This window comes from Lissotriton helveticus, chromosome 1_1 (assembly GCF_964261635.1).
Source record: "Lissotriton helveticus chromosome 1_1, aLisHel1.1, whole genome shotgun sequence".
Lineage (NCBI taxonomy): Eukaryota > Metazoa > Chordata > Amphibia > Caudata > Salamandridae > Lissotriton > Lissotriton helveticus.
In genome coordinates this window covers 1,701,094,727-1,701,166,815 of record NC_136057.1, presented here as the reverse complement: position 1 = coordinate 1,701,166,815, position 72,089 = coordinate 1,701,094,727, and positions in this window count along the sequence as shown.

Here is a 72,089-nt window from a genome sequence, read left to right as displayed (position 1 = left end):
AATATGGAGAAAATCCTCCTTGGAGGAAGATAAAATCAATTACAAAGAGAACCTTAATACCTATCATAAAGCAATCCGATTGGCACGGAAAAACCATATTACTGCCCAGCTAGAAGCAGCAGGTAATAATTCAAAAGTTCTTTATCAGATCGTGAACACATTTACAAAACCTACAGCTTGTGAAAGTGCAGATATGGCCTCACAACATCTCTGTGACAGCATCTCCTGTTTTTTCTCTGAAAAAATTGATGCCATCTATAACAAAATAGAGGCACTCAGATCTGTGATAAGTAGCCAGGACAACTACACTGTGACTCAGATAGCACCCACTAACATTTACTCCTTTGACGATTTTCCTGAAATATCGTTAATCGAGGTCCAAAAACTGTTCACTGATATTAAAAGTGGAAGCCCGGCGGACTTGCTTCCAGCCAGACTTATGGGTCCATTGGGAAGTACACTAGGCCCTGACGTTCAGAGACTGGTGAATCTCTCACTTACATCTGGAGTTGTCCCACAATGCTGGAAAAAAGCCCTAGTTAGACCTATTAGGAAGAATACATCTATTCCTTGGACCAACATGTCTAACCTGAGGCCTATCTCCCTCTTGCCATTTTTAGGGAAGATTATTGAAAAGCACACCAATAAACATCTATCCACCTACCTAGAACAATCTGGTAGTCTCGATCCATCACAGTCAGGTTTTAGGCCAAAATTTAGCACTGAAACGGCCTTGCTGTCGATAACGGACGATCTGCGGCTGTACCAGGACAGGGGTTACTCCGTTGTCCTGGTGCTGCTAGATTTATCGGCAGCGTTCGATACGATCTCTCATGCCATCCTGATCGAACGCCTGTAAGTGAGTGGTATCGGCGGTTGGGCCCTGGACTGGATCAAGAGCTTCCTCTCCCACCACACCCAATCTGTCACCATGGGTGAATTTAGGTCGGAAGAAGTTAGCATTAACAAGGGAGTCCCGCAGGGCTCTTGCTTGAGCCCGACTTTATTTAATACCTACGTGGCTCCCTTGGCAGATGTTACTAGAGCTTTTGGTTTCCACCCAGTGTCCTACGCGGACGATACGCAGCTGCTCTTCCCCTTCAAACATCTTACCCCAGAAACCATTCAATCATTTTCTGATGGGATGAAGGCAGTTGCAAGGTGGATGTCGTCCAACTTTCTCCAATGTAACGTTGGAAAGACAGAGGTGATGCTTTTCGGGGAAGCCAGGGTTTTATGGTCCCCCGACTGGTGGCCTCCTAATTTGGGTCCAGTTCCTGAGCCAAAGGCAATAATCAAGAACTTAGGAGTCAGATTGGAGCCGGAGCTATCCATGAAGCAAAATGTTAATACTACTGTAGGATCTTGCTTTCATGTGATTGGTCTCCTTCGTAAAATCTTTCCTTTTCTCCCTGACTCTTATAGGAAGACCTTAGTTCAGGCGCTGATTATAAGTCGCCTTGATTATTGCAACAGCCTTTTGGCAGGTGCAAATGAGGAGGTTTTGGACCGCCTACAGGTGGTGCAAAATACAGCAGCTAGGTTGGTGTTAAATGCACCCCCTAGATCCCCATCAAAACCATTACTTCATAAACTTCACTGGCTACCAATACGCTTGCGAGTGAAGTTTAAGACCTGCTGTATTATACACAAGGGCCTAATCAATTGGGACCAGAATATCTGGCTAGGAAATTTGTCCCTTATGTCCCTACCCGTGCTCTTAGATCCAGTGACCAATTGCTACTAAGTGTCCCAAAGATAACCAAATCAAGGCTAGGTGGCAGGGCTCTGTCCGTAGTTGGCCCCAGTCTTTGGAACTCACTCCCGCTCTCATTGCGACAATGCCATAATCATCTTCAATTTAGGAAATATTTAAAAACCTTCCTCTTTAACTTATCCTAAATAGCATCTGTTGGATCATAGGAGCCTATACGGTATTTAATTTCATTGTTTCTATTGTCAGTTTCTACTGGTCGTTATCAGCGCGGAGATACACCTACGGGAGTTTATTCACAGCGCTTTACAAACATGCAAATAAATAAATAAATAAAGGTGAAGGCGGGGGGGGCAACCGCAGACACTGCGGGATCCGCTACAACGGGACCCCCCAGCTAACCCTCTTTAACTCTGGGCAGCTCCATACTGTGTGGATGAAAGTGCCTTCCTCAGTACCACATTGAAGACATCCAGAGGAGATGATTGTCTCCTCTGGATGTCTTCAATGTGGTACTGATATCTGTGTCCGTTCCGTCGGTCTGCCCAACCATCTCATCCATCTAAGGGTGGACCACCACAGACTTAGGACACCTTTTTCGCCATAGGCTTGAAATGGAGTTGCACCTATCACCATTCTACAGTGTGTATGAGGGTCCCCCTGTGTATCATATCACCAATCATTTATGATCTCCAGGCGGGCCGGTAGGAAACATAACTCAATATCAGTTGCTGAAATGCCCCCACAGTATATCGATTGGAAGCATTTGCTGAGGGCCACGTGGGTAGTACCCCTGTCCCATAGGAAGGCATTTAAAATGGAGTTCAGTTTGCGAAACCACTGCTGCAGGACTTCAAACAGGAAATGTTGCAGTTGGTACAGGAATCTGGACAATGATACCATCTTGAAGATCGCTGACCATCCTGTGAAGGACAGCGGGAGCCCAGACCACATCTTTATATCATTGTTGAAATAAATGAACATAGGTTCTTTATTTTCATTCCATGCAATAGTCGTCACCAGGGATTATAAAAACGCCTCAGTATTTCGCCTTCAGTGGCCACCAGTATACCTGCTGCCCAATCATGTCTATATGAACCTTGACCCACAGCATATACTGGTGGATTTTAATAGGTTTAGGGAAAGGGCCGAAGTTTCCCCAAATATGCAAATTATTTGCAACCGTCAGGGCCCCATCACGTCAGGCACTGTAATGAAAAACAAAACATCATCGGTGTATAATGCAATCCTGTCTTACCGCCGTTACCCCATTTGAAGCCCCATACTTGCGCATCCCTTTGCACCTAAACCGCCAGGGGCTCCATATAGCCAACAGTAGGGGGGACAGGGGACAACCTTGCCTTGTTCCCCGCTGTATAGGGAAGACATTCAACCTAACCCCTACCCCCGCACAGATGCTGTAAAATCTGTATATAACAATCAGAGATATGAGAGGAACCGTGGGCCGAAGTTAAGACGCAGAAGGAGAAGAAAAAGACATGTCCAGTTCACGGAATCAAATGCCTTATCTATGTTGGCAAGAACAAATATCGCCAATTCTCCCAGCTCATGAACAATCGGCAATGCATTATAAGCTCTTCGTTTATTGTGGCAGTAGCCCTGTGGTACTTGAACCCAGATTGGTCAGGGTAAACCAAATCCGGAATATGAGTGATCAGTCTATTTGCCAGAACCTTGGTCAATGTCATGTCCTGTAGGATCAAGACGGAAATTGAGCAGTACGATGTGGGATGCTGCTGCACTAGGCTAAGTTGTCAACGTTCTTGGAGGCCATCAGGTTTGTGGCTGCGCCAGTCCAATTCCATGATTTCTGCCTCAAGGTCAACTATGTCCTTCAGTCTGCGCCGGCGCTCCCCTGTACAATAATTGATGTCCGCCCCCAAAGGGTAGGCTTTAGGGCCTCCCATAGAGTCTGGTGGGACTGCACAGTGCCTATATTATGTGCAAACTATCTGTCAATGCAATCTTCCATATGTTTGCGTTACATTGGGCTCTGCAGATGCCATGGCAACAAGAGCCAACAGAACACCAAATGTGGTGTCCAATCCGAAGACCTAACGCCACCGGAGATTGATCCAAGAGGACCCTGGGGATCACCGTTATATCCATCACCCAATGTAAGTGATTACCTGGGGCCCAAAAAATAATCTAGACGTAGAATAATATTGAGTAAGAGCCATGGGCTGCTGAATAAAAGGTATAGCCACCTGGGGAATGTGTGTGGCCCTCTCATATGTCGACAAGGCCCAGCGCCAATTCAAAGCAGGAAAGGGGCATCTGGCCTGATGTTGGAGGCAGCCCTTGTGGGTATCATCTATCTGCAGCTAAGGCAATGCCTCTCTTCCAATCCCCCCCATCACCACAAGCCCATCTGGTAGCTCACCCCACAGCCCCATATATAATTCGATAAAGGAGTGTCCAAGGTGGGGCACATACATTCAGCAATGTGATAGCTTCTCCATAGAGCATCCCCTTTACTTTCATGTATCTATCATATTTATCAACCCATGTCTTGAGATACCGGAAAGGGACTGTCTGTTTATTCAGGATCCCTGCACCCCCGAAGCCCGCATGAACCCCGAATGATAAACTTGGGTGTATCCCTATCTAACCAAACATTGGTCCTTGTTTCCTGTGAGGTGAGTCTCTTGCACTAGCAGTACATGTGCCCCAATCCTCTTTGCCTGCTTCAGGACTGTCCCCCTCTTCGCTTTATCTACTAAGCCATTTACATTCCACAAAACTAATGTGATCAAATCAGATGAACATATCTGCATCTGGGCAGACATGATTAAATCCTGTTGCTATGTCTACTTGTTAGATATGTGAGAGAGTGTACATCTGGCAGGCACCAACAGAAAAAAAAGGAAAAACATTTAAGCATACCAATGGTAGCAACTAGGCCTGGGCAGAGTTCGCGGAGTTCTGCATGGCGGAACTCCGCAAAGTCCCAAAAATCTCCACTGCACTACGCACACTTCCGCAAGCAGCGGGGTGTGTTATCCCAAGCTGTTCGTGCTGACTTTTAGCACCAGGTGTTTGTCCTGCCCTGTAAAATCAGCGTGTACTGCACCACACGCAGCGCAAGAGCTCGCTGCTTCTCTCTGCCGCTCGAGAAGATGTTGTACTTGAGCTGCAGCTACCTCAATGCGAGCGGAAGGTGTCTCAACACGAGTGGTAGCAATCATACGTGGCTGCCCGCGTTGAGAAATCTCGCCTGGAGGTGGTCTGGAGTAAGATTTTCCTTGCTGCACAGAGTGGTAAAAACTCTGTGAACTCCACGAGCGGAACGGAATTTTACACCCAGGCCTAGTAGCAACATTACAATACAACAGACCAGTGTTTCTATGTGATATTTGCTACAAGAGCAACTGATATGTAACACCCCATACTCTAAAAACCCAAAGTATCTGTTGTGGAATGTGACAAACCGGCAGAACCCAACTGGGTGTCTGTCCCCACCCATCCCAATGGATGCCTATACCCAACATAAACATATTCAAAGGAGGGTGTAAGTTCCTGGTTACTGTGTTATGTGAAGTAATCAACAAGTAGGGAGGAGGAATCGGGATTCATTCAGTTCCCCATTGCTATACAAAATTAATCAGAAAGGAGAATGGACACTTGTAACTTCATAACCATTGGTTATAATTGATCACCCTCATAAGCGCTGTAATGTTATATGCGGTGTATATCTGTTATCCGCCCCACGTGCAGCGTTCTGGCATAGTCATCGGGTGTCCAATAACGTGAAAAAATGCCAGCCTCATCCTGAGGCAACCTCTGGTCTGGGTAGCAGTGTCTCGGAGATGAAGAACACCCCCAGAGGGAATGTAAAAGAGGGTCAAAGAAAAATATCTCTTAAAAAAACAAAACCACTCCAAAGGAAACTTTAATATAAAAAAAGGAGAGATAAAGTTATTTAAAAAAATTCGATATGGTGGTAAATCAAGTTACTGGATCACCTTATATCTCATAAACGGTCAACATGTTTCTGCTCTTTCTGGCCCAGCCGTGTCTGTAGAGCATTCGTCAGGACATACAAGACAAAAGGTCAGTACTTACACCATTTGTGTAGTTTTCATAAAAGTGTATGAATTTTCAACACTTGTTCGGATTCGTACTTTTAATTCCTACAGTGGGGAAATAAAAAAGTAAGTGTACATTTTGTTATGAGAGGTTTTGAAAAATAGCACTCTTAACATACTCTGGATTCAGAGCGTTAAATAAATAAATAAACAGACGTCTCATACTAAACGTTATGGACAAATAGAAGGGAGGAAACAAGGAGGGGTAATGGGATCCTAGCTGGGAACACTGGGGGCTTAATTTCGAAATCATGTGTAGGGCATTGATGCTATCGTAGCTGGTACCTGCAGTTATGGGTACAAGGGTCAGGTAGTTATCCGTCGAAAATTCGGTACCACATGTTTTTCTGAATGAACATTGACAGAAAATGTTCTATTCCTACGTAAAACTTACAGACTCCAATATTTACGTAACAAGTTAAATGCGTTACAAATTATGCCTATTAGAGTGAGGCACTATATCATCTTTGTCGGACTAGTGTAGGAACACACTTACAGTACTTATAAAGTCAGCCAGATTAAGGTGTGGGGCTGATATTATAACGAGGGGTAGAAAATGTTTAACTCTTCTCACTCTGTATACAACGCTGCCCATATAGATCAACTGTTATGTTACGTTTCTCACAATCGCTGAGTACCAGGTCAATTGATAAACGATATTGGATTAATTAATAGACAATATCGTACAGCCACTGGTACATTGAGCCTCTTCTGATGGACATAAAGTGTATTTTATTGGGGGTGTTACTCAATTATCATTATCGGGAACGCGACTCGCTATTCTCTTATAATCTTTTAAAAGCGAGGTGGATTTACCTTAGTGTAGGGAATCACAGTCGTCAACAGGATGCGAGGGTATTGATAACCCGAGCTGTGGTAAAACAAACATATAGGAGGAACAAACCGTAAATAACGGGTACTAGATGTCTTATTGGTAAAATAACTCTAAGTTTCTCCCTGCGCCGCCATTCTTACCCGCGTGTTGGAGCGGTCTCCACGTCCTGTGCTGGCTCTGCCCCTGGACGATAGGAGGCCACTCCCCCTTCCTTTTTGTAAAAGCATCGTGATAGAGATAGGACTAGAATCGTCCTCCTCAATCAAAATGCTAAAACTTTATGTGGTACAAATTGGTTTACACTGTGTTAAATTCCAAAGTACCAGCAGAGTCTAACATCGTTTGAGAATGATTATTGATCTAGCTTGGTATTTTTGGGCAATAAATGCCAAAAATCTTGCATCCATTCTCATGGAAAAAAGGGGGGGGCTTGGTTGGGGTTTCCATGGGCACAGAAAGAAGTTATTGGCAACTGCATGAATATATCGAGATTTAAATCACACTCATCGTTATTGTAGTGTGCTTTCAGAGAAATGCATTTTAAAGCACAATGGTCCCTATTTTGGAAGGAAAAATAGAGAAACACAATAATCATACGCTTAAATGTATCGTATGTCTTTTGTCCAGCCGGACAAGAATTTATTTCATATAGGTTCAATTAATTGTGATTCAAAACATTAAATAACAAGTGGGCACAGCCGTGACCCACAGAACACAAGACAAACCAACGAAAAACAGAATGGCCAAAGGCAGGGTATAAAATGTGTCTGTATGTTTGTAATCACTTATGACAGACTTAGATAACCAGTTACACACCATTGATCATTACAATATTATAAAATCTTATTTCATATGGTGTTTTTAGTGTCGACGACGTTTCGATGCTATTCACAACAGCATAAAGCATCATCTTCAGGACAAAAGATAGATCATTGTTGTCTTAAACTTAATCACATGTATAGCCTATATCGCATTACTGTAGCAACATTGACAAGGGAATAAACGTAAGGATTGTTCATAATTCTGCATCGGACCGAATAGTACAAGGCCAACAGTAGTAACGTAACATTAATGCTTGCTTCGATTATTAATAAATCCACGGCACTATCAGTTGTTGTTTTTAAATTTCACCGCACGTGCATTGCGTCGTCCTCCGCCGCCACTTGTGATTCAACACCCTTGAATGATACGCTACTAGCCAACTAGTTCCTGCACCTTTTAAAACTCGCCGCCTTCACTGCTATTACGGCCTCAATCTCCACTACAAACCACTGCGCCACACGAGTACTGTGCGAATTTATCTCAGTTCAAAAGCCACTCGAGGACTGCATGATTAGATCCCAGTTCCAAAGCAGATATCCTTCACCCTCACTTAAGTCACCTATCAGATGCCTAGCAATTCAGTTTTACTTATTTCAAATTTTTGTACCTTTCCTTCCCCTTGTTTATTCCCTTGTCAATGTTGATACAGTAATGCGATATAGGCTATACATGTGATTAAGTTTAAGACAACAATGATTTATCTTTTGTCCTGAAGATGATGCTTTATGCTGTTGCGAATAGCATCGAAACGTCGTCAACACTAAAAACACCATATGCAATATGATTTTATAATATTGTAATGATCAATGGTGTGTAACTGGTTATCTAAGTCTGTCATAAGTGATTACAAACATACAGACACATTTTATACCCTGCCTTTGGCCTTTCTGTTTTTCGTTGGTTTGTCTTGTGTTCTGTGGGTCACGGCTGTGCCCACTTGTTATTTAATGTTTTGAATCACAATTAATTGAACCTATATGAAAATAAATTCTTGTCCGGCTGGACAAAAGACATACGATACATTTAAGCGTATGATTATTGTGTTTCTCTATTTTTCCTTCCAAAATAGGGACCATTGTTCTTTAAAATACGTTACTGCCCAAGGTCCCTATGGCATACCTTCTGGGTTTCCCTTGTTTTGTAAAATAGTAAATTCAGAGAAATGGAAGCAAGGGAGAGAGGGTGTGAATCTATCTAAATTAGATTACTCTCTATGTTGCAGTAGGGGATAGTAATGTTGTGAAGGGCTACTTATTCGATAATGCTGTTTCCATGGGGCACAGTGGATCCGGTGATTTTATGCAAATTGGTGCCACGGTATATTATCGTTCAAACCTGTAAGATGTGTTTGAAGGTGGTTCACCCATCTTTGTTCCTTTTCAAACAATGTTTTTTCTGTATTTACAGTTTTATCTGTTAGTATTTCTAGGACTGTCCACCTCAGTTCTTCACAGGAATGGCCTGCCTCTACAAAATGGCAACACAATTTGGTGTTATTTCTTTTCAGTCTTATGTTGCTCTTATGCTTTCCTATTCTGATCTTGACTTTTCTGCAGGTCATGCCCACATATTTCTTCTGGCATGGGCAGCTCACCAGATATATCACATGGGTGGAGTTGCAGTTGGTGTGCTGTTTTTGGGTCCAAACTAAAGTTTCTGTGAGCTGCAGTGTCTTGGTCGTGTTCGTGAGTTTGCACACCACACAAGTCCCACAAGGATAGTGTCCTGTGATGGGCATCATATTGGTATCTCTAGTTAGTGCCACTGTATTTCTCTTCACTGGACGTGTGTGCACTAACGCATCTTTAAGGTTCTTTGTGCGTCTATTTGCGAACCTCGGTTTAGGCCAGTTGTATTTCCCGGAGGTAATGATTTGCTAGTTTTTTCTGACCAATTTTTGGACATCATAAGTTGCTGGGCAGTAAGTGGTTACACAAGTAACTAAATCCTGGATTGGTTCTTTGTTGGTGGTTTGTAAGAGGCACTCTCTCGGTTGTTATTTAGCTCGCTTACGGCATTTAGAAATAGTAGATGCTGTATATTCTCTGGCTAACAGTTTTTGACTCAATTCTTCTGCTTGTCGTGTATAGTCACTGTTCTTGCTACAGTTGCGCCTGAGCCTCAGAAATTGGCTGTAAGGGAGATTGTCACGCAATGGTTTTGGATGGTAGCTTTTGTAAGATAAAAGACTGTTCTTTGCGGTAGGTTTGGTAAATGTTTTTGTTTCCAGTTTGCTGTGTTCAGTAAAGATGGTAAGGTCAAGGAAATCTATCGTCTGGCTGCTTGAGGTGAAGGTGAATTTTAACCATCGGTCTCTATCATTCAACCACTCGATGAACCTGTTGAGATCTTTATCAGCCTGCCAGATCAAAAGAATATCATGAATATACCGTTTCCAGTATAAAATACTGGAAATGTGCGGATTACTGTCATTTAGAACGTGCTGGCTTTCGAATTGGCTCACATAAAGTCCGGCTACCGAAGGGGCAAAGGCACTGCCCATGGACGTGCCATGGCACTGCAGAAAAAGTTCTCCATTTTATTCAAAATAGTTCTCCTTTAAGGCTAGCCGGCAACATTCCAATACGAAGTGTCTTGGGGTATTGTGTGTCCAGTTTTCCATGAATAAAAAGTCTTCCAACATCTGCAGTGTGTCGTCTTGAGGGAGGCTAGTGTACAGCGACTCGACATCTAGCCCTACAAGTAACATGGTCTCTGGGTCAAAGTCTCTTCCTCCAATTTGAGTCAGGAGATCACGGGTATCTTTTAAGTAGGTAGGCGTCTTCTGTACAAGGGGTTTTAAATACTCGTCTGCGAACCTAGATAAAGGCTCAAGTATAGAACCAATCCCCGAGACTATTGGGCGTCCTGGAGGTGGAAATTTGTTTTTATGCGTCTTGGGGAGTGAGTAGAAAAATTGTGTTTTTGGATCTTTCGGAGTTAAAAAGTCTGCTTCTTTCTTAGAAATCCACATATTGAGTTCTGCCTCATAGATCATTATCGCGACAGTGTTGATTAATCTGTCAGTTGGATCTGTATCTAGTCTTTTATAGAATTTAGTGTCCGATAATAGAGCAAGACATTGTTGATCATACCCTTCTTTTGTGAGTAGCACCACTCCTCCCCCCTTGTCCGCTGGTTTGATAATTATCGAGTTGTTGTTTTGTAACTCCTTAAGTGCTTGACGTTCTTTTTTACTCATGTTTTGAAAAGTCTTTTTCTTCTTATTCTCAAGGCTATCAATCCCCTTCGGTAGAGCTTGCTCGAATGTCTGTATTTCGATCGGGATAGAGCCATTGGGATGATTGAAAGTGGATTTCCTCCTTAATGAAGTATCGCCATCATTTTGTTTTTGTTCCATACCTGAAAAGAAGGCATTTAATTTCAGTGTTCTACAGAAGTCCGATATTTCGCATTTCAGTCTGAAAGTGTCCAGAGGGGGAGTGGGGACAAATCCCAAGCCCTTATTGAGGATGTCAGTTTGTTCTTTAGATAGCATTATCTCTGATAGGTTGACAATCAGTGATTCTTCTTGCTCGTGCCGGGCTGGGCTGATGACATGCTGCGCATTTGAACGTTGGGCTGTTGGTCTTGCCAGGTTAGGTTTTTCTTTCGCCCGCGTGATTGATTCTGGCCTCTCGATAATAAAGGCTGTTGTTGTTGATGTTGATGTTGATTCCCCATGTTGGTAATATGTTGGTTGCCCATTTGTGGTGGCTGTTGCATGTCTTGATTAAAGGGATTAAACCAGCTCACAAATTGTGGCATATAGGGTTAAAAAAAGGGTATATGGTTCCCATGAAAATAAGGTGGTCTCTGTCCCCTATTGCCTCTGCGTGGACGTCGATATCGGAAGTTGTTGCGTCCCCTCCTAGTATTGAACTCATCCGTACTCCCTTTTCTACTCACTCCCCAAGACGCATAAAAACAAATTTCCACCTCTAGGACACCCGATAGTCTTGGGGATTAGTTCTATACTTGAGCCTTTATCTAGGTTCGCAGACGAGTATTTAAAACCCCTTGTACAGAAGACTCCTACCTACTTAGAAGATACCCGTGATCTCCTGACTCAAATTGCAGGAAGAGACTTTGACCCAGAGACCATGTTACTTGTAGGGCTAGATGTCGAGTCGCTGTACACTAGCCTCCCTCAAGACGACACACTGCAGATGCTTTTATTAATGGAAAACTGGACACACAATACTCCAAGACACTTCATATTTGAATGTTGCCGGCTAGCCTTAAAGGAGAACTATTTTGAATATAATGGAGAATTTTTTCTGCAGTGCCATGGCACGTCCATGGGCAGTGCCTTTGCCCCTTCGGTAGCCGGACTTTATGTGAGCCAATTAGAAAGCCAGTATGTTCTAAATGACAGTAATCCGCACGTTTCCAGTATTTTATACTGAAAACGGTATATTGATGATATTCTTTTGATCTGGCAGGCCGATAAAGATCTCAACAGGTTCATCGAGTGGTTGAATGATAGAGACCGATGGTTAAAATTCACCTTCACCTCAAGCAACCAGACGATAGATTTCCTTGACCTTACCATCTTTACTGAACACGGCAAACTGGAAACAAAAACATTTACCAAACCTACCGCAAAGAACAGTCTTTTGTCTTACAAAACCTTCCATCCAAAACCATTGCGTGACAATCTCCCTTACAGCCAATTTCTGAGGCTCAGGCGCAACTGTAGCAAGAACAGTGACTATACACGACAAGCAGAAGAATTGAGTCAAAAACTGTTAGCCAGAGAATATACAGCATCTACTATTTCTAAATGCCGTAAGCGAGCTAAATAACAACCGAGAGAGTCCCTTACAGCCAATTTCTGAGGCTCAAGCGCAACTGTAGCAAGAACAGTGACTATACACGACAAGCAGAAGAATTTAGTCAAAAACTGTTAGCCAGAGAATATACAGCATCTACTATTCCTAAATGCCGTAAGCGAGCTAAATATCAACCGAGAGAGTGCCTCTTACAAACCACCAACAAAGAACCAATCCAGGATTTAGTTACTTGTGTAACCACTTACTGCCCAGCAACTTATGATGTCCAAAAATTGGTCAGAAAAAACTGGCAAATCATTACCTCCGGGAAATACAACTGGCCTAAACCGAGGTTCGCAAATAGACGCACAAAGAACCTTAAAGATGCGTTAGTGCACACACGTCCAGTGAAGAGAAATAGGACACTATCCTTGTGGGACTTGTGTGGTGTGCAAACTCACAAACACGACCGAGACACTACAGCTCACAGAAACTTTAGTTTGGACCCAAAAACAGCACATCAACTGCAACTCCACCCATGTGATATATCTGGTGAGCTGCCCATGCCAGAAGAAATATGTGGGCATGACCTGCAGAAAAGTCAAGATCAGAATAGGAGAGCATAAGAGCAACATAAGACTGAAAAGAAATAACACCAAATTGTGTTGCCATTTTGTAGAGGCAGGCCATTCCTGTGAAGAACTGAGGTGGACAGTCCTAGAAATGCTAACAGATAAAACTGTAAATACAGAAAAAACATTGTTTGAAAAGGAACAAAGATGGGTGAACCACCTTCAAACACATCTTACAGGTTTGAACGATAATATACCGTGGCACCAATTTGCATAAAATCACCTGATCCACTGTGCCCCATGGAAACAGCATTATAGAATAAGTAGCCCTTCACAACATTACTATCCCCTACTGAAACATAGAGAGTAATCTAATTTAGATAGATTCACACCCTCTCTCCCTTGCTTCCATTTCTCTGAAAGCACACTACAATAACGATGAGTTTGATTTAAATCTCGATATATTCATGCAGTTGCCAATAACTACTTTCTGTGCCCATGGAAACCCCAACCAAGCCCCCCCGTTTTTCCATGAGAATGGATGCAATATTTTCGGCATTTAATGCCAAAAAATACCAAGCTAGATCAATAATCATTCTCAAACGATGTTAGACTCTCCTGGTACTTTGGAATTTAACACAGTGTAAACCAATTTATACCACATAAAGTTTTAGCATTTTGATTGAGGAGGACGATTCTAGTCCTATCTCTATCACGATGCTTTTACAAAAAGGAAGGGGGAGCGGCCTCCTATCGTCCAGGGGCAGAGCCAGCACAGGACGTGGAGACCGCTCCAGCACGCGGGTAAGAATGGCGGCGCAGGGAGAAACTTAGAGTTATTTTACCAATAAGACATCTAGTACCCGTTATTTATGGTTTGTTCCTCCTATATGTTTGTTTTACCACAGCTCGGGTTATCAATACCCTCGCACCCTGTTGACGACTGTGATTCCCTACACTAAGGTAAATCCACCTCGATTTTAAAAGATTATAAGAGAATAGCGAGTCGCGTTCCCGATAACGATAATTCACTAACACCCCCAATAAAATACACTTTATGTCCGTCAGAAGAGGCTGTACGATATTGTCTATTAATTAATCCAATATTGTTTATCAATTGACCTAGTATTCAGCGATTGTGAGAAACGTAACATAACAGTTGATCTATATGGGTAGCGTTGTATACAGAGTGAGAAGAGTTAAACATTTTCTACCCCTCGTTATAATATCAGCCCCACACCTTAATCTGGCTGACTTTATAAGTACTGTAAGTGTGTTCCTACACTAGTCCGACAAAGATGAGATAGTGCCTCACTCTAATAGGCATAATTTGTCACGCATCTAACTTGTTACGTAAATATTGGAGTCTGTAAGTTTTACGTAGGAATAGAACATTTTCTGTCAATGTTCATTCAGAAAAACATGTGGTACCGAATTTTCGAGGGATAACTACCTGATCCTTGTGCCCATAACTGCAGGTACCAGCTACGATAGCATCAATGCCCTACACATGATTTCGAAATTAAGTCCCCAGTGTTCCCAGCTAGGATCCCATTACCCCTCCTTGTTTCCTCCCTTCAATTTGTCCATAACGTTTAGTATGAGACGTCTGTTTATTTATTTATTTAACGCTCTGAATCCAGAGTATGTTAATAGTGCTATTTTTCAAAACCTCTCATAACAAAATGTACACTTCCTTTTTTATTTCCCCACTTGACGAATTAAAAGTACGAATCCGATCAAGTGTTGAAAATTTGTACACTTTTATGAAAACTACACAAATGGTGTAAGTACTGACCTTTTGTCTTGTATGTCCTGACGAATGCTCTACAGACCCGGCTGGGCCAGAAAGAGCAGAAACATGTTGACCGTTTATGAGATATAAGGTGATCCAGTAACTTGATTTACCACCATATCGAATTTTTTTTAATAACTTTATCGCTCCTTTTTTTATATTAAATTTTCCTTTGGAGTGGTCTTGTTTTTTTAAGGGATATTTTTCTTTGACCCTCTTTTACATTCCCTCTGGGGGTGTTCTTCATCTCCGAGACACTGCTATCCAGACCAGAGGTTGTCTCATGATGGCGCTGGCATATAGCACGTTAATGGACACCCGATGACTATGCCAGAATGCTGCACGTGGGGCGGATAACAGATATACACCGCATATAACATTACAGCGCTTATGAGGGTGATCCTTTATAACCAATGTTTATGAAGTTACAAGTGTCCATTCTCCTTTCTGATTAATTTTGTACTGTTTTATGTGGCCACCCATAGCATCATATACAGTGAGGATCAAGGATAGCAGTGTCCAATATGGATACCCCAATTGTCACTCAGGATATCTTGTACCAAATGCCTGAGAAGTAGGGGCACCACCTGTAGCTGCTGGTGCATTGTCCATCCTCCTGGAGCTCCACCATGTTGATCGGGATCTGTGACAACGAGTAGCCGGTGCCTTTTTGTTCTTATTCTGTTTGTTACTTTGAGAAGAGTGAGAATCCAGGCTTGGTGGTGTATGAGGTTTAATCCAAATCCTTTCATCAGTCCACGAGAAAACCTCCTCTGGGGAGTCAAAAAAGAGCATCTGGGACTGATACAAAATTTTAAGGATACTGAAGCATGTATCTGATATTCAATTTACGGAGATGCTGTTCTGCGGCATGAAAGGCTTGACGCTGTTTCTGTACCAACCTAGTGTAGTCTGGAAATACTATAATAATGTGCGATTTTTACACTTTCTTTTCCTGTGATCTGACATGTTTTAGGATGATGTCTCTGTCCAAATAATTCAGAAGTTTTTCAATAAATGGGTGGGGCCTGGCCCCCAGAGAAGGCCAGTACACCACAAAACATGGGGAAAGGTCTCCCACTGAGAGCAAGTCACGAAGACTTTGATCCAAGAAACGCTCCATTGAGGCTCCCTCACAGCCCTGTGGGAATCCAACAAAGCAGAGATTATTGCTGCACGCCCTTCCTTCTGCATATTCTATGGGCGTCACCAATTCCCTGATCACAGAGATAAGTTTGGGCACAGTGGCCTGCAGGACTGCAACGCAGTATTCTACCCCAGAGACCCGGGCCTCCACCTCTGTGATCCTTTCCACTGCATTGCGGATGTCATGCCTTAGTAGCGTCACCTCCAAAACCATCTTATCTTAGGGTCTAGAATGTTGTGTGATTGGGTGATGGCGACTAAAAGGACTATGTTATCTCTGGGACCATTCCCGCCTGGCTATCAGTCACCGTCTGTGGCAGGGGACTGCCAGTCTGGGCATACTTATTTAGAGTACTTTGTTTAGCTGCTGGTGGGCCCTAGTCTGTTGTCATGTTGCAAAGGCATTGGTCCCCAGCTCCCAGCAAGTTTATTCCACCTCAAACCCACCAGACCACCCACTGCGACACTCCAGGGAAGCACACACCATCAGATCCGCAACAACCCAAATCCACAAGCCCATGAGGGCACTATATTAGGTAGTGCTATATTAGGTGACAGTTTCTAGGTGAGGCCCAAGCCTGCTATTAAGGAAGGGGACACACATTGTTGCAAACTGCACCGAAGCTTAGTCCAGATGTCTCTGCAACTGATGCGTCCAACCTCATATGTGTGCTCGCTCCGGGGTAATGGTGAACGCCTCTTCAATTTCCCACAGTGACTGTGTCCATGATCTGGTGGCTGGCTATTCCGGTGGCTCAAGCGTATCCAAGGGGCTGGAGCTTGCCCTCCGGCTTCTTACCCCAACCTCTGTGTGGGGTTAAGGCCTTGGGTTGGCATGACCGTTAGGGTGGTATGGGCCCCTATGCCATCAGACAGTGTGTCTCTGTCATCAGGGGAGGCTGTGGTCTTGTGGGGCCCAGAGGGCCAGTGGAAGAACATGCAAGGATCTGATTGTAGGAGCTTATTAAGTGCCCCTTATTGCTTTGCTGTTGGCAATGTCAACCCTCCTAGCCCCTAGTGAGCCTCTGGCCTGTCCCAGGATGTTCCTCTCTGTGGCCTCATGACCCAAAAATCCAGCATTCCTTACCACAATGATGAGGTGGTTAGCTGTGCCGCTCTGCTCAGGTGAGTCTGTGGTACACCTCCACAGCGTCCATGACCTCCCTGAGCAGCCGCTGGCCCCACAGCAGACACGCCAATTAGGCCCGTTCGCTCCCGGTGCCCTCCTCAGCCAGGCCCGGCGCGCTCATCAGGGGGTCAGGGGAGGGCCTAGGGCACAGGCCTCCTTGTCCTCAAGTCTCGCAACCTGGATCGCTCAGATCGCACTCCCCTCAACCTTCAGCCACGCTGTCTTGTGACACCTCTGCAATACCCCACCCACTCCAGGCCTCAGCCGTTGGGAGAGGTAGGCCTCACCTCAGCGACAGGGGCTCCACTTGGAGTCAAAACGTAGGACCTCACCTGTATGGTGTTGCGGGGGCTCTTAAGGTCTGTAGTGTCCTGTGTGAGGGAAATCCTCGTTTGTGTGTTGCAGGATGCTGGAGTGATGGGTAGCAGCGCGGAGCTGAAGTAAGTTTCAGCCGTTATGTTTGGTGTCCAGGCCACCCCCCTATATTGGCATTTCTGATATGCGATCCTGCAGTCCCATACATGACAATAGGTCCGATATAGTCCTTAATAGAAGTAAATGGAAGAAATACTTTCTCCTGACTATTTTTCTTTTTTATCTCCCATCTTCCTCTTCTAAAATGTTGGCATGTCTGTCTCAGGGTCAAGAATACTGTGCTTACTTAACAAAGATATTGGAGAAATTCGGTGATCAGGCAGCAGAGAGAAATGAGCAAGGCAGGATGTGAACAAAAACTTGAAAGAAATGGGATTTTAACGAAGTAGAGAAAAAATATGCACATATGCTGGATGCTAGGAACCCTCCAAATCTTAAATATTGCCGACCCCTTAAGTGATTTCCTCACTTTTGATGTTCCCTTGTCATGAGAATCCACCTCTCACGCCAGCATAATAAAAAAACGCAAGCTCTTTATTTCATTCCAAGATGTAACACTGAAAGAGGGTGGAGGGGTATCATTCACTGCTATTTGAATACATTTTCTCTGCAATCATGTTAATGGTTTGTTAACTGCACACAAAAAACTAAGCTTTTGAATGCAACATTATGTTCAATTTGCAGATCGCCCAACGATGTGTCGCTCTTCCTAGCAAACGACAAAAAAAATAAATAAAGGAAAATGACATTTCTGTGCTCTTTTATATACTAATTCTTCTGCCCATTCCCCTGAGAGCAGCCTGTCATCCATGGTTATTATCAGAGACGCAAATGTGCGCTGGCAGGTGCTGATGATGCACGCCGTCCCACGCACACGTCGTGCGTCCTGTCCGTGACTCCTTGCACGAACAAGTCACACCTCAAAATCCATTTTACTGTAAAGTTGTTAAAAGTTGGGACAGGGGAGTGAGGACTGTGGAATTTTCTCCTTTGAAAGAAAAGGGCATCATTTTGGCTCTGGGTATCTCTCACTAATAAGGTCAGCCATTTGTAGCCCCAACCCATACAGGGCCGGACTGGGAACAAAAACCGGCCCTGGCAAAGTGCTCGGCCGGCCCCTCCTCGTTGTGGATGCAGCCGAGCTCTCGGCCGATTTTGTTACAGGGCCGATTTTGCAGCTGTACTGTACTGCAGCGGCACTGTAACAAAACCGGCCCCCCACCTATGCGGCGCACTAGGGGATTGCCCGGTGCCCACTACGGCCAGTGCAACCCTGAACCAATATCTCTGAACTTTCCCCTCCCTTGGTCTGTACATCCATAACCTTCGTTTGATAGTCACCGACCCTGGCCCTCATTTCTGGGGATTTGGAGTAGGGCAGCGCAGCAAGTCACCTCACTGCGCGGCCCTACACCAAAGTGAAAGGGTAGGAATGCACCATATGTATCCAATACGGTGCATTCCTGTCCTTTTCCCATGAGTTGGGAACCGTTTCGGCAGCCTAGCGCCAACGCAGTCACTCTTGCGTCATGGTGCGAGGGTGCCTATATTGCCGGCAGGATTGTTTTTGTGCACAGAAAGGGACTCCTGCGTGGCATTTTCCTCTTTCTATGTGTGATGCAGAACGTAGCACACATAGAAAGAGGAAAAATTACGAGAAATAGAGCTATTTCTCCTTGTTACATTCACCTCAGAAGGTGTAAGATTTTGATGCATCCCCTGGTTTACAAGTCCTTTTTCAATCTGGGAATGCGTGAAAACCATGGGAGATGAGTGGGAACACCCAAAGCAACGCACATGGAACAACTCCCTTGCGCAGATTAAGGCAGCACATTAATTTGTGCTGCATTGCCTTACTCAAGATTTATGAGGCTGCTCAAAGCCTTGCACGGTGGCTTTGAGTGGCTTCATAAATCTGACTCAGAGGCATGCGTCACTCATGTACCACTTTATGGCCCAGATGTAGGTTGCCAATTACCGGTCAGTAACAGCCGATTTCGGCCGTTACCGACCGGTATTTGGGATTTGGCATGTAGGGGGTATTTTATTTACAGAATCGGTATATTTACCGATTCGGTGAATTTACAGAATCGATAAAATACTGAATCGGTAAATATACCGATTCTGTAAATCAATATGTAGGTGGCACTGTGCCACAGGCCCTTACCGAATCGTTATTTACCATGGAATACTATTCCATGGTAAATACCGAATTCCAGTGTACATGCACATCTGTACACCTGTGCCATGTTGCACACAGGCATGCCCTAAGGGCATGTATGTGTGTCACATGGCACACAAGCCCGAAACGGGTGCAACAGGGTGTCAAAGTGACACCCTGTCCCCCTTGTAAAATCGGTAATTTTACCGATTCGGTAATTACCGAATCTGTATTTGCTATTGAATCCTATGGGCTTCAAGGCCCATAGGATTCAATAGCAATTACCGAATTGTAATTACCGAATCGGTAAAATTCGGTATTTACCATTCGGCAAATTGCTATTACCTACATCTGGGCCTTTGTGATGAAAACGTGATGCAAGGCTCCTATAAATATGCCCCCCAGTGTCCAGTCATCGAGGCGTTCACTAGCAGAGGTGCTGGTACAATTTACAGAGGAGGGGTGCAGCTATCAATGTTACCCAAGCTGGAGAGTGGTAACGGTGTGGTATGTAGCCAGCTGCTGTGAATTTTGGAGTACTGTAACAAATGTATTAATAAAACATGGTGTGGCAGTGTACTGCCGTTCACACACAGCATATTTTTCATTGACGTGTCCACTAAATTTGCTAGTAAAACTATTCAATACATAAACGACAATGTGTGGAAATTGGGTTTCAGCAAATAATTATCATTTGCACATTACTAAGTGTCTTGATTTGTTTTGATCCTATTAAAAGTGTTTTTTTTCTACCACACTTTAGAAATACAAATAATACTTAATTTGTGCTTTCTTGACTGCTGATATATTTTGAAATATTTATACAGCCCATTTTAAGGTATTACAAAATTGTTTAAAAAAAAAGACAAACAACAGCCTTTCCTTTCATTCTCCCTTTACTCTGCAAGATTGCACATAGTTCACTTTACAAAATGCTCTCACTTTGTATTCAGAGAATAAAAACATAAACACCAATCTCCATGTTAAAGGAACAAGCAGCAATTTGCCTTAAGACATTTGACCAGGGGCGGCCTTAGGCATGTGCAAGCTGTGCACCTGCACAGGGCCACTGTGAGAAGTTGGCCTGATGTATGATGTCTCCAATTCTGGGGGCACCTTGTATCAGTCCAAACAATCCCTTATGGTGGTGGTTGTAAGTCAACCTTAAAAGACAAGCTATCCTAACGGTAGCATGGACTAAGCAGCCTTCAGGCTAAACTCAAGAGGGCATGTGAAGCCAGCTGTTTTACCATAAGCAATCCTGTAATATCAAATGAAAGGACACCACACAAGTTATATATTATAAAAATATATGTATTTATTACTAGAATAATCCCCTGTACTCTTTATGAGTATAGAAGCACAAGCGTTTAAACAAAAGCACAGTTTAACATATGAAAGTTGCACGTTTATGGATGAGGCCGGTGGCCACTCAAGCCATATATCAAAAAAGTGGTATAAGTATCACTTTACGAACAGTGGTAAGGCCTGGGGCCTTGGGAATCGCTGGGACTACACTGGACTAACAGCAGTTAGGATGGGAGTAGCCCGCGGGACTCGGGTGCAGCGCTTAAAGCACACGCATACACCAATGCAAAGTCAATCGTGCGTAAAAGTTACAAAGTTACTGTTTTAGAAGTCTTCCAACTGGACTAGAACTTAGCCACTTAAAACTAGGACACTAGAGGTGTAAACCACTACAGGAGCACAGGCGTTCATGAGTTACCTCACCCACAGAAAGCGGGTGCATAGGTGCCAAAGTGTGTCGGGTTTCGTCGTGGAGTTCTATGGAGCCTGGAGATGAAGATGCTGCAGGCGGCCAGGAGAGAAGAGTCCGGTTGGATCCAAGGATGGATCGAAGATGTAGAGTACCTAAAAGCAGAGGGGACAGAGTCTGGGTCACTAGCCAGTGACCAGGAAGGAACCAGAAAGGAACCAGGCGATGTCGGGCGCAATCAGGTGGTTGTCATGAAGCTTGTCTCCACTGGATCAAGAGCTGTCCCAAGAAGGTTCTCACTGTCGGCGGTGTCGGCTTCCGGATCGGAGTTAACAAGCCTTGGCAAGTGCAACCCACGCATGATTGGAAGATCGCTTTTTACTCCGACCAGCAAGGTCTGAGCGGTGGCTCCTTTTCAGGGGAGTGAGGGCTAGTCTGGAGCAACCAGACTAGCAGAGCAAATTCAAATGTTCGTCGGTACTGGGGCCGCTAGCCAACAGGCAAGCGACCAAACCAATGCATCAAGCAGAAAAAAGCAAAAGGGCCCCACGCAGCACTCGGTGAGTGTGGAGGGGAGATCTTCGGTGCACAAGCTGCTCGGGCTGGGGCTTCTCAAACCCCAATGCACAGCTTCAAGGGTGCCTCGGGAGCTGCACGGTCAGCACTTTGCAGTCTTTTCAAGATGGCCAGCCCCACGCTTCAGGTCGCCTCCACGGGTCTCAGAGTCGCTGGGACTGTGGATCGGACTGTTGGAAAGCAGGAAAGCTGGGTCTTGTTGATCTCTGTTGCTCGAGTTCCGGCAGTTCAGAACTGCAACAAAGAAAACTGTTGGGCGCTGGATGGTACCTGTTTGCACAGGGTGGTCACCCCTTGACCACACGGGAGATTCTTCAGTCTTCTACGTCGAGTAGGATGTCGAAGGGTCCAGAGTTTTGTTTCATAAATTGCAGTCAGGATAATCTGATGTGCATCTCCGCATAGGAGAACACAGGAGCAATGTGAGACTCAAAAAGAACACCACCAAACTATGTACTCACTTCTTAGAAGCAGGTCACACATGCGACGACCTTAGATGGACGGTCCTCGAAATGTTAAAAGACAAGGACTACAATGCTGAGCAGATCCTTTTCGAAAAGGAACAAAGGTGGGTGGACCGCCTTAGAACGAACATTGTGGGGATGAACGACCACATCCCTTGGAACCAGTTCTATTGAATCGAATCAGGTTTCCATTTTGAGTCATTGAGTAACATTCCTTTCAGTAACAATCCCTTTATGTGGACAGATGAGTCCTCTGACTAATCAGTCATAATCCATCTACACTCCCCCTGTGACGCACAGCCCTTACTTACACACCTTTTATACAGAGGACATTTCTCCTAGCAGTATATCACCCTTAGCTGCACTACAGGGTCACATTTTTTTGACTTTTTTTACATCGTATGTGCCGAACATTGAAATTACATTATGTAAACAACACTCGTTTTTTCTCCTCGAGGCATCCATCTTGGATGGAGTCCGCTGTTTAGACGGCAGTCCGTTTTTTGTGTCGAAGTCCGGGTAAAAGAACGGACCCAAAATAGCAACGCCCATAGCCGGGGGCAGAGTCAGCACAGGGGAATCTACACTGTTCCACGTGGGTAAGAATGGCAGCATATCCTGTTATCTTCAATCCGGTAAGTGACTGAGCAGAGTGTTTAATATGCGGTACTTCCCTGTAACCCTTACAGCAAAGACCACTAAGCGACTCTTTGACTCCTGTTGAAGCTATCACCAAGCTGAATACAGGTAACTTCATTAGAATTCTTTGAAGTATTCTTTAGTTAGTATTTAGTGACCAACTGCCTTAGACTAATTTCTGTAAGTGTGTATAACGATATCGTGAGGCTGTGTTTCATCACTGTCTAAGGATTGAACATCGGCACACATTTAGTAGAGAGTGTAATGTGCCTAGGTTCTGTACAATAACGCGTAGTCCTAGTACCTATCATAGACTGTAATTGTTTACTCAGACCCTAGTTCTGTTTCCTCTCCCTCCTCGTTGTGATTTTGTAACCATTAATATGGTAGTGACTCCTATTATGGAGTTTTCGCGTGCTCCACGTGTCATGTTCACATGTTTGCCTGCCTAAACCTGAAATCTCCAGCCAAATATAAAATGAATATTGTTGGCTTTTTGTCTCCACAGCATTGGCATTTTGAATATAAGTCATCGATACTTATCAGCAAAAACTACACAAGTTGTGGGAGTTTTTTACCTAATTTCTGTTTTTTCGTATTTGTTCTTGTCCTGACGAAAGCTCCATAGACCCGGCTGGGCTTAGAGAGCTGAAACATGTAGACATACTTTCCATAGACATGCGGTAATCCAGTTACTTGATTACCTTCATATCGCTATAAATTTTTATCAATAGTGGCTAGAACCCCGTTTTCAATAAATTACCTTATTTTTGGACTATACACTATTTTTATCTCTTTCCTTACCTCCTTTGTCATTATTTCTGGACACTTCTACCTGTACCGGAGGTAGCCTCGGGTGAGGCTGGCACCCAGCACGTTAATCGATTACCCTATGAATACGCCACGACTCCTGGTGAGGCGGATAAAAAGATATACCGCAACGATTTAAAATCAGGATGTCTATGAGGGTTTTCGAGTACAAACCAATGGTTTTGTAGAAACAAGTGTCCATTCTATTTTTGATTATTACGTATCTGTCCAGGGGAACTGAATGGACCTATAATCCTCTTCCCTCCACTTTGATATTAGTCTTTAAGCAGCGCACAGCTGCGGGAAATGCACACCCTCACTAGTATTTGTCTAGTTAAGTAGGGTGTTCTGTGAGGAAGGAACAATGGAAAACAACAAAGGTCTGAGCTTTACAGGAAGTGATATCGAAGAGATCCTAGCGGCCCAGCCGCTTTTACAGAACTCTGATCTTGTCCAAGCGATTGCACAAACTGATGATTGGGATACCTTAACCAATAAAAAAAGAGAACAGATTCGGACTGCCATCCATGGTATAATCATGACTGAATACCTCAGATCGAAACTAGCCCCCAGAGGCCTATGGGTAACCAATGCACCCAGGATATTTCTGCATGACCTCGTATTCCGACGAGATTGGTCATCAATCTCCTGGAAGTGTACCCTCGACTATCTGGTCCTCTTAGTGAAAACAGCAAAAAGACTGTCGGATGCATTATTGTTGGAAATACAGGAATGTGAAAATGAACTTAAAAAAAGCATCAATCCCGTAATATTTAAGAAACGATTAGACGAAATAACAAAAGAAATGGATGATATGCAGGAGTTCTTAATGCAGAATAAGCTCCAGAAACTCAGTAAGGAATTGAAAAAATTCAGTCAGGAAAAGATGCATCCGTACTCTAAGGATGATTTCACAGCAACTCCCAATCTTTCAGATGGGGACTCAACAGGATGGAACTCATCTGAAGGGTCAGAAGGGAGCTCTGATGAATCAACACTAAGAAGGGGACAAAATAACTTCAGATCCCGACGCCCACGACGAAGCAATAGATGGCAACGTCCGCCCTTTTTTCATGGAAATTCAATGCCTTTTTATCAACCGTTTATGCCACCATTTGCGGGATGGATGAACCCCTACCATCCTGATATGAACCAACAACAACCGATGGGGAATCAATCAATGATGGACCCTACTAACCAACATCAAGCCCAGCCTTTTTTAGGAAGAGGCCAAAATCAGTCTCGGGGCAGAAAGAAAAACCTCAGGTGGCAAGACCAGCAACCGAATGTACAGACACGGAGCATGGCCGCAGCCCAACCGAGCACAAGCAAAAAGACTCACTAGTAGTAAATTTAACGAACATGACTTTATCAGATGAGCAGCTGACCGTCCTCAATAAGGGACTTGGCTTTGTCCCTACTCCACCTTTGGATCGTTTTAGATTGAAATGCGAACTGTCAGAGTTCTGTAGAACTCTCAAACTCAAAGCTTTTTTCAATGACTCTGTTATACGACCTACAGAGGGTGACACCTCCCTGAGAAGGAAATCGAAATTCTGTCCCCCTGCTACTGCGGTACCTATTGAAATCCAAACCTTTGAGCAGGCATTGATGCAAGGGATTGATAACTTGGACCCTAAGAAGAAGGCATTTCAAAACATGAACAACAAAGAGAAAAAAGCCTTGGCTGAGTTAAGGGACAATGACAACATAGTCATTAAACCAGCGGATAAGGGTGGGGGGGTAGTAATCCTGACCAAAGAAGGATACAACCAGCAGTGCCTAGCTCTACTGTCGGATGAGACATTCTATAAAAAACTCGACACCGACCCCACTGAGAGACTAACCAATACCATTGCAATTATGATTCACGAAGCAGAGTTAAATGGCTGGATCTAAAAAAAAGAGGCCGATTTTTTGACACCAAAAGGAGCGAAGGTACCTTTTTTCTACTCACTGCCGAAAACACACAAAAATAAGTCCCCCCCACCAGGACGTCCGATAGTCTCGGGTATTGGGTCTCTATTAGAACCGTTATCAAAATTCGCTGATGAGTACCTGAAACCATTAGTACAAATGACTCCTACCTACCTGAAAGACACTAGAGATCTCTTAGTCCAGATTGCAGACCGTGAATTCAATTCCAACACGATGTTACTGGTGGGACTAGACGTTGAGTCCCTTTATACCAGCTTACCCCAAGAAGACACTCTAAGGATGCTGGAAGATCTTCTCTATATGCAGGACTGGACACATAAAACCCCACGTCACTTCATTCTCGAGTGTTGTCGTCTAGCCCTTCAAGAGAATTATTTTGAATATGACGGGCAACTTTTCCTGCAATGACATGGTACTTCCATGGGCAGTGCCTTTGCGCCGTCAGTAGCTGGACTCTATGTTAGTCAGTTTGAACATCAATTTGTCCTCAATGACACTAACCCATACGTTTCCAGTGTATTACACTGGAAACGTTACATTGATGACATTCTGCTAATCTGGGACATCAGATTAGACCTTTCTCTTTTCATGGAATGGCTCAATGGTAGGGATAGGTGGTTGAAATTCACCCATACCTCTAGCAATGACCACATCGATTTCTTGGATCTGACGATCTTCGTTGAAAATGGCAAATTGGAGACCAAAACCTTCACAAAACCTACAGCCAAGAATAGCTTACTATCGTATCAGAGCTTCCACCCACGACCCCTGCGAGATAACCTGCCCTACAGCCAGTTCCTTAGGCATAAACGGAACTGCAGCAAGGAAAGTGATTATAAGAAACAGGCACAGGAGCTCAGCGATAAGTTACAATCTAGAAACTATACTACAGCTGTAATCTCGAAGTGTAAAAAACGAGCAAGACATCAGCCTCGTGAATGTCTCCTACAGAATGTTGTCAAAGAACCCATCAAGGATCTAGTCACATGCGTGACCACCTTTTGTCCTGCCACGTATGAGGTTCAGAAGCTAATCAGGAAGAATTGGCAGATAGTGACGTCAGGCAAATTCAATTGGCCAAAACCGAGATTTGCCAATAGAAGAACTAAAAACATCAAAGATGTCCTAGTACACACCAGGCCAAAAAAGAAACTTTTGAAATCTTCAATAAGAGACTTAACTATGGCTCCAGTTACAGGCCATTATCCATGTGGCACGTAAGGAATCTGCAAATTTACGAATACCACCAAGACTCTACAGTTAACGGACACTCTGGTATGGACTCAAAAACAACATACAAATTGCAACTCCACCCATGTAATTTACCTGATAACCTGTCCCTGCCTGCGACAATACGTAGGTATGACCTGTCGGAAGGTGAAACTCCGCATAGGAGAACACAGGAGCAATGTGAGACTCAAAAAGAACACCACCAAACTATGTACTCACTTCATAGAAGCAGGTCACACATGCGACGACCTCAGATGGACGGTCCTCGAAATGTTAAAAGACAAGGACTACAATGCTGAGCAGATCCTTTTCGAAAAGGAACAAAGGTGGGTGGACCGCCTTAGAACGAACATTGTGGGGATGAACGACCACATCCCTTGGAACCAGTTCTATTGAATCGAATCAGGTTTCCATTTTGAGTCATTGAGTAACATTCCTTTCAGTAACAATCCCTTTATGTGGACAGACGAGTCCTCTGACTAATCAGTCATAATCCATCTACACTCCCCCTGTGACGCACAGCCCTTACTTACACACTTTTTATACAGAGGACATTTCTCCTAGCAGTATATCACCCTTAGCTGCACTACAGGGTCACATTTTTTTGACTTTTTTGACATCGTATGTGCCGAACATTGAAATTACATTATGTAAACAACACTCGTTTTTTCTCCTCGAGGCATCCATCTTGGATGGAGTCCGCTGTTTAGACGGCAGTCCGTTTTTTGTGTCGAAGTCCGGGTATAAAGAACGGACCCAAAATAGCAACGCCCATAGCCGGGGGCAGAGTCAGCACAGGGGAATCTACACTGTTCCACGTGGGTAAGAATGGCAGCATATCCTGTTATCTTCAATCCGGTAAGTGACTGAGCAGAGTGTTTAATATGCGGTACTTCCCTGTAACCCTTACAGCAAAGACCACTAAGCGACTCTTTGACTCCTGTTGAAGCTATCACCAAGCTGAATACAGGTAACTTCATTAGAATTCTTTGAAGTATTCTTTAGTTAGTATTTAGTGACCAACTGCCTTAGACTAATTTCTGTAAGTGTGTATAACGATATCGTGAGGCTGTGTTTCATCGCTGTCTAAGGATTGAACATCGGCACAAATTTAGTAGAGAGTGTAATGTGCCTAAGTTCTGTACAATAGCGCGTAGTCCTAGTACCTATCATAGACTGTAATTGTTTACTCAGACCCTAGTTCTGTTTCCTCTCCCTCCTCGTTGTGATTTTGTAACCATTAATATGGTAGTGACTCCTATTATGGAGTTTTCGCGTGCTCCACGTGTCATGTTCACATGTTTGCCTGCCTAAACCTGAAATCTCCAGCCAAATATAAAATGAATATTGTTGGCTTTTTGTCTCCACAGCATTGGCATTTTGAATATAAGTCATCGATACTTATCAGCAAAAACTACACAAGTTGTGGGAGTTTTTTACCCAATTTCTGTTTTTTCGTATTTGTTCTTGTCCTGACGAAAGCTCCATAGACCCGGCTGGGCTTAGAGAGCTGAAACATGTAGACAAACTTTCCATAGACATGCGGTAATCCAGTTACTTGATTACCTTCATATCGCTATAAATTTTTATCAATAGTGGCTAGAACCCCGTTTTCAATAAATTACCTTATTTTTGTACTATCCACTATTTTTATCTCTTTCCTTACCTCCTTTGTCATTATTTCTGGACACTTCTACCTGTACCGGAGGTAGCCTTGGGTGAGGCTGGCACCCAGCACGTTAATCGATTACCCTATGAATACGCCACGACTCCTGGTGAGGCGGATAAAAAGATATACCGCAACGATTTAAAATCAGGATGTCTATGAGGGTTTTCGAGTACAAACCAATGGTTTTGTAGAAACAAGTGTCCATTCTATTTTTGATTATTCCGTGCATTGGCACAGCTCCTACCTTTATTCCAAATCAAGGGACTGGATTACCTGCTAGGTCCCTCCTATGGGTGGGACCCAGGAAGGGGGTGGTTACACCCCTTTCCCTTTGTCCAGTTTCGCGCCAGAGCTGGGGCTGGAGTGCCCCAGAACCGGTTTGACTGGATTTTGCATGGGACACCTTGTGTGCCCCAGGCAGTGTCTAGTTTCTTTCAACCCTCCCTGCTCCAATCCACTATCTCCTGTCTGGGGTGGTGTAGCACCTCCCTGTGACAGGAAACTCTTTGTCCAGGCCCCCCCTGCCAGGTTTCGGTCAGCAGCAGGAGGTCAGACTTGTGTCGGGGCAGCAGCATCCATTTTGTGATGCTGAGGCTCTGGTTAGGATTAACCGCGTTTTAAGTAAGGTAACATGTCTTCTCCCTCTAGAAGGGTGGAATGCTACCCCTGGCGCCAGAACTGGCGAGGAGGCAGTATTCCAAAGTGTATGACACCTTACACGACATGTTTTGATAAAGCCAAACCAAAGTTAGCAATAACCGCGAGGATTATAATGCACTTAAGAGTATATGGGTCGTCAATATCTTGGAACAGCAGTAAGGAAATGGTTCCGAACGCTGCAGACAGGCTCAGCTCATGCTAGAGCACCATCTCACATAAAACCAAGCACTCTGCCTCCAGGATTGTTAAGGTCTGCCATAGGAGTGACTGATAGGTGTATATGTGTCCAGATATAGGTTTAGATACAGGTATACTATATCTAAGCAAGGGGTGATTACACCACCTTGCCCCAGCTGAGTGATCAGCCAGTTGTGTCGATTTGAATGGCCAGCCAGGGGTGGCAAAAGATATGCTGCAGCCCCTGGTAGGCCTTGGGTGCACCTATGCCCTGGGCACCTGTAGTGCACTGTACAGGGGGCTGATAAGGTGTCCAGTACCAAATTGGTGATGTACCTATAGTACATGGAGTCCATTTTAAAGAGAGAGCAGATAGCCTGGGACCCTGATTAGCAGGATCCGAGGCCAACTAAGTCGAAAACCAGCTAAACACTAGGCAAAAAATCTGGGGTAACCATAGTCAGGTATCCACCCTCCTACAGCCACCAAACCCCAGGGGCCACCACGCCAATATATATCCTTAATATAATAATCCTCTGAGGATGGATAAATATTTGCGTGGCGGCCCCTGGCAGGGATTTGGTGGCCTCCGGCTCTGGTCCACTTCCAAACACCCTGACCCCCCCCCTCTTCACTGGCCTCTGCGCCTGCGTTCCTCTGGGGGCCCCCTACCTACGCTCCCTGTCCGCCATGAGCCTAGAGCCGCCCCTGATTTGACCTCTGTCTTTGAATGCACAGCAAGCCCAGTAAGATGCAGACAATATTTAAAGGCTTCTTTACTGCTCATTTACTGTCGTCTGAGCTCCTGCATAGTTATTTCTTGGGGTGCTTCAACATCCCTTCTTCCAGTACCTATATCCTCTAGAGAACTGAGTCCAGTTTTGAGATGCACAATCAAGTTTTAGGGGGTCACTTCAGTAATATTGATTCTCGTTCTAGAATGTTCTCCTGGAGCAATAAGGCTATATCTCAAGCATTATTTCTACCTCCTACAGTCTTTGCTGCGGAATGCAGAGAGTGTAGGCAGTCCTTTGACGAGAGAATAAAAGGCACAGTTTCAACATCAAGATGTATGTTTATGTTTATGTTTTTGCAATTTTTAGAGCGCAACAATTACCCAGGGGTGTCTTGGCGCTATTGAATTTGACTAGCTGAACAAAGGGTAATTACTGTGTGAACAACCATGTTTTAACTTGTTTCCTGAACAGGATGAGGGATGGACTGGTTTTGATGTGGAGGGGGAGAGAGTTCCATAGTTTTGCGGTGGCAGTAGTGAAACATCTGTCACCCCAATTGACTTTCCTTGTTCGAGAGACATTGAGGAGGTGAGCTGAGTCGGAGCGTAGTGCTCTGGAGGAAGCATATGGTCTAAATGCTTGTTTGAGAAATTGGGGGCCAGTTTTATGGATTGCCTTATAGGCAATGCAAAGTGACTTAAATTTGGTTCTGCTCCTAATGGGAAGCCAGTGTAGTTGGCGAAGATGTTGGGAGATGTGAGTGTGTTTGGGAATTCCCAGTAGAACTCTGGCTGCAGCGTTCTGCACCATTTGGAGCTTGTTGATTACTTTCTCCTGGGCATTAAGGAGAAGCGCGTTACAGTAATCTGTACGAGAGAACACAAGGGCAGATATAAGAGTCTTTCCTGCTGATGTCGGGAGGAAGGGAAGTAGTTTTTTGATTTTCCTCAAAGTGTGGAATGATGAGGAGACTACCGAGCTGACATGGTGTTCAAAAAATAGTTTGTCGTCGAAGATGACCCCTAAGTTTCTCACTTTGTTAACTGGTTGCGGTGGTGCGCCCATTTCTTCTGGCCACCATTGAGGCGACCATAATGGTTGTACCCTGCCAAACAGCATCACCTCAGTTTTTGATGAATTCAATTTTAGGCAATTGGCCGCCATCCAGATGCTAATTGCTCTCATTCCTGCTTTAAAGTTGGCTGCTAGTTTAGTACCGTCTTTATGGATGGATAAGACCAACTGGGTATCGTCGGCGTAAGTAGTGAGATTAATATTGTAGGCCTTGATTACCCTCGCCAAGTCCGACACATAGATATTAAATAGGGTCGGACTTAGCGAGGATCCCTGTGGTACTCCGCATGGAAGAGAGTATATAGGCGAAGTGAAAGGGCCTAGTTTTACTGCCTGGTTACGATTGGCGAGGAAGGATGTAAGGAGGTCCTTAGCCCTGTGCTTAATGCCAAATGTTTCGACACGGTTGATCAAGGTGGTGTGGTCAACCGTGTCGAAAGCAGCAGATAGATCCAGGAGTATCAGGGTTGCTGATCCTCCATCATCCATAGTTCTTCTGATCTCATCCGCTGCTTTTATAAGGGCGGTCTCAGTGCCGTGCCCCTGTCTAAAGCCAAATTGAGAGTCATCCAACAGAGTATGTGTGAGGATGTATTCTGACAGTTGTGTGTTCATGATAGACTCAAAAAATTTTGCTGGGAATGGGAGGGATGCAATGGGTTTGTAACTGGCAGATATTGAAGGGTCTAATGTTGGTTTCTTTAGCAAGGGTTTGATAATTGTGTTTTTCCATATAGATGGATATATGCCACTTGAAAACATTGTGTTGCATATATTAGCTATTGTAGGGGTGATGCTCTCTGGAATTATATTGAGAATGGAGGGGGGGCATGGATCTTGGGGTGAACATGATTTAATGGATGAAATCAGCTGCAGAATCTGATCGGGGTGTACCTTGCGAAACTCCAAAAAGCTTGGGGGATCCGATTTGTTGGGTAAATTAGGTATCTTGGTAGTTTGAATATGCTGAGGGGAAAAGTCTGTGAAGATTGACATGACTTTGTCCCTGAAATAATATGCTAATGAGTTGCAGAGAGCCTGGGAAGTTTGAGGAGGTAGGATCAATGGCGTAGATAAATGATCCACTACCTGAAACAGTTTTTTCATAGAGCATTTTGCTTGCTCAATTTGTGTGGTAAAATAATTGCTTTTTTCCCTAAAAATAAGTTGTTTGTACTTGTGAAGAGCGGATTTGTATGCTGCTTTGTCCTCAGTGTTGTATTGTTTCCGCCAGTGTCGCTCTAAGTTTCGACAATATTGTCTTTGTAACCTGAGTTGTTCAGTGAACCAAGGGGCTGATGGTGTACTTCTATTGTGTTTGGAAGTTTTAGTTGGTGCTATGGTTGAGAATACTTTGTCTAATAGAGAGGTGTACATGTTGGCTGCGATTTCTGGGTTAGTTTCTGTACAGTTAAGGGATTTGCTGAGTAAGTCTGAAAGTGCTTTGAGATCTATGTTCCTCCGATTTCTGATGATCTGTTGTGGGATGGGGTGTATATGTTTTAGGTGACAGGGTTTGGATTTAATGTGGAATAAAATTGCTGAATGATCAGTCCAGGTAAGGGGAAGGATGTTGTTTATTGTGATATCTGGGTTGTTGGTAAAGATGCCATCCAATGTATGTCCTGCTGTATGAGTTGGTGCTGATACAAGTTGTTGCAGTTCCACTGCTGCTAGGTCACTGATAAGCCGGGAGGTGTCAGTATCTGTTGGGATTTCTAGGTGAAAATTGAAGTCCCCTAGTAATGTGTAATTTTCGGTTCCGGCAGCTAATTCACAAAGCTGATTGATATTTGCCAGAAAGTTTGTACGGGTGCCTGGGGGTCTGTAGAGCAGTGTACCTGTTAAGGTTTGGTTGCTAGCAAGGGTGATGGTAAAGGAGAAAGCTTCGCATTGGTTTAGGTGAGTCGTGGTCGTTTTTACCTGGAAGTGTTTGCGGTACATAATAGCTATTCCACCTCCCTTTTTGATAGATTTACGATCCTGCCTACAGATGCAATAGTCTTCTGGGAGTGCTGCTTTAAAATCCGGCCCGAGGCTTCGTCCCCCCATGTTTCAGTGACAAAAAGTATGTCCAGAGAATGGCAGGTGATGAACTCTAAAATTTCAGTTTTGTGTCTAGGAAGGGAACGTACATTGATGAGTGCTGCTCACATACAGTAATATAAGAGGTAAATATGATTTAGAAGGTGTAAGTGAAGTTCATTTTGATAGTGACTGCCCCCACCCCACAGCCTCAGGGTCAATTATTTTAGTTTTCTTCAGTTATGTTAAAGCGCAATGTACAGTGTGAACGTGATAAAAAAAGTCTCAATTTATGTTAGACAAGCATTGGCAAAGCCAATAGGTGTGGCCTATGCAAGGGCTATTGTCTTTGCCATTATGTTTTTTGCCATGCTGTACACCAATGTGACTGCTGTTCAGCATGGCTAAAGGTTAGTGGGGTAAAGGAGAAGAGTGTGGAGTGGAGTTTGGTAAAGTGAAGTGTCATGGAGTGGAGTGGAGTCGGGTGTTATGGAGTAGCTAGAGAGTCGTAGAGTGGCGAAGAGCAGGCATAGAGTGTTGTAAATGTAAATGTAAATGTATAGGCATTTATATAGCGCACTACTTACCCGTAGGGTCCCAAGGCGCTTCGACCGCTGCGAAACCCTTCCTGGCTTCCCTGAGAGATGGTCCCTTAATGGGTATCTCCAGGGTGAGACCAGGCATCCCCGGCGGTCTGGTGGGGCCGTTAGTGAAGATGAGGCAAGCTAATGCCCAGAGTTGCCGAGTGTGATCGCTGATCAGAGTGGGCACCGAGGCGAGAGAATTATCGAGTCCACTGACCCTGGTCCAGAAACCTGCCGCGCCGGGAATCGAACCCTGGTCCCGGGCCGTCCTCTGCTCTCGGGTCTGCCGCCTCTAACCAGTGAGCCACACTACTTCACACGTGTAGAGTAGAGATGAGTGGCGTGGAGTGCCATGGAGTGGCGTAGAGTGTTATGAAGGGAGTAGAGTGCCATTGAGTGGAAGGTGGGACAGTGGAGTAGAGTGTCGTAGAGTAGAGTGGAGTAAAGTGGAGTAGAGTGTCGTAGAATGGGGTGGAATAGAGTGCTGTGGATAGACATACAGCAGAGCAGAGGAGGCATAGGGGATGTTGCGTGGAGTGGAGTAGAGTGTTGTAGAGTAGAGTGAGAGGAGTTGGCCCAACGGCTAGGGCGGTTGCCCTCGAATCTGGGGATCTGGGTTTGAGTCTCGACAATGACGCTGAACATCCTGTGATTCTGGGCAAATCACTTAATCTCCCCGTGCCTAACAAAAAAATTAATGTGTCCTCATGTTATGCAAGTAGTGCTATGTATAGCGCTCTGATGCCCGATTCAGGTCAAGCTCACACTATATAAAACTCTGTAAAATAAGAATTAAAAATGAAGTGGAGTACTGTAGTAGAGTGGAATGGAATAGAGAGGAGTAGAGTGATGTAGAGTGGAGTGATGTAGAGTGGAATAGTGTAGGATGGAGTAGAGTGTTGCAGAGTAGCACAGAATGTCAGAGTGGTGTGGAATGAAGTTCAGTGTGGGGTGGCATAGAGTGGCATGGAGTGGTGTAGATTAGCCTATAGTGGTGGCGAGTGGGGTACATCACTGTTGAGTGGCCTGGAGTGTCATGGAGTGGAGTCGCGTAGAGTGTTGTGGAGGGAGTAGAGTGTCGTAGACTGGAAGGGCATAGAGTGAAGTACAGTGTTGTAGAGTTGAGCGGCGTGAAGTAGAGTGTCAGAGTGGAGTAGAGTGTTGCAGAATGGAGTGGCAACAAAAGTCTCGTGGAGTGGTGTAGAGCAAAGTGGAGTGGTGTAGAGGGAGTTGCGTAGAGTGGAGTAGAGTGTTGTAGAGTAGAGTGAAGTAGATCAGAGTAGATTATCATAGAGTGGAGTGGAGTGGTGCAGTAAAGTGGAACAGCATAGAGTGTAGTAGAGTGGTGTGGAGGGGAGTAGAGTGTCATAGCGTGGAATGCCATAGAGTATCAAAGTGGAGTGGCGTGGAGTGGAGTAGTGGAGTAGAGGTGAGTAGTGTGTCACAGAATAGAGTGAAACAAAGTGGCATGGAGGGGCGTAGAGGGAGTTGCTTAGAGCATCGTAAAGTGGAGTAGTGTCATAGAGTGACAAAGAGTGGAGTAGAGTTTTTTGGAGTGGTATATATAGAGTGTCATAGAGTGTCATAGAGTGAAATAGAGTTTAATAGAGTACAGTGTCATACAGTGGAGTATTGTGGAGTGGAGTAGAGAAAAATGTCGTGGAATGGCCTAGTGTGAATCGCCATAAAGTACAGTGTACAGAGTAGATTGGTGTAGAGTGCAGTGACGTAGGATGAATTGGTTTTGAGTAAAGTTGTGTAGAGTGTCTTGGCATAGAGAGCAGTGACGTGGAGTCGAGTGGCATAGATTGCAGTGGCGTAGAGTGCAATGGGGTAGAGGGCAGTGGCATATAGTAGATTGTTTCAAAGTAGAGGGAAGTAGCATAGAGTAGAATGGTGCAGGGCACATTGGAGAGGTGCAGGGTACAGTGGAGTGGTGTAGAATGCAGTGGCATAGAGTAGAGTGTCATGCAGTGCAGTGGCTTGGAATGCAGTGCTGCAGAGTAGATTAGATTGGCATAGAGTGTAGTGGCGTAAAGTGCATTTGCGTAGAGTGCTGTGGAGTTAAGTGGTGCAGAGTAGAGTCCAGTAGCTGAGAGTGCACTGGCAGAAAGTGCAGTCTTGCAGAGTAGAGTGGCATAGAGTGCAGTGGTGGAGCGTGCATTGGCATACAGTGCAGTGGCATAGCGAACAGTATAGTAGAGTGGTGCAGATCGCATTGGAGTAGAGTACAGTAGTGCAGAGCAGAATAGAGTGGTATAGAGTGCAATGGTATAGAATATTGCAGTGGTCCACAGTAGATGAGAGTGACGTACGGTGGATTGGTGTAGAGTGCAATGTCATATAGTGCATTGATGTATAGTACCCTGGTGAAGATTGCAGTAGAGTGGTGCAGAGTAGAATACAGTAGCATAGAGCAGAGTGGTGCAGAGTAGAGTGGCAGAGGGTGCAGTGACAGAGAGTGCAGTGTTGCAGAGTGGAGTACCAAAGAGTGCAGTGGAGTAGTGCAGAGTAAAGTGGCGTAGAGAGCAGTGGCATAGAGTACAGTGATGCAGAGTAGAATAGAGTGGCGTAGAGTTCAGTGACGTAGACTGCAATGGTGTAGAGTAGAGTGACATAGAGTGCATTGATGTAGAGTAGAGTGTTGCAGATTAGAGTATAGTGCCGTACAATCCAGTGGCACAGAGAAGATTGGCGTTATCACTGGCTGCCGATTCGTAATCGAATCAAGTTTAAGACTTTATGCATAGTTTATAAAGCACTACACAATCAAGGTCCGCAGTTTCTCAGGGATCAGTTAACCCCATACATTTCCCCCAGAAATCTTCGTTCTGCCACCTTTAATCAGTTATCGGTGCCACGAACAAAAACGGTTACCTGGGGTGACCGCCGATTTATGGTGTCGGCCCCTAAGCTATGGAACACTCTACCACAGCCCATTAGGACCAGTCCCTCACTCATGCTCTTCCGGAAGCGCCTAAAGACCTGGCTTTTTAACCAATAAAACTGCAGCGAAAACACTCCTTGACGATCGTGGTTGGTTTAGCGCCGAGACGCCTACGGGTATTCGTTCGCGCTTAATGCATTTCAATAATAAATAAATAAATAAATAAATAGAGAGCAGTGGCATAGAATGTATTGACTTTGAGAAAAGCAGTATAGAGTGCAGTAGTGTAGAGTGTAGCAGTGTAGAATAGTGTAGCTTAGAGTGCAGTGGCATAGAGTAGAGTGGTGCAGAATAGGGTGGATTTGGGCAGGGTAGATGGCAGTGATGTAGAGTGCAGTGGTGTAGATTTGAATGGCACAGAGTGGCATAGAGTGCAGAGACGTCGAGTAGATTGTTTCAAAGTGGAGTGATGTGGCGTAGAGTGAAGTGGCATAGAGTATAGTGTCAGAGAGTGCAGTGTCAATGAGTGCAGTGGTGCAGAAAAGATTAACGTGGCTTAGAGTGGATTGGTGTATAATGCAGTGGCATAGATTTAAATTGTAGAGAATTCAGTGTTGCAGAGTAGAGTGGCGTAGAGTGAAGTGGCACAGAGTGGAGTGGCATAGAGTATAGTGTCAGAGAGTGCAGTGTCAATGAGTGCAGTGGTGCAGAAAAGATTAACGTGGCTTAGAGTGGATTGGTGTATAATGCAGTGGCATAGATTTAAATTGTAGAGAATTCAGTGTTGCAGAGTAGAGTGGCGTAGAGTGAAGTGGCATAGAGTGGAGTGATGCAGGGTAGAGTTCATTTTAATTAAATTTTGTAAACAACTATTGTTAAACATTTATAAAAATATATATAATCATGCATATGTATTTTCTACTAATACATAATACCCCATAATACAATGGTATTTGCCTTTCTTATAATAATATATGAACAATTTTATAGTCTGAAGAGTTTATGACTGGATTCTGTTTTATACTCCTCTTTTATGCATTTTCTTTTTAACTGTTTTGGAATAGCATATAAACTCCTTATACATTCTAACATATCTACACTACGAAATGTTAGTGTAAAAGTAAATTCTTAAAAATATTTTGGTCTTCTTTTTTAGGGGTACTTGTATGACCAAGGACGACTTCTGAGGAAAGGAACTAAAGATTACAACATTTTCCTGCTATCGCAACAAGAATTTTAGATTCTAGTAAGGACACGGAGGTGAGGATTATGCTGTCTCAATTTCTTTACTGAACTCACAGCAGCCAATTAAAAGTAAACTACACAAGTAAAAAACATCATATCCCATTAGGCTTTGAACCACGCCTCCTCATAACAGCCAATTACAACATGTCAAAGTATACAAAAAAGAGAGACACCATCTTGGCTTCCTCTTTCTTTGTGAAAAAACAGTCCATAAGTATGAACGAAAAGACAGTCCCTACTTTCAATGGAGAGATAAACAGTTCCTTTGAATTCTCAACAGAGAATATAATCCACAAGTCCTGTGGTCAATATCTTCTCACAAGGAGGTGATCCATCTCCAGCCGTAATATCACTTTAGTTCTTGTTAGAGTCATTTCCTGAAAATAGAAACAAGGTTGAACCTAGGGAACCCACAAACTTGATACTCTTAGGGTGGGCATATAATACTGTTATGAACATAACAATCATACAGTTTAACAGTTGGTATAAACAGTCTCAACGGGTGGGATAATCCTCGCCTCCGTGTCCTTAATAGAATCTAAAATTCTTGTCGCGATAGCTGGAACATTTTGTATTCTATGTGAGAACCGGAGGCTTCTGATTATGCTGTTTCAAAGCTCATCAATAACAACAGAAGAGACATGAGAAATAGGATTGTAATAAAACACCTTAAAAATAGAATCAGTAGACCAGTCAGCTGCTTTCAGGATATCCTCTGAACGAGATCCCAACATGTAAGCCTTAGAGGCCATAGCACCACTAGCTGAATGAGCACCATACACTGAGATATCAGTGCCAGCTTCTGACATCACCCATCTGACCCACCTAGCCAAGGTGGCAGCTGAAACCGGTCTGAAAGGTTTCTGAATTGCTAATAGTAACTGACCCAATGGATCAGATCTATGTGCAAGAGTGCGTTTCTCATAACATTTTAAACATTGCAAAAAACATAATTTATTATTATGAGGGAAAGCCGGATACTCTACCGAACGTGACATTGTTTTTGTCTGTCTCGTGATGATAAAAGAGACACCCTGTGGAGAAAACATTCTGCCTGCCAGATCTAGAGCTCGTACATCAGACACTCTGCGACAGGAGATTAAACATAACAACATGGTCAGCTTGGCAGATAGCTGTTTCAAGGAAAGTTCTGTATTATCTGGCCAAGACTCAAGTAATGAGAGAACCTTAGAAACATCCCATAAGGTTGAATATCTGGGATGAGGGGGGTTAGCTATCCTAACACCCTTAAGTAACTTGCATACCAGGGGATGCATCCCCACTGGTTTGCCATCAATGTGATCATGGCATGCCGAGATTGCAGACCTGAAGTTATTAACCGACCTGTAGGCAAGGCCCAATTCCGCACATTCAGACAGGAAGTTCAAAATCTCTGTTCATCCGATCCCACAGGATACACTTGCCGTTGAAGGCACCAACCCACCCATCGCTTCCAGGAAGCTGAATATCATTTCCGGGTGGATTGAGCCCAAGCTTGTTGTATAAATCCGCCAGCTGCCTGTGAAAGGCCTTCAATGCTCTCATGTCTCCTGAGAGCGTCCACACCATGAGAGATAGCTTGTTCTGCAGGACCAGTGGGTGGCAAGCTCCCAATGGGTCCTGGAGAAGTGTCTGGAATATCAGAAGCTGAAAAGGAAGATCCACAGATAACTCCACTAGTGTGGGAAACCACGATTGAGTCTTCCACAACGGTGTCACCAACACTATTGATGCCGTCTGACGACGGACGAAGGCCGCCACTCTCGGGATCAAGGCAAAAGGAGGAAACACATAATTCTTCTGTGGTCCCCACTGGTGAAGGAAAGCGTCCGTTCCCATCGCTATCGGGTCCGGTCTCCAGCTGAAGAACAACAGGAGTCGAGCATTGAGGCAAGAGGCAAAGAGGTCTATCTTGCAGGGGCCTCGCATACTCATGATATTCGCAAACAGTGCGGGGTGAAGCCTCCAGTCGCTGTAGTCCCTGAGGAACCTGGAGTTCCAATCATCCACTTGGTTGAGCTTGCCCGGCAAGTACTCCGCTATGATGGTGATCTTGTGATCTAGGCAGAAGTGCCAGAGCTCCTTCACTATGTTGACCAACATACGCAACTTTGTTCCCCCTAGGCGATTGATATATCAAACCGCCGAAACATTGTCCATCCGGAGGAGGATGCAACAATTGCTCTTCAGAGGAGATATTGACCTTATCGCAAATGAACCTTCTAGCAACTCGAGGCAGTTGAAGTGCAACTTTAATTCGTCTGTAGACCAACGTCCGCCTGTGGCAAAGTCTCCGCATCGAGCGCCCCAGCCCCAACGGCTGGTGTCGGACTCGACAATGACTTCCGGGGATGCACCAAAAATCGACCTTCCATTCGAGGCTGTCATATGTTCCAGCCACCAAAGAAGCTCTTCTTGCGCGTCTGGAGACAAAGGAATGAGATGATCGTAATGAAACCTTTTCTGAATGTAGTAAATCTTGAGGCGCTGAAGGGCCTGATAGTGCAGAGGGCCGGGGTGGATGGCTTGAACGGAGGAAACTAGAAGGTCCACTATTCTCGCCAGAACTCTCAGTGAAATCATTTGTTTGGACAGAGTGGCTTTAATTTCCCTTCTTATAGACCTGATTTTAGTCAGTGGGGGAAGAAGTTGAGCTGATACTGAATCTATCTGGAAACCCAGGAATTCTATCTTTTGGCTCGGAATTATCATTGACCTTTTGATGTTATGACGAAGCCTAGATCTTGTAAAAGGGACATCGTCCACTCCAAATGAGTGAGGAGGAGGTTCCGATCCTGAGCCAGGAGCAGCATGCCGTCGAGGTAGACAATCATGCGCACTCCCATTTCCCGAAGTCAGGAAACCACTGGTTTCAAGAGTTTGGTGAATACCCACGGGGCTGACGACAGGCCAAATGGAAGTGTGCGATAACGGTACCATTTTCCCTTCCATTGGAATTGAAGGAATTTCTGAGGAGAGGGTCAAATTGGGACCGTGAGGTAGTCATCTTTCAGGTCTAACCGGACCATCCAGTCCTTCTCCAGCAGGAGGTCTCTCAGAAGATGGATGCCCTCCATTTTGAAATGCCTGTAGACTAATCTCTGACCACCTCCTTTCTTTTGTACCAGGAAGACGTTGCTGCAAAATCCTCCAGGAATGAAGGATCCTACAGCAATAGCCTGCTTGGCCAAAAGCTCTTGCAGTTATGAGTCTATAAAAATCTGTTCTTGAAGAGAAAAAAGAAGAGGTCGAGGAGGGGTCACCTGACACGGGGAATCTAGAAGTTCTATCTGATAATCCTGCACAGTTTGAAGGATCCACACATCTGTGGTGAGTTGTGTCCAATTCACAACAAAATGTAACAACCTGCCCCCCAGGGGAATCATCGGACACACCGGACTTACCAGAAGACGGGGAGTCAACATTTTTGTAGCCTTGGTTGACACCTCTGTTGAAATGGCCCCTGTTGCCTCGAGACCTGGAAGGATAGAAGCCGGCCTGTTCTGGCTCTTGGGTGTAACCCCTGCATCTGGGCGTGAAACCTCTCTGAGGACTGGGGTAGGTGTAGCGGCCTGTCGAGCGTCCTCTGCCATGCCCGGCCCTACCAGAGACCTGATGAAACACTCTCTTCAATGAGGATTGCAACTTATCCAGGGAGGCGAAGGTGCTCACAAATCTGGCAATGTCCTTTACAAACTTTTCACCAAAAAGTTGTCCTTCCGCCAGAGGGCCCGGTTCAGACAAGGCCAACTCCACCAACTGAGGGTCAATTCTAAGCAGGACAGACTTGCACCATTCGGAAGCCAATGCACAGTTAGCGTTACCCAGCATGCAGGCCGCTCTTTGCGCCCATCCAGCCAGGACCTCGGGGTGAATATCTGCACCTGTCTCCTGTGCCTGGAGGACTAACTCAAGAATCTTGACCAGAGGACCTGAAAGGTCTAGCACCTAGTCCTGGCATGCCCAAAGGGCGTGGTCAATCCCTTTCTTTGGATCATTTTTGTACTTCTTCAAGAAGGTAGTCACAGAAGAGTCTATGTCCGGAGTAAGCGCCTCTTATGAGCCAAATCTGGACGGGGCATTCATATTTCAAGCGAGCCCTCACGTCTTTATCAAAACTCCTCCGTAAATGTGTTTGCATGTAGTCGGCAACTGCAGGGGGATGGACCCAATCTGCTAAATGTGGGTGGACAACGTCTCTAGGGGTCGAACATAAAGGGAGAGGGTTGAACGGGGGAAGATGAATGTTTGCGCTTCTTATCGCATTTGCAAGGCCTAGACTCATGAGATTAGTCCGTGTCTGTATCAGTAGTGGTATCAGGAATATGGATAGGGGAAGAAGATGGAGGGGGAGGCACTATCCTGGCCCTGCTCTTTAGACTTGTAGAGCTTCAAATACGTGTGTACATGCGGCCAGGGAAGACTAGGGGTTTCTGGAGTGGGAAGTGGCGCTGGGACAGAGGAAGGTCCTGAAGGAGAGGGGTTGGAGGAACAAAAAGCTCTTACTTCTGCGCTATAGGAAGCAAGGCGGAGGAGAGCGCCTTCTCCAGCTTTGCGTCTAGCTTTTTACCAATAATGCCCCTCCATTGACTCATCGTAATAATAATCACCATCACCCTGGTCTTCACACGCAGCTACCTCTTCTTGGTAGAATTCACATTCTGCCATCCTCAAGGCGAATATTGATAATATTCAATCACAGTCCCCAGAGGGAAGCGCAATTATCAGCCCATACAAGAATAGTAGGGAGCAATGCCGGGGCAAAGGAGTCAATAAAATATTTATGCATTCACAAATAGTAATGATAGCTCAGGACTAATGGAGGGAGTAAACCCCCACCTGCCTGTACAGATTAGAGGCTCCAAAAATTAGTTCCAGATGCCCTGGAAGCCACAGAGTTAATGTCTAGCCTGTGAAGAGCTTAAGCCCTGCCTTAACTTGAGAAAAATGGCCCGTTTATGGCTCCAGAGCCTGCTGCATAGCTCCCCTGTTCAGCCTGGGGCAGGGCGTCGGTCCGGCAATGAGTTGAGGGAGCTGTGCGCGCACACAGGCGCGTGCGAGCTCCTGAGACGCACGCTGGCAGCCTGGCCGTGCTCCGGCGTGTGTCTCGCTCCCAGCAGGGGGGGCAATACCCTCCACACACTTACAGCAAGCGGAAAAAGCCAGGAGCGCTGGCGGCAGCAAAAGAGAACGGGGAACAACCTAAAGCGCAACACGCGCTTAAAGAAACGGGGACTAAATGAAGAAGCGGAGCGTGTGTTGAAAACGGAGCGTTTCCCTGCTCCGAAAACACAAAGTAAGTAGTTGCGCTGCAAGAGGCACTGGAAACGGAGCGTTTCCAAGCTCAGACACACAGGCAATAAACACGTGGCAAGTGCGCTGTGGCAAAGGAGCATTGCAAGGTTCGGAAGGCGAACACATATCACATTAAACTGCATAATAACGATGCATAGATCTCAAATAAAAGGCATTAACAATTGAAATTAGCCACGAAGTCAAAGTAGAGAGACACTTATCTTGACTGTGGGAGCAGCAAAGAAAGAAGAAGCCAAGATGGTGTCTCTCTATTTTGTATACTTTGACATGTTGCCGTTGGCTGTTATGAGGAGGCGTGGTTCAAAGCCTCATGGGATATGATGTTTTTTACTTGTGTAGTTTACTTTTAATTGGCTGCTGTGAGTTCAGTAAAGAAATTAAGACAGCATAATCAGAAGCCTCCGGTCCTGACATAGAATTCTTAATGTTCTGCGGAAGGCTTTCTATTTGGAGGTAAGTTGAATACAACGTACTGCTGGACGATTCTTCTCTTGTAGGTGAGTAGTGTTCTAATTCAAAGTCAAATATATTTCTTTCCAGGAGGATAGTGGGCAACATTCTGCTTGAAGTGTTTTTAAAAGGAGAATAGTGTTCGCCACTCTGCTAAAGGCGTTCCTTGAAGGTGAGTAGTGTTCCAGTATTTTCCTACCAAGACCGATGAAATGCTCAACACGTCTTCAAGACGCATCTTGCTTCTGCCCAAAAAGTCTTCTCAATGACGACCACCAACCCTAAAATTTCTTCACCTGAGGAAAGGCTGCTTGTGGGAAGTAGAAACGCTACCCGGCAAAGTTCTCTAGTGAAGTGCGGCGCTTGAGGGGCTGTGCGCGTCTTTTGGATCTACTCTCGTTTAACCCATCACAAGAATTCATCCGGGAAAAAACAAGTAAAGCACATGATTAGCACATGGCAGCCCTCTTGAGGTTCCTTTCATGACACATTGCACTCCAGCTGAGTGATTCAGCATTTTCTGTGGTTTTTTTCTGTCTTGCCAGATTCTTGTACCTTATTGAACATATGATGTTGAATGTTTTAACTTGTTCATTCTGTGAATCCTGACATTTACTGAGAAAAGTATGCAGTGCACAAACAATAATGTGTGGAAATGGCATCACCTAGTGTATTGATATGTTTTGATTGTATTAAGATATTTATTTCCATCACAGGTCAGATTTCCCAAAAATGTCCTTCATTTGTGTTCTCCTTCCAAAATATTTGCCCAGTTCGTTTACTGACATTTACATTTTGTTGTGTGCTAGGAAAATAATAACATTGTACAGCCTTCCTCTACCACATTCCCAATAGCCAGCATGATTGTCACATAAATCTTTCACTTTGAAGTCAGCGAAAGAAAAGTAGACACCAAGTTCCCTCAGAAGACAGAATTTGACATTTGACCTCTGCTGTAGTGGCTGGGTTCGCGCAGGGGTTGCGCATATTTGAAAAAATAACGTCAAATAAAATAAACTTATTGTTGCGCCGGGTTACGCGTCCCCACTGCTACTCTTCTCCAGACGGAAAGACAGCCAGGCCCCACTAACCAATCACAATGCTGCAATGTAGCATTGTGATTGGTTTTGAGCATCCTGGTTGGACGCTCAACCAGTTAATGGGGGCATGGGCTTGTTCTCCATGCAGGCTTTAATGCAGCCTGCATGGAGAACGGTGAAAGTGCACATGACTGGTTTGAGCGGCCTAAGAGGGAAGACCAAACAGTCACTGCGCACTTAGGAGTGGGCAAACCACTCCTCCCCTGCCCTGCTTGGAGAGCAGATCAACCCTGCCTGCCCACCCGCCCACCCACAAACCAGAACAAGGCATAAAATGATAATAACTTAAAGTTATTATCATTTTATGCTTCTTCTTTCCAGTGCTTAAAAGCAGTGGGGGGGGGGTGATGCTGCCCCTGGACCTCTGTCTTGAATGCACAGTAAATGTGACAAGATAAGAACCAGATTTAAAGGTCGATTTACAGAAAAAGAGCAATCAGAAGTATACAGTAAATAAGGTGTGGGCCATGGAAGGGATGAACTCAAGGTGGACAGCCTAAAACAAATAAAGCCAACAGACAGAAAGCAAGCAAATGTGAGCCAATGTTTTGCAATGGGTGGAAAGCATTCCCAGGGAAGCTTTCTGAATGTCCCCAATATGTCCTTAGCGAACCAGACAGCTTTGTCGTCTGGGAGGCTTTGACTTAAGAATGAGCGCCATGTTCAAAAGGGCCACATGGCTCGCCCCAATGTTAGTGCAGGTCAGGTAACTGGGATGTGTAACAAGGGCCTCAACCCACCACAGAATAAAGTAAATGATCCTTTGGAGTCTTCAGCTGGAGGCTTTACTGGACAGGAATAGATAGTTTGAATGTGCCCCTGCAGAAGTTCAGATGTTTTTAACTCTGGGCCCACGCCCTCTCTGCTGCCCCAGCCAAGAAGTTGTTTATTGCCCTTTCAGGGCTATGAGAGGACATGATCCTTGCTTATATTAGGTCTCATGGTGCCCTCACTATGCCGCATTGATGTAATTCACTGGAACCTCTTCGGAATCAAAACAAAAACCAATCAGCCGCACGCACACAGAAGCAAAGACATGCCCACAGAACAGAAGCAGGCGTGACACCAACGTAGCCTGAACTTATAGAACACAATATAGTAGCAGCATTGTCACAAGAAAGAGTAGCCATACTATTGCCCGAACACCGCTATTTTCAGGGCCCCACACTGCCGCTGACTATTTATATCTCTCCAGTAACATTGCATGAGGCTTTGGCTGCAGCACTAGCCAAGGCTCATTACCGGATTTCTTTTCTGCCATTTTGGAGAATTTAGTGCTCCTCCTTGCCAGATATTCTATGCCAGTTTTCCAACTACCCACACCTCCCTCCTACCACTCCCATCCCACACCGAGCCCCATGAACACATTTACCATCTGCTCCAAGCTGGTGGCAATTGTTTTGCATTAAACCTCTTTGAATATGGAATTCTTTGTGAATTTATGACTGATACATCTGGTTCCACTGGTAATTTCCCATTCCATGGGGTTGATAGCACAGAATTAATTACCATCACTCACATGATCTGTATCAGTTACAGCGCCAATTCTCTACTCTCAGGTGATGGATCTTTGCCACCATATTTTGATCATAAGAGCTATTTCATCATTTCAAGCAATTTCAAATGCAATACCAAATGTTTGTCAATAATGAGAGTTGTAAGTTGGGAGGTTTTATTTTCTAATAAATTGTTTAGTTATTTCTGATTCTTTATTCCGTAGTCAAATATCAATGAGTTAACAGAACTGATAATACAAAATATGGTTAAAGTATCATATTTAAATAAGGCATTCAACGCATTCCATAAAGGAAGAATCCCCATTCGAAGAATGGGGCAAAATAGTGTCAGTCAGAACCCATGAAGAGTTCAAACTAGAGGTAAGAGAGTGAGTTTAGAGCATAAAGCTCAAAATTAATAGTTAATAATTTAAAAATGTCCCATAAAAAGAAATAAAGCATAGAGCAAATAAGCCTTGGCAAAAGCCAATTAGTTAAGGCATAAAGATTGGGTAATGACAAAAGGGCTCAGCCTTTTCTCTTCTCTCCGGTCCCTACTCCGTCCTTCTCTGCTGCTCCATCTCCACTCATCTGTCTTCAGTTGCTCTCCGCTGCTCTGCGATACTCTCTGCTCCCTCTGCTTTATGTGCTACACTGCTCTTATCTGTCATCTCCCTAACTCTGATTTCCTAAAGTAGGAACACATTCAAAAAGACACTAATTCATGTTGCAAAACATGTGGCATGCTCTCTTGTCTCCATCCAATGAGATTTCAGTATTCTCTAAAAGGCACATTTCTCCCCGATTTCCACACGTCTTCCATTATCCAACAGGATCTCTCTTCTACATTGCACCAATAAATCTCATGTCTTTTTTCTGTGACTTCACTTTCCTAACCTGCTTACAAAGCAAATAACATTTTTTTAAAGTTTTAAAGAGACTTTTATTTGATAAATATTCTGAACATATTACAATAAGATAGGAAATAATCAATGTGTGTAAAGTGGTAATGTAAAGACAAGAAAGAAAAACTGAAGATGAAAAAGAAGAAAAGAGGGAGGGAGGAGGACATCACATAACATCAAACAAAACAAAAAAGCTATATATTTCTAAATGCATAAATATGAGAATGAACCAATAGAATATAATTAATAAACAGTAAAAATGCATAAAACTCGTAGAGGTGTGGGTACTTCTTCAATATAAGGGTTACATCAGTATGTCTTACTAGCAGAAGAATTAAAAAAAATTGTTATAGGTAATGAGAGAAAATCTCTTTTAATAGCAAGAGCAACTGCGTGAACATATGCTCTATCTAATCTGTGATTGTAGCAGATGCCATACCACCATGCCTGAAAAGATACAGAAGATGCATCTTTCCATGACTTGGTAATCTGTTGAAAGGCAATAGCAAGGAGTAAATCTATTATGAGCAAATCACAGAATTGGGATGACCAAACTTCTGAAATACTCCCCAGGAAAATATGCGTTAAAGAAAAAGGGACCTATGTTTGAAAAATTGATTTTATCTATTGCCAGATTCGTATTAAAAAACTATGATTATAGGTATAGTCAAATAGCATGTGCTTAAGATCTGCGGGAGAAACGGTACATGACCACCATGTAGCGGGAACATTGTGATAAATTCCTTGTAATTTGGCCGGTGTAATCAAGACTCTATACTAAATTTTTAAAAAAGTTTGAGGTGCGTTTTCTGCTCTAGAAGATTTCCTATTTTAGTCCAAATATTATTCCATACCAGAACGGGGAAAGACGTTTGCAAATCAGACTTCCAATAACCCTCCACCTATGACTTATCTTGAGTAATGGAAGAGGAAGTTAAGTGTTTATAAATTTGTGATGCAGAAGGAGTGTTACATAAAATCAACTTCATATCGGGTAGTGAGGGATTAAGTGTAAAATTAGAAGATCATTGATTATAAGAGGATTGAACCGCTGCAATTAAGGACAAGTATTTGGATTTAAATGAGGAAGGGAGTGAAAAACGAGATTGAACTATTGAAAAGCGACCATAGATACCATAATGAAAAAGTTGATGGGTCGATCTAAGTCCATTGGTTAGCTAATCTTTCCAAAAAGCAAACGTGTTATTGATCTTAATATGTTTATTATATCAAATTGATGAGTTTAACAACTGTGTTTGCTTGTCTTGAGAAGAAATGAAATAGGCTGGAAGATTTCATGAGCATTCTTAAGACTAGGAAAAGATAATGCTAAGGGAGTATGAGAAAGGGAGATATATTCTTCAAAAGAAAAAGAATGAAAGAAAGATTTCTCAAGATCTACCCACAAAGGATCATTTAAAGAGTTTCTTTTCTGATAAATGAAAAGAAGATTGTTTAAGAAAGAAAGCAGTATGTTAAGTATGGAAATCCAGAATGCGACCCCCCCCCCCAAGTGTTTAGGTCTTTTGACTTTACAGCTAGACATCCTAGCCTTTTTAGTATGCCATAGAAACTTTGATAAAATACTATATAATTTGTTATAATTAGAGATAGGAATATTGATCGGAATGTGTTGGATAAATAGAACAATATTATAGGAACTACCATCATTTTTATAGTATCTAAACAGCCCCAAAAACTAGAATCTCTCTGGGCCGTTCCAGTTACCCTACTGTGGTATTTTTCCTCAGGGTCAATGGTAATCAATGAGCCCGCTGAATCTCAGTGTCCCAATTCCAGCTTGACAGCTCGGGAAAGGCTCCTTTCAATAGGTTTACCATAAAAGTTCTTACATCGCTCCCTTTGCTATTTTCTGCAATCTGTAGGAAGCATAAGTTGTTTCGGCGCTGGCGATTTTCAAAGTCTTCAAGTTTCCACATCATGTTGCTTGCCTGTTTCTCTTGGAGCTCCTTATGTTCTTGTATCCTCCCAAGTTCACCTTCAAGAGTCACTGTTCTCTCTTCGACCTGTGATACCCTCTCTTGGATTTCTGAGCACATTTTGCTCACCTTCCGGATGGAGCCCTGTAGTCTCTTGTAGCCTGGTGTGCACTGCGATGTTCTTGGTGAGCTTACCCTTGCATTTGTTTGAGGGTAGCGTAAATTAACTCTATTGAAGGATTAGCATAAGAGGCGGGAGAAGCATTAGGTGACATTTGGGTCTTGCCCAACGAGCCTTCGCTGTAAACCTGACTTGTGGCAGAGTAGTCCCATTTTAGTTTATGAGTGGTTTCAGCATTACAATCCAATCGCAGGCTTTTCCCCCTAGCTTTTGATCTTCGTTTTAGGGTAGATATCCCGACTTATGTTAATTGAAGAATCATTAGTCCCTGATTCGTCTTCCATGAGCCCAGGAGAAGACATTAAGAGTTCAGACCCATTTGTGAGGGAAAAAGACTCCCCCCCCCCCACCCCCCCCATAATCTGGTGTAACCGCTTGATTCCTCAGCCAAGCCTCACCCAGCTCCCCTTGAAATGCCGTTGCCCCATTCTGGTAAGTAGCTGAGGAGGTATCTGGTGCCACAGTTACACCTATACCTCATTCGTAATACTAGATCCAATAGCGAGCTCTGTTTCAGTTAATGCAACCAAATTATTTATATCAGACATAATATTCACAGTACCTGTCTGCTTAACAGACATGTCTCCTCTTAATTTCTCCCTCTATGGTCTCGAAACCTGGTCTTGTTCCCCACCAGGGGGAGCAAGATGGTGGCTGATTGATCACTGGGAGGGAGCTGCCCCGGTGCCCTGCTCTCACCCCTCAGAAAAATCCAAATTGTGCAGAGTTATTGAAGGGCAAGCAAACGAATATAATGCCCAAATGCGAATAGACACTGAATATTGTAATGCTACATCCTGATTATTCATACCTGGTCGGGCACAGCACTTCGGTGTGGTTGAAAGGCTTACGGGGGCTGGAGCAGCGTGTCACTCTCTTTATCGGAGGCTCCATAGGTTTGGCGGTCGACGCCCGCGGTAAGCCACTGCAGGTTGTGGATATGGTCCCCAAGGCAAATAGACGGGCAAAGGAGGTTACAAAGGACCCAGGGGGAACTGCGGCGGGTCGCGGTCTTTGGCGCGGCAATGTGTCTGGGAAAGTGGAAGACGCTGATCCGAAGCCCATCAGGGATTGGATCGCAGATGTGTGGACCAGCCGCCAAATTACCCCAGAAGACCGTGGTGGACAGCCTCTTATCTCAGAGGCGTTCTCTGTGGGTGCAGCGGTGAGCAAGGTTTCTCTACCTACACCTCAGGCGTTGCCTTTGCCTCTGCCCACTTCAATGGGGACGGAGGGTGTCGTAGCTGACTTCTCGGGCCCAGAACCTGTGACCTCAGCCCCAGTAACAGACGTGCTGGCACAACCCTCAGTTGTAGGGCAGTGTGGAGACCAGAGTGAGGATCGACCGGAGCGGCATCAATCCACCCAGCAGAATGTTTTTAAAAAAATATCTATTTATTTGATACTGTTTTTATATTTCTGTTTTATTACTTTTGCTGCACACTTTTTTCGGATTGAAATAAAGTTGATGATAAGGATTGTGTTTGATTAAAAAGTGTTCTAGAACAAGAATAAACAATAGAGGAGACAAGGGGCAACCTTGTCTCACACCTCTGTGAAGGGAAAATGATGAAGACACAAGTCCATTAGCTGTAATAGAGGATTTGGGAGAAGAATATAGTATAGAAACATAATTAATACATTTTTAATCAAAACCAAACCAGGAGAGTGTGGAAAAAATAAAAGGGCAACTAATTCTATCAAAAGCTTTCTCAGCATCTAATGAAACTGCTGCCAGTAAATTTTTAAATGTTTTAGATTTATTTAAGAAATTAAAAATAATCGAGCATTCTCAGACAAATGTCTACCTTTAATAAAGACATATTATTCCTTGCCAATCAAGTGAGGAAATAAAGAGTCTAAACGAAGGGCAAGTATTTTTGCAAATATTTTACAGTCCAAATTGATTAAAGAAATCGGCCTGTAGTTTTTACACAAGGTATGATCTTTATTTTCTTTAGGGAGAAGACATAATAAAGCTTCTTGAAAGGTTCGGCCAGATTTCTAGGTAGAGATAAAGTAGAGAAATAACTGTTGTAATTAAGGAATAATGATTTTAGAGAAATGTGTATACAACTCTACAGTGAACCCATCAGGGCCTGGCACTTTTCCTTTCATTATAGTATGGATAGCCGTAAGAATATCACTAATCTGAATGGAATCATCTAATGGAGAAAAATCCACATTGAAAGAAGAGAGAGGAGTAATTGAGGATAAGTACTGAAGAATATCTTCATGACTAGGATAAGAGTCAGGAATATAAAGCTTTTGAAAGAACTCAGTAAATTCCGAAGGAATATCCTTATTTTTTGGAGAATAGTATTTGTAGTCATTAGAAGCTAATCAATTTTAATCTTAAAATATTTAGCAATAATATTCCCTGCTCTATTCTGATCGCCATAATATTTCGCACTGGATTTAAGCAAATATGAATGAGCAATTTCAGTGGAAAGTCTTTTAAAAGCAAATTTGGCTTTGATAAGTTTTTCAAAGTCAGATTTTGATTTTGTAGACTAAAAAGAATGCTCTAATTGTTCTCTAGAGGCAGCTTTAGAGGAGTCCCAAATAATTTGAGGAGAACTGTCTTGGGTATCATTTTCTAGGAAAAATGTGTCTGCAAATTTGTAAAAACCATGAGTAAAGCTAGAATCCAAAAGAAGGGAGTTGTTGAATCTCCATCTCTTAATTTCCTCAATAGGTGGCAGTAAATCTAAGTTCAATGATACAGGAGCATGGTCTGAAATTAGTATGGATCCTATATCAGAGTGGGATACATGTTGTATAAAAGTTTTAGAAATAAACAAGTAATCAATTCGAGATTGAGAAGAATGAACAGGGGAGAAAAAAGTATAATCTTGAAGGATGGGGTTACATAATCTCTAGGCATCAACAGGAGATCTTTGATGTATAGCGGATGTAAATTGAGAATGTACATGCGAGGGAATAAATTTAGGGTCAAAAACCATGTTATAGTCTCCACCAACTCATAGATAATCATCACTATATATCATAAATTTAGATAAGACCTGTGGCCAGAACAATGAATCAGAGTTAGTTAGTATGGGCATATAAAGCGTTTGTGACAAAATCTGCTACACCATTATGTTTTCCCGTACCAAGAGAACAAAAATATTTGACCAACCCATTGACGCTTACGCTTAGAAATTTCTTTCTGACTTACATGAATTCCTTGTAATAAAACAATGCACCTTTCAAACCACAAACATGTGATTAAACCCTTTAACGTTTTATAGGTGATCCTAAACCTTTAACATTTCAAGATATAAACCTTAAAGCCATCTATACTATCAATAATGAGTCTAAAGTTTTATGCAAATAACAACAGTCAGCAAAATGCATTAATATCATATAAGCAATAAGATTTAACACAGAAGAAACAATAAGATAACAGAACATATAGATAGTATATGAGATAGAGGTGTGTGTATGAAAAAACAAACAAAATAGTTAATACATAAAGAGAAAAGGGGCAAAAAGTAATAGAAAATGGAGAAAGAAACAAAGAGATGTGAGATATATAATATATATTTGGAAAATCTAGAAAGAGAGTCATAATAAGAACATAGAACCGGAGAAGGAAAATGGAAAAGATCAGGACAGAAAAAATTATAAGGAATAACCAAAAAGACATACCAAAGACATACAATGAAAATGGGGGTGGTGGAGCCACATAAGGAAGATGGCACAACCATCCAGGAAACTTCAGGATGATAACGGGAAGATAAGACATCAACCAGACAGAATAAAAATCACACTATGAGGGACCACGAAAACCGCACCTAACATGAGAAAAAGAGAATAAAATATAAGGAAGTATCATAGGTCAATAGTTAAACATAAGAAGAAAACAAAAATACATATTAAGACAATTTTAACAAGGTAATCAATTAGCAGATAAACGGGCAACTTCCATTTCCTCTTCTTTACAATTATCCAGGAACTGCTTTAGAAAATTAGAATGCTCATAATTTATGGTTTTATTTTGATGTCACCTTAAAGAGGCAAGGATGAAAAAAATTGTATCTGGCATTCAAACTTCGAAGTGCAGGTTCCATGTCCAAAAATTTCTTCCTCCTATCTGCCATTGCCTTAGCATAGTCTTGACAAAAGAAAAGAGTAGATCCCTGCCAAGAAATTTTGCCTTTACGTTTTGCTGCTTGTAGAACTTTAAGTAAATCAGGGCCAGATGGATGGCCTGACAATTAGCGAGTCGTAAATTGTGTTGTATTTGCGACTCACAATTTGCGACTCGCTAATTGAGATGCACAACAGTGTCTGAGACACTGTTTGCGAGTCCCAATGGTGTCGCAAATTGCGTGCCTCATGCATATTAATGAGGCTGTTGCAATTTGTGACCCCATTGGGAATGGCTGGCACTCCCAGAGATGGTGGCCTGCGGGGGTCAGCAGACCTCCATGTCTGGGACTGCTTTTAAATAACGCAGGTTTTTTTTCTAAATGCAGCCCGTTTCCCTTAAAGGAAAATGGGATGCATTCAAAAAATAAAAATGAAACTTTTCAGTTTCATTTTTTTAAGGGTAGGCAGTGGACCCTGGTACCAATGCCTTCCCTTAAAAATATTTGTGCATGCATTCAGAAATGGGAAGGGGTCCCCTGGGGACCCCTTTGCATTTGCAAATGCTTTACCACCCTTCTGAGAAGGGTGGTAAACTGTGAGTGTTTTGCGACCACAATTGCGGTTGCAAAACATTCTTACATAGCTTAAGGAATTGCTATTAGGAAGGGGTGCCCTTGGAACGTCTCTTCCTAATAGGATTAGTACATGGACCACAGGTTTTTTGCAGGCGCAAACGGGTCTAAAACCCATTTGCGCACGCAAAAAACCTTTGCAAATCTGGCCCTCAGTATATTCCAAAAAATACAGAATAACACCTCTTGGCTTAAATGGCGAAGAAGTGGATCGTGCGATATGACCTAGACGATGTGCTCTTTGGATGTTGAATGTTGGGCTTTCAAGAAAGAAGAATCCACCCTCGCGAACGTGGGAGATGGGTGTCACCTGCCAAATGATAATAATGGAGCGTAGCCACGTCTCCAAATGATAAAAAGAACCACACTAAGGGGCTCATTAGGATGACGGGCGGACTTTGTCCGCCCGCCATCCTGTCGGAATTCGAGACCATCTGCCATAAGGGCGGGCGTCCCGTGGGGGGTATTAGGATGTGCCCGCCACAGTGGCGGGCACATCCTGCATTTTTAGCATTGTGGCGGGCGGTGCTCTCTGCACCGCCCGCCACAATGCTAAAAATGCATTGATGCATTTACATAAACAAAGCGGCAGGCACCGCGCGGTGCCTGCCGCTTTGTTTATGCAAATGAAGGGGGGTACCACAGGTACCCCCTGTGTGCACCCCCCACCTCTCCTTCACTCTGGGGGCCCGCAGGGGGCCCCCAGAGTGAAGAACTCATGCCTTTCTGTGGCGGCATCGCCGCCGCGGAAAGGCACCTACAGACGCCCATCATAATATGGCTGGCGGTGTCTGATAGACACCGCCACCATATTATTCCTTTTCCGTCCCGGCCGCAAGGTGCCCGGGGCGGAAAAGCGGCTGACGGTCTTTCCGTCTGCCGAGGTCCCCCCCCAGCATACTAATATGGCGGGGGGGAAACGAGTGTGGATGCCGGCCGGATTGCCCCCGCCAGGCTGGTGGTGGCTACCGGCAGCCTGGTGGGGGCAATCCGCCCGACATCATAATGGGCACCCTAATACGAATCAGGGGAGAATGCGACAAACAATAAATACCAAAATTGTAGTGCAAAAAACAATGTTTAATAAGAATATTGTACATACAATTTTTTTTATTTTTCACAGGATGCATCACAAAGCAAATAAGGCAGACATACAAAAACAAATGTATCATGTGCTACAAACATTTAAAAAAATACATTTTTAAAAAAAACATTTAAACCATTTTTGAGCCACTATATATGTTTTCAGATTTTGTAAGTGGAACCTACTCCAACCCCACGCACAGAGATCTCAACGATAAAAACGGACACATACACAAATACCCTCATCCATCTTATTTATTTATTTATTTATTTATTTTGAAAGTTTTATATAGCGCGAACAAGATCTTTGCAGATATCAGAGCGCTTTACATAGAGGGGTACATTAGGGAACATAGTCAGACCAGTAAAAACAGAGGAGCTTACAGTACAAATAAACGAGGGCAAAGACAATCATGTAAATCAGTAAATCAATAATACAAGTAATGCAAATATGCAGCGGTATCAAACAAGTAATACAGTTCTGTGCATAATCTTAAGGAGACCGAATTAATAGTTCAGGTGTATTTTGCCATGAGGATAGCTTTCACTTCTTTCTTAAAGAGTGTAGTGGAAGAGATGAGCCTAGTTTCGGGGGGGAGTGAGTTCCAGATTCTGGGTGCCATTCCTGAGAAGGAGCGTTTATATGTTTTTTCCTTCCGGAATCTGCGGGGTTTCAGCAGAAGATTGTTTGTGCCTCTAGTGTTTCTAGCGCCGCCAGAGATTGTCAACTTCCGAGTGAGGTAGCCGGGAGATTTCAGGTGTACCGCCTTGTGGGTCATGCAGGCTATTTTCAGATGTATTCTGGCTTCAAAAGGCAGCCAGTTCAGGGATTTCAGGTCAGGGGAAATATGAGAGTGCTTTTTTGACCCAGTGATGAGCCTCGCTGCAGCATTTAGAGAGGCTCTTAGGGGTGCAGTGGTAGTTAGTGGGAGTCCGCAGAGGGCGGCGCTGCCATATTCTATTCGAGGGATGACTAGTGCTTGTACTGCGGTTTGGAAGTCATTGGCTGTTAGGAACGGTTTAAGTTTCCTCAGGGTATTTATTTGGAAATTCGCTCCCTTAGTTGCCTTGCTGATGTGTTGCTGCATGTTTAGATTGGTGTCGAGAGTTATGCCTAGAGATTTTGCTGAGTCCACTATGGTGGGTTGGACATTGAGTGCCGTTAGTTGTTTGAGCCAACTTTGAGTGGTGGAGATCTTCGCTGGAGGTGAGATCAGAAGGAACTCTGTTTTCAGAGCATTGAGTTTGAGATGGTTATCGGCAAGCCAAGATTGGGTGCTTCTGATCGTTGAGTTCAGGAGCAAAATGTCTTTGGGGGATTGTAGTTTGAGATATAGTTGGGTGTCATCTGCGTACATGTGAAAGTGTAAATTGGATTCTTGTAGCAAGGTGGTGAGAGGTTCCATAACTAGGTTGAACAGAGTTGGGGATAGGGAGGATCCTTGGGGGACGCCCAGTGTTACAGGTATTGGCAAGGACATCAGGTTGTTGCTCTTGAATTTCTGCGACCTGTTGTGTAGAAAGGAAGTGAACCACTTGAGAACAGTTCCAGATAAACCCATTCTTGTGCTTAGTAGTTCGAGTAGTTTTTCATGTTTAACGGTGTCGAAAGCTGAGGAGAGATCAAGAAGGATGAGGAGGCAGGTGTCGTTTTGGTCTAGCATTTGAAGTGCGTCGTCAATTATGTGGGTCATAGCAGTTTCTGTACTGTGTCCTGCTCGGAAGCCTGATTGATGAGGGTTGAGCAGATCAAAGTGTTCAATGTGTTTAGTCAGTTGTAGTTGTACGCATTTTTCCAGTAGTTTGGCGAGAGTAGGGATATTAGTGATGGGACGGTAATTGTTCAGATCAGAGGGGTCTGCTGTAGGTTTCTTTAGTAGAGGTGTGACTTGTCCAATTTTGAGGGAGTCAGGTATGGTTCCTTGTTGAAGGGAGCCGTTGATCATTTTAATCCAGAGTGGGAGAAGCAAAGGGGCAAAGTCTTTTACAGCGTTAGCCGGATGGGGGTCTGTGAGGTGATTGGATGGTTTCAAGGTGCTGAGCAGTTTACCAATTTCCTCTTCAGAGTATGTACCAAAGGATGACCATGTAGCATTGTTTTTAGGTACACTGGGTGCTATGCAGTGGGGTTTGGAGTAGAGGCTTGCGTCAATGAGGAGATCGCTCTTTATGTTGTCAGTTTTTTGGATAAAGAAAGCGGAGAAGTCTTCACAGGAGGGAGCTTCGGGCACAGTGCTTAGTGGTTGGGGTTGTTCCTTGGATTGTGTTTTGATTAGTTCAAAAATTTTCTCGGACGGTTTTTTGCTTGGTCGAGCTGGAGGCTGAAGAAGTCTAGTTTTGAGCGTTTTATTTTCCTGAAATAAGCGTTTCTCTTTTTCTTCAGCGTTTTTAGGTGCAGTGCGGAGGGAGCTGATCTGCAGGTGCGTTCTGCCATTTGCATGTCTCGTCTATCCTCATTGAGACTTCCATCATACCATGGGTTGGAGATTTTAGTGGAGACTCTTTTTAACTGCAAAGGTGCAGCCTCATTTATTATTGAGGTCATAGCGTTGAGGTAGTGGTCAGTCAGTGATTGTACGTCCTGAGCGCCGGGCGGGGGTATTAGGAGATTGCAGCTGTTAGGAGGCAGAGAGCTTGGGTTGAGTTTTTTCATGTCTCTTTTCCAGACTTTGGGCTTGGACGTTTGAGCCGGGTTAGATTTAACTTTTACATTGATGAAGAATGTGACAATATGATGATCTGACCAGTCACAGGGTTGGATAGACTCGAGTTGGATAGAGTCCTCTTTGGAGATGATAAGGTCGAGGATAGAGCCTTTCTCGTGGGTCGGGCTGTTGCATATTTGGTGGAGGTCAAGGGCACTGAGGAAACTTTTAAGACTATTTACCACCGCGTCATTGCGATCATTCCAGTGGAGGTTGAAGTCGCCAAGGTAAATTTGGGTGAGCTGCCGTCCGGAGTTGGTTGAGATCATATCCATGATTTGTTGGGCAAAGATGAGGTTGTCTCTGGGTGGGTGGTAAATGTTGTGTAGAGAGCATATCGGTTTACCCTCACTGATAATGTCGAGGCAGATGTATTCACAGGATGTTGGGGATGCTATGGTGGTGGATTTGCCTTTCAGAACGGATAGGTTGTTCCTATAGATGCATGCGATTCCACCACCTATTTTGCCTGGCCTGTCAAGTCTAATTATGTGATAATTGGGTGGGACCAGAATGTCCATTATAGGTGACGAGGCTTCAGTTAGCCATGTTTCAGTCAGAATGATTAGGTCAAGGTCCAGCGATAAGAGGAGATCAGCGATGGCAGCGGAATGTTTCGAGGCCGATCTGCAGTTGAGGAGAGTGCATTTGAGACGGGGTGCGTTGAGACGGGGTGCGTTGAGGGCGGTAGAGGGTTCTAGGGAGAGAGGGACTTTTCTAAGGTTGTTGGGGTTGGAGATTCTGCTGTTTAGTGTGGGGTGTCTAAGGGAGTTTGAGTGTATCGTGGGAATGGTGAGGTGTGTGGTGGATGAGTCAATTTGGGGGGTTGGGTCATATGCACGGAGGAGAGTGAGTGTGTCGAGGTCAGAAAGAGGGTTTCAGGGGCGACGAGGGCGGTTGTTACGATTGCTAGCAGGGATTGAAGTCCAGTGTGGGGTGGGGGACATGTTGGGAGGGGAGGTGGAGGTGGGGGTGGGTGAGGACTTGCAGGGGCGACTGGGGCGGTGGTTGCGATTACGAGCAGGGATTGAGGTCCGGTGGGTGGAGTGCTGAGTGAGAGGGTCAACCGGTAGGGTAAGGGGCATGTTTGAGGTGGAGGTGGAGGTTGGTGGGGGGCGTATGGGGTGTGTGGAGAGTAGTTCTTTGATGCTGTGCATGTCTCCTTTGATCTGGATGAGGGTGGCCATAATCATGTCCAATGTGGGGTAGGTGTTGGAGGTGGGGGTGGAGGTCGAAGGTGGGTGACTGACCAGGGAGGTGTCGTGCAGGTGGGGGAGTGGGCTGGTGTTGTTACAGGATTCAGTTGTGTTAGTGTACGAGATGGTATTAGGGGAGAGAGAGTGTTTGGGCGGGTGTGGTGTGGATGCGGTAGGGAGGTTGGTGGTATGAGTGGGGGCATTGTTGCTAGGTGATGAGATCAGAGTGGAGGATGTGTGTATGTTAGTGGAGCTGGCGGTGTTGGAAGGGTAATGGGGGCTGAGAGTGGGTGGGGAAATGGTATTGGGATTGGAGATGGTTCTGTTGTGGGGAGGGGGAGTTAAATGGGGAGGGGGAGTTAGATTAAGAGAGGAGGTGTGTTCTGCGTAGTTGGTTAGAGGGAGGTGGGGACTGAGAGTGGGGGGGGCTAGAGGGTGGGATTTGTTGTTGTGCGTGACGTTTTGGTGCGGTACTAGGTTAAATGTGTTAATGCCGGCTGTGATGTCCAGGGAGAGAGGAGTGATAATGGTGTGTGTGGAGGTCCTCGGTCCGGACGGCGGGGTGGGGGTGCAAGTGTTGTAAGAGGGGGAAGGATCTGTGTCTGTGCTTGGGGTGTGAGTGGTTGATACCTGGTTCTGAACTGGGAGAGAAGCGTTGAGGGTGGGAGCTGAGAAGTCAGGGGTGGTATGTGTGTCATTGACTGATGAGTGTATAGCAGCTACCTGTTGCTGTGCTAGGTTAGAGGGGTTGTGTGTGATGGGAGCTGTGAGGTCAGGAGTGGTGGGACTGAGGGAAATGTGAGTGTCTGACCGCGGATTGGAGAGGTGTTCTTTGAGAGCGGGGAACAGGTTGTCTAGTATTTCCAAGTTCCTGTCTGTGGATTGAGATAGGACCATCCCGTTGTTGTAAATAGTAATGGTGGCTCTGCATGGGAGGAGATGAGATGGTGTGATGGAGAGAGTTAGGCCGTGGGCGGATTTCCTGGTGGAGGAGACGGTGAGTAAGGTGTGGAACGTTTTTCTCCATTGAGCTCTGCGTGTTGTGTGGAAGATGATATCAGTGTTCAGGGAACCATTGACCGGTGAGAAGTAGGTGTCGGCAAAGGGGGTTTCAGGGTGGGATCTCAGGAAGTTGTGCTTATAGCGTTTAGCGGCTTTTTTGGTGAGTGTGGGTGGGTAGTTTATTTTATATGTGTGCTTACCGACGGGATCCATGCTGGGATGGCGGTTTAGGTGGGTATGAGAGGATGAACTAAAATGGTACACGCGTGCAGAAACAGATGCAAACAATAAGTCACATGAAGACAAAAGTGATACTAATGAGCCGTCAACATAATCACAATCACAATCACAATATCAAAATATCAAAATATAGTAGGTAGTAAATAGTGCAATCCAGGCCAAAAGTGGGATGGGTGCAGCTTACGACAAAGAAAAGGAAAAGAGGAAAAATAGCAGGATGATATATAAAATAAGTAAGCATAAAAATAATAATAATAAAAGTATGAGGTAGCAGTCGGTGCAATACCGGAATAGAAGGTGATAAGGGTAGATCTTGCTACACATACACTCACCAAACTCACAAACGGCAATGACACAATAAATATATACAGCCAAATGCAAAAGGAGAAAGGCAGAAACCCAGAGAATAAGTAGTAAGTTGGACAATGGTATATCGGTGTTCACAAAGAATTATTGCCCAATGGTCTCTGTCTTGCACGGTGCCGATGCGCGTTTCGGTGCTGGGCTAGCAAGTAACCATCACCTTCCTCAGGGCACTAAAAACTAAAATCTCTGCAAACAAACTGCCAAAGTGGGGAAGACAAAGCAGCAGAAACTTATAAACAGCTATAGCCTGTCAATGGCGTGGATCCGAAGCCAAAAACATTTAGAATATGGCAGCTCCGTCCACATGATAAAGCAAAAAAATATATAATATTATTAGATACATTCTCCCCTAGATATGGATACAATTGTACAACAACGGTTTTCAGAGATGCGCTCACCTGGTGAAAATAGTGCACAGAAAAGGACAAGTGTAGAAAGAGTCCCAGATTTTTGCTGAGTCTAAGGCAAAAGTGTCCTAGGGTAGAGTCAAAAGATTATAAGAAATAGTTGCCGCAAGGCCCAAACTAACCAGATTTATTCTATAATCTTGCAAAAATTCAACCCTGAAACAAGTGAAGATCAGTAGCTGTGAATACACTGTGGTTCAAAAACATAGTCAAATTCAAAGTCAGGGGTGCTCAAACGCTGGGTGACCAAAAGAGGACCAAAATGCAGCAAGAGTACTGACACCCTTACTGAAAGTCAGAGTAGGCTGAAGCTTAAATGGAGGTCTGGGTTATACAAGAGGCAAATAGAACTGGTGAATCACATAAGAGGGGGGCTTCGCCGAGGTAGAGCCGCAACAAAACCTGTTTCAGGAAAACCAAGGCTATGTGGAAGAAAGGATTGAAAGAAGGAAAGAGGATTAGGGCCCTCAAGACCTTCCGCAAGTCCATAAAGACGTAAATTGTTACGTCTGTTACGGTTTTCAAGATTTTCCTCTTGCTGCTTAATTCGTGAGATCTCCATATGAATAGAGGGTACCTGGTTCACAGCAATTTGAACAGAGTCTACTCGATTTTCTATCTGATTTAATTTGTGTTCCATAATGGACCATTTCTCGTCAAGAGTTCACAGGTCAACGTTTGTTTCCTCCATGTATAGTTTGAATGCACGTATCTCTTCAAGAATTACCTCCATAGATATTGGCAGTGGAGATTCAGCAGGAGAAAGTGGTTTCTTTTCAACTTGTTTACCTGGCGAAGGGGTAGACGAGGGTGGCTTAGATACAGGCTTAGAGGTGTGACGAGGAGTGTTAGGGGGCGCACTACCAGCGGGAAGGGATGACGCACCTTGCTCCGGCTCTTCCATATTATCCTGAAGAACACTGAAAGGGTTACAGTCTACCAACAGTGTAGAGTCAGTAGAACCTACAACACTATGACAAGTAGATGTTAACAATGTAGAACCAGTAATGTTCCTGTTGATGAGTTTGATGAAAATCCAAAACAAAGACTTGACTGAATAATTTAAATCTCAACAACTCAAATGAGAAACCCACTGAAAAACCGCAATCTTCAAACAAGTGGTAAAGACCACACGAAGAGTGATAAGGCGGTTTAAGGTAAAAAAGTAAAAGCGTAAAAAACTAAAATGTACAATTGTCTGTGAAAACCCATTTATAGAAGAGAGAAAGAATATAATATAATGAAAAAATCCTTCATGAAATTCTATGACACTGAGCAACAAGGAAAAACATGCAAATGCTATCAGTCAGTGTCGCATTATACATCAGTTGAAGTGGTATGGAGAGTAGCTCTCAAGGCAAAAACAAAATGGGAAAATGGCGGCCACGAGACCCGTGAGGGAAACGCGGCGATAGGAAAAGGAGAAATGCATCTATTCACGCTCCCCCCGGAGGCTCCTTTTTTTTGCCAAGCGAGCAGGAGCCATTCACAGTCCTCAGAGGTCCATTCCGGAGGCTGTAAAAATGAGGTGAACCGCCTGGAAACTTCCCGTCCCCCCGAGCAGCGGCAGAGCCTTACGTAAAGGTGGCCATTTTCAACGGAGCCGAAGTCACGCCCGCATATTGTATTTTAACTAAACAAATTATCTGTGTAAATCATTGCATTAGCTGAAAAAAGTTTATTAAGCAGGAAATAATTAGTTCATAACATAAAATTGTTAAAAGAATACATGTGTTTTCTGCTTTACTTCAGCAAAAAGAATAAAGCTATGGTCAATTATGAATAGTTCTCTGTGTGAACAGATAACATTTAGAAAGTTCTCAGTTACATGCTGTAATTTATGTGAGTCCACATTCCCTCCCATGTAATAATGAAGGCTAAGCTGACGTCAGCTTTTCAAGCTTGTCTGAAAGCACATTCTCAAACCATCATGTTACCAGGCTGTCACTGTGCTTTCTGCCCTTTTAAATGTCTTTTTATTACAAACTGCACATTGATTCTGCACGCATGTTTAATAATTGATAAAAGTTTAATAAAGCACATTCTACAAGTTGGAAAAAATCTTATAGCTGTCACATTAAGGTAATGGTTTAGTATTTCCATTAAAGCATTTGATTAAAGGGAAAGAGCAGTAACTCTGGCTGAGGCCTGTCAGTGAAAATCAAAGCATTGTGTTTTCAGCACAAATTATCTGCACATCCTTTTAAAATTGCACAATTCATGTTCAAGCCTAAAGCTGATTAGCATTAGTAGTGATGATTTTTTATAAATAATTGTCTGCGATCTCAGGGTCAAACTCATAATTGCAAGACACTTGTGCGGTGTTACTAGAGGTAATATAGATTTGGCATGTGTTATTTCCACCCCACCAATATCATGCAACCAGTAATCAGGTGCATAGCGTTTCATGGCATGTTGCAGGTGCTTGGTAAATGGTAGCTTCACCCCAGCCTGAGATGTACAAATCTCAGTTTGTAAAAGAACTAGAAGAAGTCTAGTGCCTCCAGAGTTTTTGTACAGGGCTTCTTGCCCTGGTGTGTGATCACAGTAATTCGCCACTGCAAAGGGCAGCCTGCAGGGCTTTGAGCGGTGGGGAGGGTCTGCGAGATCTGTGCCAACACCTGGCACAATATATACTCCTAGAAAAAAAATGAGGTTTATACCTCCTAGAATAGGGAGGAGCAAAGGTTAGACGGAAGATGTAAATGAATCTACATAGAAGAAGTACCATTGAGCTGTTGTTGCTGCAGGGGTTCTCCACCTCCTGTTGTGTGCAATCCCATTCCTCAGTGTTCTCTTGTAGATGCACAGAAGCGGGACCAATCTGGTGGGAAGAGTCGTGCTCCGTAAATGAAGCCAATGCAAAATGGGCAAAAAGTGAAGGTGGCGCATCGGCCAACATGATGGCTTGGAGGATCAAACCTCCAAGCATGGAAATTAATGTATAATGTATGATTCTCGTAGGCGACCAAGTCTGGGCAATCATGCTCGGCTCTGTTGTGGCAGTGGTGGACTACTGCATGAGTTTGGAGGGATGCAAAGTGCAGGGGCGCACGAGGGACATACATGAACTAATCCATGAGGCACCAAGTACCACATCTGTGTCCACTTGCTAATGTGAGACTGGCAGCCAGTCCTTGTTTCCATGCACACGCTCAATTGCCACTGATGCATACTGTCCACGAGGCTTTCTCAAAGGCAGGGCCTCGGGTAGAGGTGCCACCTGCACAAGGAGCTACTTTCTAGATGAAAAGCTCCAAGCCTTGGATTAGGCTCAGAGAAGCACGGGACCAATGGTTCCCTCTCCAGAACTGTCGAGAGCGCCAGGCAGCTCGCAGCTCTCCCTTGAGCCAGAGGTCCTGACTTCACGCTCTCAGATTGGCTTGTGTGACAGAATGAGTGGGGGCTGGAAATGGTGGTTTCTAGTTGGCCCACCACCACTGAAAGTATCCGAATGCAAGGGAGTAACTACGCCGTATCATTATGGTTTGTGGCTGATGTGCCCAATTTCACTGTCAATCTGGTGGCTGCAATGTTCAGAAGATTTAGTGCTAATCAAATTAAGCTGGTTACATCTTTGTCCTTGGGGCTCAGATGCGTTAGGAGGACACAGGCAGGCATCTTTAGTAGCGGAACATTCTGGTTCTGGGCCGAAGAAGACATGTACTGCTCCCAGCATGCTGCTGTCGTTGCCAGAAGTACTGTTGCTGGGCTTATTTCATGGCTCATTTTCATAGAACGTATAGGGAGTGGACAACCCAATATACCCTTGAGGGTTTGGGCAAACGTATATGATAGGGTGAAAGGGCCGTCAAGGGATTTTGATCAAACAAGATTTTCAACAAAAACTTTTGAATTCTTAATTATAAGACCCAATGTCAATGGAAGTCTCAAAGTATCAACGGATAACTTTATCGATTAGTTCAATATAATTGCACTAAATGTCAATGAACAAAAAACTATTTGTCTTTAAATGGAAATGGAATGTCGAGGCAAGTGTAGATAGAAAAAAAAAATTTTATCTGTAAATATTCATAAAATAGGGTACAAAACAGTATATCAAAACACAGTGTTACATGAAGTACAAAGTACAGATTATAACAACTTCTCTGTAACAATGGTACAAGCTTTTCTTCTTTAGATGTACAGTAATGGAAGAAAAAGCGTCGGGCGACGTTTCAGTCTTTTACTAATCAATATGAAAGACCATCATCAGGACTAAACGGGATAGATACTCGTTGACCCCTTTAATGGCAACAAATCGCCTTCATTTTTGCCAAAAAATCTTTGGCAAAAACGAAGGCGATTTGACACACGGAAAACTTTGTATCAGAAGCCCACTTACGCTGTCTGAATTTATACAAGACAAGCGACTTTGTTGCCATTAAAGGGGTCAACGAGTATCTATCCCGTTTAGTCCTGAAGAAGAAAAGCTTGTACCCTTGTTACTCGTTCAACTTGGAATACTCAACAACAAACAGACAGGCCCTCATAGAAAGCAACACATTTACAAGGGGCCGTACAGCCTTGCATTGGGGCTATAGGATCTTACATTGAGGGCTATGGGATCTTACATTGAGAGCTATGGGATCTTACATTGAGGGTGATGGAATCTTACATTGAGGGTTATGGGATCTTACATTGAGAGTTTTGGGATCTTACATTGAAGGCTATGGGATCTTACATTGAGAGCTATGGGAGCTTACATTGAGGGCTATGGGATCTTACATTGAGAGCTATGGGATCTTACATTGAGGGCAATGGGTTATTACATTGAGAGCTATGGGAACTTAGATTGAGGGCTATGGGATCTTACACTGAGAACTATGTGATCTTACATTGGGGCTATGGGATCTTACATTTGGGGATATGGGAACTTACACTGAAAGCTATGGAATCTTACATTGGGGGCTATGTGATCTAATACTGAGAGCTATGGGATCTTACATTGGGGGCTATTGGATCTTACATTGAGAGCTATGGGATCTTACATTGGGGCTATGGGATCTTACATTGATGGCTGTGTGATCTTATACTGAGAGCTATGGGATCTTACATTGGGGCTATGGGATCTTACATTGAGGGCTATGTGATCTTATACTGAGGGCTATGGGATCTTACATTGGGGCTATGGGATCTTACATTGGGGGCTATGGGCTCTTACACTGAGAGCTCTGGGATCTTACATTGGGGGCTATTGAATCTTACATTGGGGCTATGGAATCTTACATTGAAAGCTATTGGATCTAACAGTGGGGGGCTATGGGATCTTGCATTGGGGACGTTGGGATCTTACATTGGGTGCTATGGGATCTTACATTTGGGTCTTCGGGCTCTTATACTGGGTGGGGGAGTGAAAGGGGGAGACCGTGGCAGTTTCGGTTGAACTGTTCCCATGGGGAGCAGGGTCAAGACTGATTTACATATGGCTAGGTCTGAACTGGAATGGCATGTGAAGCAAAAAAGCGATAGAATTAGGCCCAGATCCCTATACTGGGGGTGAATGTTTGACATTGTTTCAGCATTCAGTCCATTATCTGTGTCTCTTTTGCTTTTTCGTCATCATTTTATTGTGTTGCTATGTTCGCTCCAAGTGGGATGGGCAGGTCCAGACGTGGGAGCCTTGCTCGCTGTGCCACTAGATTCATGCTAGCCTGGCTGATATGGGGTGTAGCCCCGAAACCGGTCCCAGGATTCTTTTTTTGGTCCAGGGAGGACCTGGCCTGCAGTTCGGGCTGGACTGTTCCCATGGGGGGCAGGGTCAAGACTGATTTGCCTATGGCTGGGTCCAAACTGGGGTGACATGGCGAGAAAAACAACGATGGATTTAGACCCAGTTCTCTGTACTGTGGTGATTGTTTGACATTGTTCAGAATTCCGTCCATCAATTGTTCTTTTTTGCTCCAACTTCAAGAGCAGACACATTTTTAATACCATAATTTAGTCTGTCCAGTTGATCTAATTAAAAAACCTGCTTCCTCTCATTCTCATCGCCTGGGGGATTGTCTTCTTTCCAAGGGCAGCTCGCACAGGTAAACGCTGTGGGGCAGTGAGGTGGGGCTGGTGAGAGGCGGTGTGTGGGGCTGGGGAATTCGACATGTAACAGGAATGTGAAAAGTAAATAAATACATAAAACCACTTACCTTGCACCGGAGTCGGCGATGCGGCAAGTGCAAGGTAAGTGGTTTCATGTATTTATTTATTTCCTTTTTACATTCCCGTTGTATGTTGAATTCCATTACCCCTCTACCCCTACCCGCCACCGCCCGACAGCATTTACCTGTGCGAGAAGCGGCTGTTTCTTTCCAAAGGAAGTCTGGGACATTTTGTTGATGTATTCCAGAGGCAGTCGCCTCTATATATATATGCATATATATTGGTACACTAAGATTTGCTAACGTTTATGTATTCAATGTATTAACCCCTCTGATGTTGCCCAATCCACCATCTTCCACAAGAGTGACGTCAGCTCCTAGCAGTGCTATCACACCATGACCAGGACTAGCATCACACAGCAGAAGGATGGTAGACACTGGTCAGTTATAAATCAGCTCTCTAATATCTTGACTTTATTGCTGACATGGTAGTTGTCTGTATTTTACCACACATCCAAAAGCTCAATATGGCAGATTGTTGTTTCACCATTGTTTTATACTTTGTACTTATATTTTGACAAAGTAAGGGTAGACTTTTAATGTATGTTTGGCCTTGTTCACGGTAGACTAATATTTGGTGTGTCCTCCAAATGAGTAGTGCAAACTCATACCTAGCATATTCTTGTTTGACTTATAGGGACTCATCTGTCCATCAGGTAAAGTCTGGGAACCCGTAGTCTTAACTTCTATATCTCATACTTTTGAAAATCCGAAACTATGTGGTCTCTTATAAGAAAGTATAATAAAATGTCTAGAACCATTTCATGATGTTGGCAAAGCTCCTATATATATTCTGTAATATATCTGCTTTTGTGTTCATGAAAATATATTATGATTGACTATAAAAATGCATTTTATCGTTTCATTCTAGCTGTGAGATATAGACATTCTTAGTCCTCTACAACTACAGGGAACCAGGTTCATCAGCTGACATAAAGTCTCAAACTAAACAACAGTACTAGCTCAAGGCGTCATCCAGAAGATGGTTAACCCTGTGTTTAGCAAAGTGAAAACCTATGTAGGATTCCCATCAATATCATGTATGATCAATATTCTCATGTGGTCCTCCGTCCTTGGTCCCGTGTCTCTAGATCATTGAGACAGAAGTGGTACCATCTGCGGACACATGGATTCCACATGCCAACACAAAGACAGCCATAGGAATCTGATGAGACGGGTAGGTGCAGTGCAAAACAATAAGTGTGTGGAAAGATAAAATAGGATAGAGAATCTCATTCCAACTTTATTCTATCAAGACCTCTTCCTAATTAAACCAAAGAACAGCGCAAAACTATATTACATGCAGTTTAACCAATATCTGCATCGGGGCCAAAATTTTTCCTGATACATGATTCAGATGTTAGACCCATTGGTTTTCTAGGTTGATCGATTTCCAGTATAAGGGGGATACAACCGATGCAGGTCTTTAAAATATCCCTCAGGCCCTCCCTAATGAAGTGTTTATATATCATCAGCTGACATAACATGATATCTCCAAAACACTCATCTCTGTGGCTGTGTCTGGAACCGGTGAGTTTATTTGTTTATTTATTTATTTATAGAGCTCAACATTCATCCAAGAGGACATCATGGCGCTAATAGCGAGAAGGCCAGGCTGCTGGTGGGGTGAAAGACACGTGGATGTTAGTCTTTGGGGAACAGATGAGTTTTTAATTTTTTCCGGAATGCTAGGTGGTTGGTTGTGAGGCGTAAATCCAAGGGGGTTGAATGGAGTGGGGCTTAGCCATGCCCCCTGCGGGACACCACAGCTGATGGTGCTAGGTTTAGATTGGAAATGACCTAGTTGAACTGTTTATGTTAGATTACTTGTGAACAAACTGAGCCATTCTAAAGCTTTGGAATGGATTCCCTTTTCATAAAGAGTATCCAGCATTTTGTTATGTGAGACCGTGTCGAACGCTGCCGACAGGTCTAACAGTATCAGAGCTACAGCTCCTCCCTGGTCAGTGCGTGATCTGATGTTATCCAGTACTGCCAGTAGCTTTGCCTCTGTGCTGTTGGTGGTCCTGAAACCAGTCTGTGAGGGGTCTAATAAATCGTTAGTTTTTAGGTAATTTGATAGTTGTCTGTTTACTAACCTCTCCAACACTTTAGAGAGGTATGATAGTTGGAAGACTAGCGGATAATTTTCAGGGTTGAGCACATCTGTTCCTTGTTTTTTCAGTAGAGGGATTACTACTGCCTGTTTCCAGGTATCAGGAAAGGCGGCAGCGTTACATGAGTTATTGAAGAGCTGCGAGACATAGGGGCAGAGGATTGGGGCAATCTGAGTGAACATAAAATGGAGACAAGGGTCTGGGAGGGGTCCAGACTTTACTTCGCCCATTGCTTTTAGGACCTCGGTCTCTGTGAGGGGAGAGAAATTGATCATCTCTGATGAGGCTTCTGGGTGTGGGGTCCAGAGTTTCCGGTTAATTGTATCTGTTTTCGTGATCGGACTAAAGGGGTCTGGTCTCGTCTGCCTGCTTGTCTGCCTTTGCCTCAAGCTGCACCATTTGCAACCAAGGCAAGAAAACGGGCCGTTCGTGTATCCTGGGTAGCCTTTTGAGCACAGTGTGTTTTCATTGCCTACATTGTGAGAGAGGTCTAGCAGTGTGTCTCTTGTGTATCTAAGAGCGGTCGCTGGGGCTGGATTGTCTCTGGCAGGGGTTGTGGCCCCGGTAGGCCGCGGATGGGTGCAGACGGGCTTGCCTTAGGCGCACCCGCTGCGCTTGTCCGCTGGCACATCGGTTTGATATTGTGGAGAGCGCTGGAGTGTAGCTCTGCCCTCCCTCAGCCCGGAAATGCCCAGCGATTGGTCATGCTACTTCCTGGAGCGCCCTCCCTCAAATGGCACACAGTCGCGGTGGACCAGGGCGGGGAAGCCAGCAGCGTGCAACAGTGCAAAGAAGCGATGAAGTAAGCACTAAAAGCTTTTAAAAGTTTTAAAACGGATTAACCAAACTTTGTTTGTAAAACGATATGCGGGGATAATGAACGGAAGCCTTTCCAGAGTAACGCTGCGCGTCCTCTGGCCCCTCCGTCTGATATCGTGGAGAGCGCGGGAGTGCAGCTTCGCCCTCCCTCAGACCGGAAGTGATCAGCGATTGGTCCTGCAGCTTTCTGGAACGCCCTTCACTCAAAAGGCACACAGCCGCGGTGGAACAGGGCAGGGAAGCCAGCAGCGTGCAACAGTGCAAAGGAGCGATGAAGTAAGCACTAAAAGCTTTTAAAAGTTTTAAAATTGATTAACCAAACTTTGTTTGTAAAACGATTTGCAGGGATAGTGACTGGCAGCCTTACCGAAGTAACGCTGCACATCCTCTGGCCCCTCCGTCTGATATCATGGAGAGCTCCGCCCTCCCTCAGACCGGAAGTGCCCAGCGATTGGTCCTGCTGCTTCCTGGAACGCCCTCCACTCAAACTGCACACAGCCACGTTGGACCAGGGCCGAGAAGCCAGCAGCATGCAACAGTGCAAAGGAGCGATGAAGTAAGCACTAAAAGCTTTTAAAAGTTTTAAAATTGATTAACCAAACTTTGTTTGTAAAACGATTTGCGGGGATAATAACCGGCAGCCTTACCGGAGTTTACCTTCCAAAGGTTTATTCATCTTATCCATTAATCGTAAACTTTTTACCATATGTTGACTTAGCATAGCATGCTTATATTTTTTATTTGTTTTTAGAAGAAACAGATACATTAAAGTAATGTGTTGTGTAATAGCATTGAACTTGGACTGTGATGTACTTCACGTGCAGCAATCTTCCTCTTCCAGGTTCTGGGAACGCTGAGCCGGACAATGATGCTGTATCATCTACAAGCAGAGGACAGCAGAGAATCCCAGGGGAGAATCTAATCCCAAGCAGCAATAGCTGCCACAAGCATTGTTCAAGAAGAGAAAGAGGACGAAGAGGAGGATCACATACAGAAGCTGGTTAAGGAGAAGGATATGGATGAAGAGGGGGGGATTGTTACTCCAACACCAAAAAGACTGAAGGCCACTTGACGGCCGGGCAGCAGTGTTCCTCCTACATTCCTTCTGAGCGTTGCCAACCCCCAGCCTTTAGCCAAACAGGCATGGAGAATATGGCCGCCTCTCAGCCTATGCAACAATCACCTCAATATAGCCCTCACATCACAAGTCTCTCTGCACAATCTCCTAAACACTCCTTCCATGAAGGTTAATCTTCTGTCTTCTCTCAATCATCTCAAGAAGAGAACACCCCTGGTGAGGAGCAGGTATCCCCTGTTCTTCAACATCTACCCAGCCACCTCCCAGGCACCAGCCCTCTCCATGCTAGTCAACCTGATGGTAATTTGAGCTGGCCACACATGAGGGAAGGGTGGACATGGGCTCATGCTGGACACTGCGAGGATTATTTTGTCCAGTAACAAACAGATGTACATCAAGATCTTTGTGCAGTGGTGGTTACAGGGCGTACAATTTCAGACTCAAAGAAAGGACTCCCTCAGATTATTGATAGCAAAATCATACCTTGGATAATGTTGCAAAATGTTGCCACGATATGACAAAGATGCACCAAAAACAGTTGAGAAATTATAGACAAGAGAGTGTAAGACACCGTGCTTTGGCCATGCAAATAACAGAGGTAATAGACAGAAAATAGCAGTGGCAATTTACTAAGTCAGTGCACACAGGAGATCATACACTGACACATGCACCACCACCAGTCGCACCACTGGCACCCTACCTACACTGCCTTCCCTCCCCAGCAGCCCCATCTGCATAATCTGCATCGCCACCTGCACCAACTGAAGTTCCACCTGCCCAGCCACTCAGAATTTGTTCACAGTTATAAAGATGCTGGTTAGCAGCATTCTGTAGAAGGAGTAATAGCAGAAATCCACGTAATAAGTATGTTCACTTATTTTTCTCGTAATTTTCTTTAAATAAAAATATGAACACTTTCAATTCCTCAAATCTATGTC